The following is a 72,089-nucleotide window of genomic DNA, read 5'->3' on the forward strand; positions in this document are numbered from 1 at the left end:
AATAAATGCCTGTACACGAGGTAACTACTGCAATTTTTAGTTATGCTATTTTTTCTATTAATACAGTCTATTTTTAAAATACTTTTAATTCTTTCAATGCTACTCACAAAAGTGTTTTAAAGATACAGTATATTTTTGAAAAAATTTCATGCAAAATATATAGATTATGCTTACAATTTTTTTTAAATTTTATTCAGTTTGTTATTGGGATTCACTTAAAAAATTTATTTTTGAAAGCTTTATTTAAAATATAATTTCTAAAACACTCCACAGACTATTATCTGGTGTTTTCATAAGTGGTGTACACGACTCTACTTTTTAAGGGAATTTTAATATGTTCCCAAAAAATGTTCTTGATTGTATATTTATTTTATTCATTTAATATCCTTGTTTCCAATAACAGCAAATTTAACTTAGTTTTTTAATTTCATATTTTCCAAGTATGTCTAGTTCTTAATTAAAATGTATAAATTTTTATTGTTGTGGTTAATTCATTTGTATGTGTGCCAATTTTTAAGAGATAATACACACGTGCTTGCTTTACTAGTGTGTATTTGAGTCTTTTGAGTGAATGTATACTCAGTCACCCAATATTGTATTTAGTACAGTCATTGGAAGTTGTATATTACTGAATGTATTTTTGTTAGTTTGTTTTATACGATCCTATTCTTGATAACTTTCATTCCAAAAATATCTGTAACTCTGTATGAATACTGGCTGATCTACTTTTGCATTTATATATTCTTTTACCCTAATATGTGTAATTTTTTTTCTGCATCTTATGTAGCATGTTGTATTACATGAGTAGATATCAAATTTAACATATCAGTTGCTAAATATATAAAATATTGCCAAATAATTTGTAACTAATAATGACAAGTTTCTGAGTGTAGACTTATCTGATTATTTTTTCATTTAGATTTAATTAATTAATTTTCAATAAAATAACTAAGTATAAAAACACTGATTAAGGAGATTTAAATTTAAAGGAAAAGATTTCAGTGTGAATCAGAAGATGTTAATCAGTCATTAATCACAATCACTTGTCAAAATCTGTCAACTGATTTAAAAATACATATGTACTAAAAAGAATAACGCAATACGTGTTGATTGATAAAAATAAATACTCATGGAATTATTAAACATTAAGTGATATTAATTAATTTCATTTCATTTCCTTTCCCCACAGTATGGTTTAAATGGTTTTTAAAAATCCATTTATGAATAGTAAAGCTTCACGTACATAAAAAAGGAAATAAAAAAGTGCACATCAGTGAAATGACAAAATTGAAAAGCTTGGTTATTCATTTGACATTTGGGTTCATCCAAATATACCACCCAGTTCAGCGCCTCAAGGCGCTGATATTGCCAATCATTTAATAAATATACAACAATGTTCAGGAACACATCATGCTTTCTGCAATTGTTTTATAAAAATGGTTAATCTGTGACAACTGTACAAAAAGGTTATTTCACAATCAGTTCAATTTTTCATGTCATGGTAGGTACTGTCTGTTCACACAATTAACTTAATAATAATTGGGTTAAAACATGTTAGGAAACAGGCACTACATTAAATTTAAAACATAAAGGAGCAAAAAAAAGTGTTACGATCTCAGAAAACACTAGTTGAATTCAAACATGCTATAAAACATAGTCCAAAATATTCTTCTACACATGTATTAGCATTGAATGTCGATGAACCATGATCTGTCATATATATAAGAACTTAAGTTTTCATCCCTATAAAATTCAAATTGTTCAGGGATTAAAAGATGCTGATTTGGTTGCTTGCATGAATTTTTGTCACGAAATGTAGCAGCAATTGGATGGCAATGAACCACATATGTTTGTCAGATGAAGCTACTTTTCAACTAAATAACTATGTAAATAAGCAGAACAGTTAATATTGGAGCACTGAAAATCCATTTCAGTTAACACGAGAAACCATTACATAGTCCAAAGGTAATAGTATGGTGTCTTCTTTCATAATCTGGCATGTTAGGTAATTTTTTCAAGATAAAGAAACACTGCAACTGTTAGTGTTAAGCTTTACATACATAATCACGGTCAAATTAATTTTGAGGCAAGAATTAGTTCAATTTCCATAGCTTTGTGGTTCCAGCAAGACTACTACAAGTCATACTGCTTGTGAGTCTATTACTGTTTTATGAGAACTCTTTCCAAACCATACCAAATAAAAAAAAAATGGACATTATTTGGCTGGCTAGATCTCCTAATTTGTCCGCATGCAAATCTTTTCTTTGGGATTTGTTCAAGAGTAAGATGTATGTACAGCAACTATAAACATTAGCATAACAAAAATTAAAAATTCAAGAAGTTGCACACATTACACCAACTAAAAAACTGCTTAAAATTATGGTATTATAGTTCATTTTACTACTATATAGAAATGATGTTTGAAAAGCCCTTTGGATTTTACTGATAGGCCAAATCTATCACGGTCAACAGACTAATGTATTATCATCTCAATACATATATATTACACTATTTTATTATGCTATATTAATATTGGAACATGTTGTTCTAACCAGTGAGTTCACAGAATCAGTCCACCAATAATTGAGAAATGAATTTATTTAAATCAATTTCAAACAGCAGAACAAAGAGGAGTAGATTTTAATTATAATCAGGTCATATAAGACAATATGTACAGAAATAGTTTTTAGATTAGTTAAGGTATGGCTGCCCCAGATCAGTCTCGAATTCACTTTTGTTCATTCCATTTAAACACACAAGAAATAAAAAAGTGTAAGTCTCACAAATGAAGTTACAATTTATATTAACGGACTTACATATAAAACAATGCACAGTGAGTGGTGATTAATATCAGACATCTTTAATAATGAAAACAGGTTTTTTTTTTAAATAATAGAGTAGATAAATGTTGGCATATGAATATGTTTTATAATGCATTTTGATTTAATTAGCAATGCCTCAAAAATTAATATTGTAGCATTTAAAAACAGCAAAGGATATATTAATAACAGTCAATTTTAACTTTTTTCCCCTCTGTAAGTAAATATTTATATGTACAATACAATATTCTTTCAGCCTCTGCAAAGCACAGAATTAGAAACACTCTTACCTTTAATTTTTTTATTTCATCAAAATGCTTTTGGGCCTAAGCCCATCCTCAGTGATATCTTTTATAAATTCTTAAACTGTTTACAATGTTCACAATAACTCTATTAGCTTTTTACATTTTGTAAAAATTGTTTGTTTAAAATAAAATAAATTTAGAATAAATATTTGTTCAGTCAAGAATGAAAAATGTATTACATTAACTATTAACCCTTTATCATATCTTGTCTTTATATACCAAATTAAATAATTTTAATAAGAATGCCCCCATCAAATTCTGTTTGCAGATTTATAAGGCTGAATTCACGTTTTTATCTTTATTTATACAATTTTTCAAAAAATTCCAATTTTTTATTACTATTTTCATCTTCAATATTTACTTTTTCGACTATTTCCAAATTATCTACTTCTTAACTAGTTATATTATGATTATTATTTATCAAATGGTCAGCAACATTTGAGAAACCCATCTTTCTATTTTTAAATTATTTAAAATGTTCATTAAATATACCTTTAAATGATCTATTCATTTTACCAATATTTCTTTTAGCAGTTGTTGCATTTAATTTTATAAATATCAGAAGAATCATATTTATCTTTTACTTTTCCATTATTATAAAATTTTTAATGTTTTATTATATGATTATCAGGTTTTTATTTTTTATCATTATACACATCAATTAAGTTTTCTATAATTTTATTTCTGTAAGTGTATTTTACATAAACATTTTCACTATTTTTATTGTCATTTATGGGTAATAATGTATTTTTTTTTAAATTCTGAATTATATTTTATCAATCAATGACATATGATACCATTTTTTATAGCTATATCCTTTATACTACTTATTTTGTTATAAAATTCCCATTTATGTATTTTATTGCTCTGTTTATTATGTTCTTAAAAAAATATTAACCTTTTGGGACCAAGGATGATTAGAATTCATATTTATAATAATTCCATTTGAGGTAGGTTTTTTTATATATTCCAGTTATTTGATAGTTTTTAATTTTAATATATACATCTAAGTAATTTATTTTTGTTATGTTCCATTTCATGTGCCAATTTTAAAGTTTTATGATACAAATTTAATTTACTTAAAATTACTTCATGTTCATTATTTATAACCGTTTCATATATACCTAAAATATCATCCACGTATCTGACCCACAATAAAATTTTATGTACGTGATTTATGCCCTATACTATTCTACTTTCAAATTCCTGCAGATAAATTTCTGCCATTATAGTGGATTAGGAAAATCCCATGGGTAAAAAAACATTTTCTTGTATATGACAGGTTCCATTAAATTCAAAATAATTCTGCTTACATATATTTCTTAGTTATGATAATTTAAAATGAAATTATTATAAATAGTAATTCTGATCATCCTTGGTCCCAAAAGGTTAATATTTTTAAGAACATAATAAACATAGAAATAAAATACATAAACAATAAACAGGAATTGTATAATGAAATAAACAGTATAATCATAATATAACTAGTTTAGAAGATAATTTGAAAATAGTCAAAAAGGTAAATATTGAAGATAAAAATAGTAAAAAATTTTGAAATTTTAGAAAAATTGTATATATATATATATATATATATATATATATATATGTACACATGAACTTAGCCTTATAAATATGCAGACAGAATTTGATGGGGACATTCTTATTAAAATTATTTAAATTGGTAAACAAAGATATGATAAATTAATAGTTATTGTAATACTTTTTCATTCTTGACTGAACAAATATTTGTTATAAATTTATTTTAAATGTTTTTTTAAATTTATTTTATTTTAAACAAAAAATTTTTACAAAATGTAAAAAGCTAATAGAGTTATTGTGTAAATTGTAAACAGTTTAATAATTTATAAAAGATATCACTTAGGATTGGCTTAGGCCCATGTTTTGATGTAAAAAAATTAAAGGTGTTTCTCTAATTCTGTGCTTTGCAGAGGCTGAAAGAATATATATATACACATATAATAATATATATATATATGTGTGTGCGTGCGAGCGTGTGTTAATAACAGTATCTTACATGATAAGAAGTCCTTAAATGAGGTTAATGTTTAATTCTTGGGAATAATTTTTGGATGAGGCATTGTTACGGGATTATCATTTAGATTAAATATGTGATAAAAATAAATGTACCATTGCATATTTAAATGATTCTCAAACATCCCATTAATTAAATACATTATGGTCTTGCTCATTCTTATCTGACTATTATAATGAAGTCATGGGAAAGCAGTACTACACCATATGAATCGTACGTTCAAATTGCAAAATAAAGTTTTAAGAAATATTCTTAAGCCCCAAAAAGGGACGTGTGTAAATATGCTTTCAAGTATATGAAATAATGAGTAATTACTCTTTGTACATACAACATAAAATATCTTACTGGTGGGAAACTAGAAACAGAGATTACTATGGTGCAAATAAATGTTTTACTGAAAATAATCCATGTTTATGCTGCACAGGAAAATAGAAAATTATGGTGTTATGAATCCATTTCATTTGTGCTAGGAAGTTATTTACAAAAACCCTTCCAGCACAAAATTTCCAACCTTGCACCAAAAGTGATGGTTTCCATTACCAAGCCCATGGTTGGTAACAACCAGTAAGGGATTACCAAGCCAACACAAGGATTACTACTGTAGGATGGGTGTAAAAAAAAGGTTTTACTGAGAATAATAACATAAAAGTTATATTTTCTTTAACAATTGATTCAAGTATACCAAACAACACAAATAATTTTTTTTTAATGTTCAACAGATGCATTATATTGTATAAAGGTTTTGGCCTTCTTTTTCAAGTTGTTTCTTTTTTATTTTAATTAAATAAAAATTTCATTAATTTTAATTATGTCTATAAGTTGTAGTTATAATCTGATGATTCCTAAGCTGTTTAAAACATGAAATAAATCTATTTACATTATACGTGAAATTGTTTTGGATTAAATTGCTATAAATTCAACATTCCATATTTAAATAGTAAAATTATACATTTATATAAATTTTGTAATTAGTTACTGCTTGATAAAACTATTTTACATTTTGATGTAATTTTTGTTAATGAAATTTTGGGTTCTATTTACTTTAAATGTAAACAATAAGAATATATTTCCAAAAACTTTGCCTTTGTATATGTAAATATTTTTGTAAAGCTAAATATTTTATGTAAGAGTTATAAGGCTAAAACTTGCAACAGAAAGATAGTGTAAAAATTTCATATGGAAGAGATCCAACTCTCTAGATGACAAATACGTCTACATCCCCACTATTTTAAAATTTTACATAATTATAAGAAACATTGTTCAAAGTAAGCATCTTATGAGAGGACTAAGCTTGATTCCATTATTCAGTAATAAGCTCTAAAGTGGGTGGTAAATAATAAAAAGTCTTAACAGGAGAATATTAAACCAAAGAAGTAAGTGATTAGCAGAAGTCTGGAAATTAAGGTAGTGTATCGATCCTCAAGAATCTGCAGGGTGGAAATCCATGGGATCTCTATTTTGGCTAATAACAAAGTTGAAATAATAAATTTACTGTAAATTGAAAAACTGAAGTGATTAAAAATAGTTTTATAACTCACAAAGTAAATACAAAAAGATATGGAGTTATTAAAAAATTGTTCTAATAACAGAAAAATTAGAATTGTGCTTAATCAGCTAAGAACTCAAAATTGCAATGTATTTAAATTGACCAAATTCTTTACAAAAATCATATAATTGATAAAAAATAGTCATTTATAGTTGGAGCTATGACATTATGAAAATTAATTTTTGTGTGCATAAAATACAAATAAACCAACACAGTTGTACATGTTTGACAGAAGTGTGTGGTACTAAACTTTTAGAAACACCACAAGTAGAGAGAGGCAATTCTCTAATTGCACATAATTACTTAAGTTTCTATCCTACCATAAATATAATATTTACATAAATATAAGTGTATAGAAATGTTTAAAAATTTGTAGGCATATAATGTAATTGACTGAAGCCAAGGTAAACAGTTCACACTGATCTTCAATGAATGAAAGTTAAGTTAATGGAAGCTGATAAAAATATTTCTTATGCAGTCTCTTATTACAAATCTAACCAATAGCTCCAAAAGAAGTGGTTATTAATAAATAAATCCGTAAACAGGAAGAAAAATGTAAAACCACGTGATGTTTTCTATAGCTATTAAGTTTAAAGCGTACTTTATGGATGATTTCTCAGTTAAACGATTCTTTGGAATATAAATTACAATTTAAAGTGTGTAAGGTTAATATTTCATAAATGACAGCGCATTAATTTTAAAACGTAAATAATGTATGGCTAGAATAACGATAGGATTAAATACTTCATATCCGAAAATATTCAACCTACAATAAAAATATATAAATAATAACTAAAAGGTCTTACGCTGAATTCATTCAGCAACTGTTGAACAAGCATGTACTCGTCAAGCTGGTCTAATTTTTTTTGTAACTTAACTGCACTTTCACTGCTACACTGATCATTTTTACAATAAATCATAAGCAGTTAATAAGGTCAGAATATTTAAATTTAGTGATTACACCCATACAAATCATCCAGATCATTATATTTAATAGCATTAAAATGAAAATGCATCATTAAAGGTTATCTTACAACGTCTGCAACATGCGTCAGTGTTGTTAACGTCATTTTTAGATGAGCAAATTATTTATTTCAGATGTAGCGATGTTTTTAATTTTTTAAACTAGTAAATGAATTTTTTTTAGTAGTCAAAATTCAGCTTAACAACGGACTGATAATTCACATGAATTAACATAATCAATGCTTAAACTTCTGACGGGGTTTAAGATTACATTTTTCAAATTTATTTAATTCTGTCTTATCATTTTTAAACGATGATAGCAGCTTGTATTGGATTTTATTAATTTATTATCAAATTTATTCGTTCATACCGACATTTGTATTTTCTTTTAACTAGCATTTTTGGATTTATTTAACTTATATTATTTAAAGTATAAATACTTATAATGTATTTATGTAACTTACAAATAACTTAGTATTCCGAAATTATTTTATTCTTACTTTTTCAACGTTATAATTTTTTTATGCTTAATACCGTTTTCTTTCGGTTACAACTAATCGACTATAACATATTTCAGTTTGTATGAAATTTTACATATTCTTTTTAAAAAAATGAGCTCTTTCATAAAAGTTTACAAGCCGTACAAAAAAATTTGATGGGGCTTGTACATGAATCTTCGAAATAGCATTCAGAAAATAATAGATATTATTGAAATAGTAATTAAGTTGTTTAAGTATTATTATTACGACCAAAATCAAATGTTACATACTGAGTGAAGCTGTGAATTACGTTAAATGTTTATTACTTCAAACGTATGCCCACACTTATCAGGTCCAGAAAATGTCGTCTTCTTAATTTATTTACTTTTACCTCCATAAAATAGAAACAGGAGTTTATCCAGCCAAGCATTGTTAAATTCTGATTCAAATGGCCAGTGTAGAGCATGAACTATGAATGAACACTTCATTTCTAACCACAAACTTTGTGATTGGCATGACACTTAGCGAATGTTCTAGTCATAGAAAACAAACTCTTCTACTGTTTTTAAGTTCAAAATGGATAAAAATAAACCTCTATTGTATACAATTTTGATAAGTGAGTCATCTTTAAAACAATTAATTAATTATAAGGAAAGCCTTATTACAAAACAGGAAAAGCCTGGTTTTTATCTCGGTAAACAAGTAGATCTTCTAAAAAAACAAGGTATCGGTATCGAGCAGGTTAGTAATGAACAGTTTATCAGTTTGCTTTTAGCTACAAAGCAACCCAAAATATATGCTGGGCGTGTAATTAAATGTGATGGTACAGACTGGAATCGCATAGAATTTCAGATACTTGGCAATATAAGCATAGCTATGCCTGTCAAAGTTTTTGACAATGGTGTGTGGTCTGCCAGTGACAAAAGATTAAAAGAGCATAAGCCACCCTTGGATGCAGAATTATTATTTACTCCTGGAGCTTTATTAAGAAAGGGTAAGAAATTTTTAGGTGAAACACCAGATTATGAAGATATTGTTACAGGAAATGAAATTGATCAAAATAAGTATTATCAGTTAGTAGAAAGAAGATTATCTCCCCTCTTTACCTACATTAATGAAAATGCAAAGAAAAACAATACACCAGCAGTAGTAACTATTCCTGGAATAGGATGTGGAGTGTTTGCTGGTAAATTCAAAGGAAAAATGGGAGAAAAATTAGACACTGCATTGCAATATATTATTGAAAAGAATGCTGCAAATTATTCCAGTATAGCATGTGTGTATTATGATCCATATAATGAATGTAAAGCACTTTCTAAAGAAATAAATAATATAAAGTATAAAGTAAGACCCTGTCGGAATTTTGGAAAATCACAGCTCTGCACTCCTGAGGATTATCAAGGAAGTGGTGAAGATTTTTCTAATTGTAAATTGTATAAAGTTGTAGCATGGGACCATTTCTCATTTCCTGGTAACAATTATTTTCTAGGTAGCAGAAATACTGATGATGGAATGACAGCGGCTGCCACTAACTCGATGACATTAATAACTGGTGCAGAAGGAAAGTACATGAAAGGATATTATTTACCCCCGGAAGGAAAGAAAAACTGGAAACAGGTTATTGAAGAAAATAATATAAAAATAACTGCTGACAAAAACGTTAAAGTGGTGACACACGACAATTCCTATCTTACATTAAGAGATTACGAACAGTCAGCTGGGACATAGAACAATTATTGGTACTTTAATCATCCAGATTTTATATATATATAAATATACTACTATATTTAAACCATATTTCAGCTTTTAAAATAAATTCATGTGTACATAAGATAAATACTCTTGATTATTTATGTTTCATTGTACTAATTCTATTTCTTCCACAGTACACATTTTTAACAACTCCTTTCATGCCATTCACAATTATTTTTTTTTTATTACAAATTTTCCCAAAGTATATTTGTCTATAAATCCTACTACCAATAAAAACAATAATTATGTAATATAATATACACAGAAAAATAAATGTTGAATATAAACTGTAACTATTTTAAATCATAAATGTTCAGTTTCTTAAAAACTAAGTGAACTAATATCTGAGATTGTTTTTCTACAAGTAAATCTATTCTTAATTTCTTTTTTTTTGTCTTCAGTCATTTGACTGGTTTGATGCAGCTCTCCAAGATTCCCTATCTAGTGCTAGTTGTTTCATTTCAGTATACCCTCTACATCCTACATCCCTAACAATTTGTTTTACATATTCCAAACGTGGCCTGCCTACACAATTTTTCCCTTCTACCTGTCCTTCCAATATTAAAGCGACTATTCCAGGATGCCTTAGTATGTGGCCTATAAGTCTGTCTCTTCTTTTAACTATATTTTTCCAAATGCTTCTTTCTTCATCTATTTGCCGCAATACCTCTTCATTTGTCACTTTATCCACCCATCTGATTTTTAACATTCTCCTATAGCACCGCATTTCAAAAGCTTCTAATCTTTTCTTCTCAGATACTCCGATTGTCTATAATGTTTATAATACTCCGATTGATTATATGGAAGTGAAACTTCCATATAAAGCGACACTCCAAACATACACTTTCAAAAATCTTTTCCTGACATTTAAATTAATTTTTGATGTAAACAAATTATATTTCTTACTGAAGGCTCGTTCAGCTTGTGCTATTCGGCATTTTATATCGCTCCTGCTTCATCCATCTTTAGTAATTCTACCTCCCAAATAACAAAATTCTTCTACCTCCATAATCTTTTCTCCTCCTATTTTCACATTCAGCGGTCCATCTTTGTTATTTCTACTACATTTCATTACTTTTGTTTTCTTCTTGTTTATTTTCATGCGATAGTTCTTGCGTAGGACTTCATCTATGCCGTTCATTGTTTCTTCTAAATCCTTTTTATTCTCGGCTAGAATTACTATATCATCAGCAAATCGTAGCATCTTTATCTTTTCACCTTGTACTGTTACTCCAAATCTAAATTGTTCTTTAACATCATTAACTGCTAGTAGATTAAAAAGTAACGGAGATAGGAACATCCTTGTCAGACTCCCTTTCTTAAGTTCATCAATTGTTACTGTTACTGTTTGGTTCCTGTACATGTTAGCAATTGTTCTTCTATCTCTGTATTTGAACCCTAATTTTTTTTAAATGCTGAACATTTTATTCCAGTCTACGTTATCGAATGCCTTTTCTAGGCCTATAAACGAAAAGTATGTTGGCTTGTTTTTCTTTAATCTTCCTTCTACTTTTAATCTGAGGCCTAAAATTGCTTCCCTTGTCCCTATACTTTTCCTGAAACCAAACTGGTCTTCTCCTAACACTTCCTCCACTCTCCTCTCAATTTATCTGTATAGAATTCTAGTTAAGATTTTTGATGCGTGACTAGTTAAACTAATTGTTCTGTATTCTTCACATTTATCTGCCCCTGCTTTCTTTGGTATCATTACTATAACACTTTTTTTTAAGTCTGAAGGAAATTCCCCTTTTTCATAAATATTACACACAAGTTTGTATAATCTATCAATCGCTTACTCACTTGCACTGCGCAGTAATTCTATAGGTATTCCAGGAGCCTTTCTGCCATTTAAATCTTTTAATGCTCTCTTAAATTCAGATCTCAGTATTGTTTCTCCCATTTCATCCTCCTCAACTTCCTCTTCTTCCTCTATAACACCATTTTCTAATTCATTTCCTCCGTATAACTCTTCAATATATTCCACCCATCTATCGACTTTACATTTCGTATTATATATTGGTGTACCATCTTTGTTTAACACATTATTAGATTTTAATTTATGTACCCCAAAATTTTCCTTAACTTTCCTGTATGCTCCGTCTATTTTACCAATGTTCATTTCTCTTTCCACTTCTGAACATTTTTCTTTAATCCACTCTTCTTTCGCCAGTTTGCACTTCCTGTTTATAGCATTTCTTAATTGCCGATAGTTCCTTTTACTTTCTTCATCACTAGCATTCTTATATTTTCTACGTTCATCCATCAGCTCCAATATATCGTCTGAAGCCCAAGGTTTCTACCAGTTCTCTTTATTCCGCTTAAGTTTGCTTCTGCTGATTTAAGAATTTCCTTTTTAACATTCTCCCATTCTTCTTCTACATTTTCTACCTTATCTTTTTTACTCAGACCTCTTGCGATGTCCTCCTCAAAAATCTTCTTTACCTCCTCTTCCTCAAGCTTCTCTAAATTCCACCGATTCATCTGACACCTTTTCTTCAGGTTTTTAAACCCCAATCTACATTTCATTATCACCAAATTATGGTCGCTATGAATGTCTGCTCCAGGGTAAGTTTTGCAGTCAACAAGTTGATTTCTAAATATTTGCTTAACCATGATATAATCTGTCTGATACCTTGCAGTATCAGATAGATACTGGCTTTTTCCAAGTGTATATTCTTCTATTATGATTTTTAAACTGGGTGTTAGCAATTACTAAATTATACTTCGTGCAAAACTCTATAAGTCTCTCTTTCATTCCTTTTGCCCAGCCCGTATTCACCCACTATATTTCCTTCCTTGCCTTTTCCAATGCTTGCATTCCCCTCCAACTATTATTAAATTTTCATCTGCTTTTACATGTTTAATTGCTTTATCAATCTCTTCGTATACACACTCTACCTCATCATCATCATGGGCGCTTGTAGGCATATAGACGTTAACAATCGTCGTCCGTTTAGGTTTTGATTTTATCCTTATTACAATGATTCTCTCGCTATGCGTCTTGAAATACTCCACTCTCCTCCCTATCTTCTTGTTCATCACGAAACCTACTCTTGCCTGCCCATTATTTGACGCTGAGTTAATTACTCTAAAATTACCTGACCAAAAGTAATTTCTTAACGTATTTTTTTTTAAAGTTAAATACAAAGTGTAACTACCAAATTTGGAATCAATATCTCACCTCGATTAAAAGTTACTAATATTTTTGTAAATAAAATTACAGAAAGGAGAAAACAAAGCATTTTTATTTATACATTCAGAGTACCCTTTTCTCAATTTAATGTAAAGAATAGATTTCCCAAAATTTGGTGTGATCTTTTAGAAACATTTTTTCATCAACAATGATAATGCTGTATTTGCAAGTTTATCAAATTTGTTACATTTATCAACACAATTGTATGCAAGAAAAAATTAAACTTAAGTTAAACGTTTTAAAAAATTATATAAATTTAATAATTTACTCAAGAAGTTATTCAATATTCTAAAGAAGCATTTTCATTACAAAGGGGCTGTCATGTAACATAATGGTTACTTATGTAGTAATGCTATTAATTAACACTGTGAATGAGGCAAAGCTGAACTCAAATTACTTAGAACAGAACTGTCAGGGGAATTAACCCACCAGTTGTGGAAGTTAATGGAAATCCATCCCTTACATGAATTTTTTTTATTTGGGTTTTGTTTAGCTTACTTATGAATTTATCATAACAACAATGAATAATGGGGTATTCAATTTCAATTCAACAAATTTTCAAAAATTTATTGCATCACTTTTTTTTATTTTGATGATATTTGGTATAATATAACTAATCACCTTCTAGTGGCCAAAAAAATTATTTTTAATAATTTTCTAACTTACTAACAAGTAAAAACAGCCATTTTCGTTACTTTTACCATGAGCTATAGCATTCTTATTTTACATCATACAGAGGTCAAAAAGGGTATTTGGAAAGGGTAACAATGGTTCATCTTAGTGTACTGAAAATTTATTTTGTTACATAACAAGATCTTGTAATGTTTACTGAAGTTACATTTACAAATTGTTGTTTTGTCAAATTTTGGGCCCAAAATAAATAATGATGTTTACCACCTGTATCATAATCATAAATAATGATTACCACCTGCAACAACAACTACATGTGGGATAGGTGGTAAAAATTTGTAATGTTTACAGCAGTCAGTACTTTTTATGTACTTTAAAACCATATAAAATTTATTTGGTACTCAAAATGGTTGATGAGTAATGAACCCAACAAAACGCACTAAAAACACAGTACCTTTTAGCATCCTTCACAGCATATATTTTTTCAGATAATAATGTAGGTCTACTATATAAAATATTTTTGTCTATAATGAGATAGCTTAATTCTAGTTTGTTACTTAAAGTATGACTCGTACACACAATCTCATGTTTAAACATGAAAGTGAATAGATTTGCATGGACATGAAGAAGGCTCAGTTACTGTTTTGATTTCAATGTGATGTGTTGTATTGTTAGGTACAATACCACATATCACACCTAATGATATGCGGTTAGGTAAATGTACATTAGGTAATGTACACTTTTTTGTAAAGTAATTTTATTAGCCGTAAACTTCTCTTTTATGCGATATCTTTTATTTTTAATTTTATTAATTAGAGAGATTTTTATTTTAGCTGTATTATTATTCTAAGAACCCTTGCATTTTATAAAAACGGATTATGGAGTGTTCAATTGGCATTCACACTGTGTGCATTCAAACAGTATGTCACAAATTGACTTACAATAGATCTTCAGTATTGCAAGATATTTTAGAGTTTACTGAACAGCAAGTAATATTGATATCTTTAAGAAGTGGATGTAATGAAGCAAAACATATCTGTACTTTTCATAAAACCGAACATTTAGACAAATATTTTCATATTAATGGGAAAAGTTGCTCTGACCCATTTATCTTTCACAAAACTAGTTAAGAAATGTATTTGAGAAATATCTTTAACACTTTCAACAAGCAATCCAAATTTAAAATTAATTCCGGGCAGAGCACTGTACAAATTGCTTAACAAAATACAAAAACCACAAGATGATACAGAAAGTAAACTGAAATGTCAATCTATATTTGAGCCTCAATAAGTTAAACTCGAATCTGTGAATAAAGCTTGTTCAGCACTTAGCATTTCCCATGTTAACGTTAAAAAATTATTGAGCAGTCCAAAGGAACCAATTTAAAAAAAATAAAGTTACAAAAATAGCTGAGTCAGTTACCAATAAATTAAACGATTCCTTTGATTTAAATATTTCTACAGAAGAAATCAGTTTAGTACCACAAAACTATGCTGATTTAGGTAGGGAATGTGAATCATTAAAATAAGGATAAAATGAAAACAATTACATCAACTCAGGAAAAAATTAATATTTTAAGTTTATTACAAAGCAGCTGGAGCATCAAAAAATTCAAAATGAGTTTAGTGTTAGTATTTAGCACATTAATCCAAACAATTAGTTAAAACAAAGAGAATTTGCCACAGATTGGCAGAAAGAAACCTAGTCAATTGATGAAAATGTTATTAAATGTGTTCAAGATTTTTACCAGAATGATGAGCACAGCCAAATGATGCCAGACAAGGACTGTATATCTGAAGAAAAGCTGAGAAGAAAATTAATCTTCGAAAAAGGCTTATCTTATGTAACTTAAAAGAATTGTATGCAACCTTCATAGAAAAACATAATTTAAAAATTTGCTGATTTAAGACCTAAATTTTGTGTTCTGGCTGGTGGGACAGGTACTCACTGTGTGTATCTGTCGCTGACCAAAATGTAAAACTTTTATCTGCTGTAAAAATGAAATTTGATTATAAAATTCTCTTTCAAACCATGGTATGTGATGTAGAAAATTATAATTACTTTATATGTCACAGTGTGAAAAATGTACAGGTTCAGATTACTGCAAGAGAGCTGGGATGATTTTGATTCTGAAATTATCTTCACACATTGGGTTTCTGTTGACTGTTGTGAACTACCTACTCAAATTCTTCCATTTCAAGAGTACTTCAATAAATTTACTGAAAATTGTAATGGGAGACTTCTCTCAAAATTTTACTTTTGTGGTACAGGATGAAGTCCAGTCATATCACTGGTCAAAAAATTATGCCACAGTACATCAATTTCTCATATATTTTAAAAAGAAGGAAAATTACAAAGCCAAAGCTATTGTGTGATTAGCGAGTACTTGAAGCACAATACTACATCGTGTTCTTCTGCTTCTAAAAGTTATAAATAAAGTAAAAACACTGTTACCAGAAGTTAAACAATTTTTTTATTTTTCCGATGGCTCCTCAGCCCACTATAAAAACAAACAAAAATTTCAAAAATCTTTGCTACCATCAAGATTTTGAAATCGCAGCTGAATGGCATTTGTTTTTGCCTCAGACCATGGAAAAGGACCATGTGATGATATTGGTGGAACTGTAAAAAGGATTGTGACTAAAGCAAGCCTTCAAAGTACTGTCAACAATCAAATTCTTACACCTTCTGAAATGTATAATTATTGCGAAGACAATGTTAAAAATATAACATTTATTTTCTGCTCTAATAAAGATGTTCAAGAAACTGAAAAATTTATTGTAGAAGTCCGGGTGACCTCTGAATCAGAAAAATTTACATTGGTATCTGTACACAAGGACATTAGTGTTTCTGATAGCTTTATAGGTTTACCAAAGACAAACTGTAGAAATTATTTTTGCTGAGTATGCAATGGCAAGTGGTGGTTAGGTGAAGTCATTGAAGTCAAAATACAGAAAATGAAAAGGAATATCGAATAGACTTTTTCCATCTTCAGCGTCCTGCTTCTTCATTCAAGAAATTATTGAGGGATAATCAAACACGAGTTGAACTGGAAAATATTTTAAAGATTCTTACGCCTTCAGAGCTTTTTCTATCAACTACTGGAAGAGGACACAACATTATACCAAAGATGAATATGGACTACTCAATAAAAAAATGGCAGGAGAACTGAGTTATGTTAGTTAAGTTTGTTACCAAAAAGTCAAAGATTTATTCATAACTTCCATTAACAGGAGTAACATAAGATAAAAGTGAATTGTACAACTTGTTAATGTATTTGAATTGTTTAACATTCTGTAATTAACTTAATAATTATGAATTTCATTTTAATGAGTTTAGTTGTAATTTTTATAATCTGAAAAAAATACTAACATCTGTATTTTTGATGTTATTTATGTTAAGAAGTAACTGTGTTTTTAGCGGTTTTGTTGGCTTCATTACTTGTCAACCCCTTTGAGTAACAAAATAAATTTCACATGGTTTTAAAGTAAATAAAAAGTACTTACTGCTGTAAACATTTCAGATTTTTGCCACCTTCCCACATCTGGTTTTTGGGTCCCAAAAATGAGCTATACAAATCTTCTAAAGCTCATAGAGCACTGCACGAGTCACTGCAAGTAAGGACTGGTGGTATTGTAAGTTAACAATATTCAAAGCCTTATTGATGATATTGTATAGTTCAGCAGTACACACACTTGAAATATTAGGTAGACCAAGCATATAGGTTCTGCCATTAACAAAAAATACCCATCCAATGTATCGTTATGTATTGATCCATCTGTGTATACTATTGCATCGGGGTTTGTGTTGGAGATAATATGATAAAACATTTGCTGAAAGACCACCACCAATAGATTTTGTATTGTATATCATAAGATCTAACATAAAATTTATAAGGTTGATTCTCCACAGAGGATATGAACAGAGATACATTGGAAAAATAGAAGGTGAGTTAACATTTATAAGGTGTACAAACACCCATAGGTGCAGTATAATGTGGATGGTCTTCATAACTTTATAAATTAGGATTTACAAGGACTTGCCAGGATATTCGGCTGCCCTTTAAGACAGGCAAAGTAAGATGTCAGTCTATCCCAAAGTGATGGTTCACTGCACTTGCCGCATATCTAGAAGTTTGGAATATTTTGTTTTTAATTGTTACAACTATAAAAAATAAACCGTAAATAAAATAACGGGTGTTTGTACCCGGCGTTCATTACACCTTATATTAACTCACCTTCTATTTTTCCAACGTATCCCTGTTGATATCCTTTGTGGCAAATCAAAAAATAACTGGCTATCAAAAAATAAACCTAAAACGTCTATCAAAAAATAAACCTGGAAATAAAAATTAGCACTTAGGAATATTAACAGAATGTCCTGCAGGTGGCGAGAAAAGACTACACATTTTGTTGTGGAAAGGAGAAGCCAGTAATCTTGGACCAAGCTTCAAAGTGAGATATAGTGTTCTGTTGTATTCTCTGCTGTGGCTGTGTTGAACAGGACGTAGTACATATAGCAAAAAACATCAACAAATAAAGAACATGAAACATGTAGGTGCACACATTTAGTAATACTGTTGATTGCTATAACAAACAAGCTGGAACTTAATACATTTCCTTGAGATATTCCATCCAGGGTGACGCTACCCAATAGAGAATCTCCAATGTAAACACGGAAAGTTCGATCACTTAAACTCCTAATAAAAGCAAGCATATTGCCATTTTTTAAGGGTGTTTAGAATACCATGTTGACAGGCCCATGTCAAGAAGGCTCTTGATATCAAACAAGACAGCAACAAGGCGCTGGTGAAGTAGGAAAGCATTCCGAATAGCTGCTTCCAGTGACACTAAATGATCAATGGAAGATCTTCCTTTGCTAGAAACTACACTGTTCTGGAGATAAAAGGTCATGTTTCTCTAAGTACCATGTAAGCTTGTGGTTCACCATTCTCTCCATTTTGCATAAAATGCTTGTCAAGGAGATAGGGCGGTAGCTTGAGGGGCATGCTTTGTCTTAACCAGGTTTAAGTAATGGTATGACAATGGCTTCTGAATTTGTGCCTCTGAAATAAATTTGTTAGTGTATGTTGAGGTGAGTGACACTGAACGGAAACAATCTGCTAAATTTGTTGCCATTGCAGAAGTTGAAAGGAGTTCTTCTTCATGATCAAGCCCAAGAATAGATTGTTTTGGTGATCTGCAAATTGCACAGAGCTTCTTCCACACAGTAGACATAGTAGTAGTGATTGAGATGGTGTCCACAATTTCCTCTTAGCGTCTAAGAATACCTGACAACACACCGCCTAGCCTTACAGTATAAATTCAGACGTTCATTTGTAGATCTACGATTAGGAAGCAATGGTAGTACCTGCTGTTACTTTCTCTTGCTTTATTCTGTTTATCATATTTCCTCGACAGGAGCAAGAACCCCAGGAAATACAATGGGCATTGAAGTCTCCTATTGTTATGACAGTGATGGGATTTGTGTAAGATTTGATTGTCTAGAGCATTGAACTGAATGCTCTAGAGAGCATTTGTATCTGTGAGAGATACAAATTGCAGATTGAAGGGAGATTTTAACAGCAACAGCAGGAATGTGGGTGACTAGTGGTATCCTTGAAACTGACTCCTAATTCCGCATGAAAATAGCAACTCCACCATTCTCTCTACTGCCCAGAGACAATCATATCTCTCACATAAAAAGCCTCCGAGTGTTACTGACAATCACGCTAATTGTCGACAGTACAGATCTGAGTCTATGGTTCTGTCTAGCAGCAGCAGCTCATGATGCACAATGTCCTTCCAATCACCAAACACAAAGCATAACCTTGCTGGGTGCCAGTGTGGGCTTTGCCACAGTCTGTAAAACTTCTCGCTTCAACCAGGATCTTTTTCGCACTGTTGTTATAGGTTATCCACTTTTCACCACTTACGATCAACCGCTTTAGAAACGACCACTTATGTTTCGGTAAATATTCACAGATAGAAATTCGATAGAGTAAATTTTTCCGAGTCAGATCATGTGGCACCCAAACATTGAGCTTCTTTTTGTAACCAGCTTTGGGAATTAACTTATTGCCAAATGGGATTAACACTGTTTACACAACAGTCTTTCTGGACTTTTGCTATCTTGTGTGCAAAAAGCTCAATACTTTTTGAACTACCTATTAAATGGATCAAAGAAAGGCTGAGGTTTTAAACTTTTGAGCTTCAAAATCTCAAAGCTTCCATTTTTATAAAAACCATTCAAATATTAATATTTATCACAAACAAAAAAATTATTATTGTAAAATAGTAAAAACAGGTTAGGTTCAGTAAAAATAGTTAATTTGTTTTCTTCCATAATAGAAAAACAGGAACTAAATTGGTTAAAATAAGTTAAAAGAGACTTAAATTAAAAATATAATAGAAAAAGATTAAAAATAGAAACACCTTTATACCGAAAATTATGATTAGAGGGTTTGGAAGAACAAAAGACCAGTAGAAAAATCGAAAAAAAAAAAATGAAAGAATTGTGGAGAGAGGAAAGGCAAAGAAAAAAGTGAAGGAAGTTGGAACATGGACCTAAAGATGTCAAAATCAAAAAGAAAATATATTTCATTCTGACAGGTAATTTATTTTCACATAATTTTTAATGATGTTTTTATCATACAACCATTAAGTAATATTAACCACATCCAAGCTACTACTATATTATCAGTTATAAACCATTATTTGGCAAATAAATAATTTTTAAGGCATAGTTAATTTTTTTAGTCAGAATTTTTATTAATAAACAAGAATGATTATGGGCAATATTAATCATATAAATATTTATATTATAATAATTTGTTTATATATTTGTGTATACAATAAAAATTGTAGAAATACAAATATTAACATTTATGCAAAGGGTACTAAAATTTTATGTATAAATTACTTGTATAATGGAAGCCCATAAAATAAATACCTTATTTATTAGATAAACAAATATAAAAAATTTATTATCTGAATTATTTCTTTTATATAAGAAGAAATATAAAATATTTTTATAATTTATAAAAATAGATTACAAGGAAAAAATTGAATAAGTTTAACACCATAATTATATCTGTTCAATTCCAGTAAAAGGGAATTTATGTTAAAGATAAACAGTAAATAAATCTAGGCCTACACACTTATTAGGTAATTAATTTTTCATACGAAGATAAAAATACAGGAAAAATATGAGCATTGACTTCAAACCAAATTACATATATATCTAAAAATAAATTATTGTTGTTTTATGAAGATACTTTAAAAACTTAAATTTTTTATACAAACTGTTTTGGGTGCAGTTTTAAGGGGTTGAAAGCTGAAATGATGTACAACAGATGGTAGTCGAACTCAAACTCAAACTAGGCCAGAGACAGCTTTTGTTAAAATAAGTGGCAGCCTGTTTACACTGTATATAATTCCATTCAGTATCGGTCCCAACGTAAGAGTTATGTCACCCCTAGAAGTATTTTTAAAATGACTCACCAGGTGCACTGTCTGCCATCAGTGGGTTAAGATATTAAACATTACTTTTTATGACAAGTTCTTATTCTGTAGCAAACCATTTATTGTATATTTTACACTCAATATGTACAAGGATATTTTACACTCAATATGTACAAGGATATTTTACACTCAGCATGTGAAAGTTATTAACACACTGTAACCATATGATGTTTATTAACTCACTCAGTTTGACAAAATCAGTATATTAAATACAAAACACAGATCATCTTCATTGCATTATTTATTTTTTTTGTGAGGAGGGGTTATGTATGCTCCATAAGGGGCAGTGTCGGCTTTGCTACAGGTTCCGCAAGGTGTTAATTAAAATATGTATGTGTTTCTGCACCCTACCGACTAAACCTAAACCCAACTCTCCCTGTCTGAGGCCAGACCGGCATTGAAGCATTACCACAGCCCCAGCAGGAGAATTTAGACTCAGGGGACTCAGAGTCCCCGTGCATCATCACTGTCGCCGATCCATGCAAGCGCAGACCAGTGAACAGCTCAGCAGGGAGCTGTCCTTCACCCCATCGTCCTCTGGTCATGCTCTTCTGCCTCTCTCACAGGCCTTTTCCCAGAAACTATCATTCCGCTGGTGGCATTGTAGAAATCCTACAGATACCCAGCTCAGTCAGCCAGTATTCCAGTTCTCTCTCCTATTTCCTTTGTACTGAGAATATTTGCTACTGTATTTGATACCAGTTTCCATTGTCTAGTTTCTTTCAACATAGATTCTATCACATTTTATGGTGTCAAGCTGGCTAGTTCAGGTGAGATCCTAAAAGCATTCCATCTGTCACAAACAAAAAACACATGTTCCAAGGTATCTTCCACTCCACAACATATACAGTCAGGTGAGGGATCTTCTTTTGAACCTGTTTAGGTATGCCCCAAATCCCCTGTGGCCTGAGAGGAACTGCATGAGTAAGTATGACACCCCCACACCCCTTCCAGACCCAGGATTCAGGTCAGGGAATCAGATGCCTGGTCCACACTCCTTTAGTTGAGGCTTCCCAGAATGCCTGCCATTCTTCCAGCATTATTTGGTTTGACTGTTTCTTGGGAACCCCATCATGAATTCTGCAAATCAAATTAATTCTGAGGCTGATCGGTGGCACACCGGCTATTACTCCGACCGCTGCCCTAGATACTGTTCAGTATGCTATAGCTTACGCAATTGCCAGTCTACACTGGAATGACTGTAAAAGCCCACCACTTCTCTTAATTTCTTGAACTGACCTTCAGGCTGGGACCGCATACAACAGTACAGATGTTGCTACTGATAAAATAAGCTTCCTTACACCAGCTCTGGGTCCAAACTTTGTCGGCATCAGTTTTCTTAGAGCAATCATGGTCCTCTCAACTTCTGCAACAACCTCCCTGGCATGGGTAGAAAATTTCCTGGATCTCTCAAAGTATACCCCAGGGTCAAATCGTTGGCGTATGTGACTATCTCAGAGCCCCCCCCACCCCAGTAACTCCATGTGCAGAAGGCCGTTGTAAGCCACATTCCAAAGTATTGGCCCAAGGACCGAACCCTGTGCGACACCACCAAACATAAGTATGGACGAGAAGGTCTTTCGGTCCTTCCTCTGTATCCATCAGTGGAGTTTGTTTGTGCAGATACCTGTTGATGACTGTCAACAAGTATCTGTTCACACCTTTTGCTCGCAGCACAGCCAACACCACAGAACGCTATTAAATGCATTCCGTATGTCCAGGAAAATTAATAGTGGAATTTGTCTCTTCCTCCTTGTTCATAGCCCATCACATCATGTAGTTAATAACATCAACAGTAGAGCGCCTCTGGATGAAGCTGTACTGATTGTCTGAGAAACCATCGGAGAGCTCTATCTCCTCCTCCCGTATTCATCTAGCAAACATCCGTTTTTACAGTTTTCCTATTGAATTAATAAAACATATAGGTTTATAATTCTTATTCTCCTGCATCCAGTTTCCAAGTTTAGGGACCAGGACAAACCTTGAAATTTTCCAGTTGTAGGGGAAGTCTGCCCTTCCAACAGCCATGTTCAGCACCTCCAACAGGGCCTGGGGATAGCAATCTGCCATCGGCCATTCTTCTTATTACCAACCCCAGCATCCCAAAAGAACCTGAGGTTTTCTTTTTATTGATATTTTTCATTGCCAACTGCCAACTTGATTTTTTTCATTGCCAACTGTAACTTCCATAGGGAGAACCTGTCAATCTCATCACTGAGAATCTCAGTCCACTTCTGAACACAGAAAAGGGATAATATCGCCCTCTTTGTTTGCCTTCTACCCAACTTCTTAGTTGCTATCTGGGAGCCTCTTCCCCAGGGGTCGAAGTCCAAGTCAGAAATTAATTTATTCCAAGCATCTGATTTTGCTTTTTTAATCGCAGCACTTAGGTTTCTTCCTAGCGGTTTTGTACTCTGCCTCAGCCAAGTAATCCTCTTTATTTAATTCATTATTTTCACTATACTTTGTGAAACCATGGATGATTTGAATATCAATGTATGGTGGTTTTGTTGGTTGTGGGTTTCCTATATAGTAATTTATTCTCCTATTTTTATCAATTTCAAAAGTAAATTTCAATTCATTGTGGTAAGAATTTAACTTGTTCAAAGCTATTAGATTAACGTTTAATAATATTTATCAAGTTAAATTTCTAATTTTAATTTCAACTTTGAAATTTTTTGAATATTTAAATTTTAAGTATAATATAAAATGATTTTTTAATTTCAATTTTAATTGTGATTTTAATATGTAATTTGATACGAGTAATTTGTAAAAGTTATGTGGAACAATTGATGATGGTGGTAATTCGTGAAAGCGTTCTTGTATGCATAATGAAATAAGGTGTCATCATACTTTATTTATTATTAATTCTGTATTAGGTAGTAATGTTAAGAATAAGTAAATTTCATTTTCGAACACATTTTCTAATGGTGGTAAAAAAGAATTTAGCAATTATTTTTAATTAACAGTAACATGCCCCATCTTGTTGTCCATGTTTCTTCATTTGAATGAAATTACACCCAGTAAATTAACTAAATATAACTGTACTTAAGCTACCCACCCAGGGTTGGTCTAGTGGTGAATGTATCTTCACAAATCAGTTGATTTCTAAGTCAAGAGTTCCAATGTTCAAATCCTAGTAAACACTTTTATACATCGAATACTAGATCGTGGATACCAGTGTTCTTTGGTGGTTGGGTTTCAATTAGCCACACATCTCAGAAACGGTTGACCTGAGACTGTAAAAGACTACACTTCACTTACACTCATACATATCATCCTCTGAAGTAATACCTGACAATGATTCCCGGAGGCTAAACAGGGAAAAAACTAGCTGTAATAAATAAAAACAAAATACTACAAAGAGAAAGATTATGTTTGTTTATTTATTGTTTACGTTACTAACACTGTTTAGTTTTACAAATATACAATTTTAATATTATTTTTGATTCAATGTCATTTGGTTCCATTCATTCTCACATAATGGTTAGACCAACACAATCCTTATAATAATTGTTATTCAATTATATTGTCTCTGAAAGGTAAATGATATGTAATATTGATTCCAGTAATATCTTAAACTTATCAGGTTACTGATAAAGTAAAAGTATTATGATATTTATTAATACTAAAAATAGTTTATAAATATTTTTTTTCCATGTTTTTTCTCACTCTCAACCAATTAGTCAGTATTGCTCACAATGTCAAAGCAACAGGTGCACCACTCCACTGCGCAATGCATATTTATAAAATTTCTTGCTTGTGAAGGAATTCAAGCGACGGAAATTTTCTGGAGATTGACTACACGGTTTGGGAACCAAACATTGTTAGAACTCATGTGTTTGCCTAGCATAAAGAGTTCAAGGAAGGATGAGAACGAATGGAAAATCAAGAACACGATCGCCATCCTCAGACCAGCATTACAGACGAAAATATTCGCACGGTTTGGGTTTGAGACATTCTTGAAGAAGATCAACAGGTGAGTGTATCCAAAATTGCAGAACAGGTCAGAAAATAAGTTATGGGAGCTGTCAAGTGATCATCACAAATGACCTACAGTTCTGTAAAGTGTGTACCAGATGGGTCCCTTGCCTTTTGACTGCAGATCAGAAACTGCAAAGGTCTGTCAGATGCTTACAGCAAGGTTTCTGAAAGAAGGTGATGCATTTTTGAGTCGGATTGTCATCTACGATGAAACATGGGTCCACCACTACACTCCCCAGTAAAAACAAGCCAGTATGGAGTGGTGGAGGAAAGAGGAGACAGCCCCAGAGAAAGTCTCTACTGTCAGCTGGCAAGATTCTTTCAACCGTTTTTTTTTACCGTTAAGGCATTTTGCTCATTGATTTTTTTTGCATGAGCGATGCACAATCAATGCTGCTTACTACTGCAAGCTGTTGAACGAGGTGGGGCTACATATCACCGCAAAAAACAAGACCAACCAATTCAAAAAGGCCATCCTCCTCCACGACAACACCAGGCCCCATACTGCAGCTCTAACGATCACAAAACTGGAAGAAATGGACCGGATTCAACTTGATTATCCTCCCTACAGCCCGGACCTATCGCCCTGCGATTTTCATTTGTTTCAGCCACTTATAAAAACTCTAGGAGGACTATGATTTGACATGGAGGGATTCATGCGCAACTGGCTCTAGACACAACCAGCTTCTTTTTTTATGATGCTGCGATAAAAAACCTTCCTTCACACTGAGAAGAAAAAATCTTCATAAAAACCTCAATAATATTTAAAGCTAAAGCTAAATCACCAGAATCAATCTAAAAGGCTAGAATCAAATTCTAAGTAAAAAAATAATTATAATGAATAAAATACACAAAACAAAAAATAAGAGAACAAAAAATAATAACAAAAATCCACAAATAATTAAATGTGAATGAAAAAAAAATTGACTAGGTTAATAATAAGTAATTTATAAATAAGCTAAAGTTAATTAAAAATATTTCAACAAAACTGATCACTTTGTAAGGGGATTATACTAAAAATATAGGAGAGCTAACTGAAGATTATACAGTAAAAAGAGAGTGCAACAGAAGATTTTTTTTTATGTTTAGTACTGCCTACCCTTCTTAGCTAAAATTTCATCAATTTTTGATGCGTTTTGCTACAACTCCATTCTCAAAATTTATTGTACTTGTATTTTTAATTTCTGTTAATCTTTATAGAGCATTTAGTCAATGCCCCTTTCTATATTTGACTTCATGCCTTATCTGGACTTCTTGTTTATTATTAATAGTATGTCCTTTTATTAAATGCATTGCATAACAGTATAATTAATTTTTGTTTTTAAAAGATCTCATGTATTTGTTATATCTTAATTTTCTTCTTGTTTGACTGTTTCTAAAATGTAAATGCAATACAACATACATTTGGGAAGAAAATTAAGATATAACAAACATACGAGATCTTTTAAAAATAAAAAAAAAAGATTGTAATTACATATTAATAACAAATACACAAGGACAGATAAGGCATGACATCAAATATAGGGAGGAGCATTGATTAAACACTAAATAAAGATTAACAGAAATTTAAAAATACCAGTACAGTAAGTTTTGACAATGGTGGTAAAAAAATGAAGCTAAGAAAGGCAAGTGCTCAACATAGAAACTATAGAGATCTTAGCAGCAGAAGAGATCCCTATAATAACAAAAATGCTATCTTGCTTTTACTTGCCTAACCAATCTTATATAAAAAAATGTGATACATACTATATTTACTATACATGCATTACAATGCAAAATTACATAATTATTAGTTGTGATAAGTAGCATTAATAAGAGAGATAAGTTAGTTCTAATGCTGTTCTGATATTAACAATAATTATAATAAATTTAAAAAAAATAATCATTGAATTTCATTCCATAGCAAAATATTAATTTACAATACTTTCTTAAGCATTAATTTTAAAAGTTTGCTACTAAGCCCGCATCAATACAGACTAGAATATTTCTTTTTAAACTGCCCTTTAGGAGAGCCAATAAGTTTTCAATAAACTAATAAGTTATAAGTTTTCAATAAACCTCTACGCACTAAAACTCAGGATACCAACAATATTTCTGTAGTTTAGAGAAAGATTAATTTAACAATTTATTTTTAAATAAGTGGCAGTTTCAATACCTTATATGATGCACAAATATGCATTGTTAATGCTCATAATCTTAAATATAGACTTCAAATTCTGTTGGAAGTAACTATTAATTCAACAAATGAATAAAAACTCATAAATTACAATAATGCAATATATAAAATCTACAGACATACAAAAATATATCTATACTTACAACTCCATGTGAGTTTCACAAGTTGCCATTGCAACAGGAACAAACAGATCCATAAACCATTATGAATCAAACATATTATAAATAAATATACATTACACATTTGCATCATGTACAAACATTAACATTATAAATGCCAAGTTACACATATAACAGTAAAAGTTTGTGATTGTACAGATTAAAATAAATAAGTACTCTTTAATTATTATTTAATAAATCAAGTTGAATATAATTATCGTTTAGCTACAAAAGTAACAACCTTACTTAATTATAATTCCTAGTAATTGGTTAACACTTTTTCCAGATAAAAGTAATTATAACATAACTGATTAAATTAAAATACAAATAAAGAGGTAAATTGGATGTTTACTGAGATAATTTAGAAAACAAGATTAAGCTAAAAAAATTATATATATATAAAAATTTCAGAAAGTTAATTGGGAAACTTCTAATAAATTAAAAACCTATCCAGAGCTTTACATTTTGATTAAATCTTTAAACGGCTTTTGAATGTTTATTTAGTTTTCTAATTTAAGTAAAGAATTAAGAATAAACTCTTAAAATCACAATACAACAAATGACAAGACAAATAGAATAAATATATTATAAATAAATATAAAAAGTTCAAAGTATTCATGCAAATTCAACTACACCTTATACATATTCATGTTCAAAAGATCTAGTCAATATCATTTTTTTAGAGTGCTCTACAAAATGTTTTTTTATTTCTTTTATTGACATCTCAGTTGAACGTCATAATATGCAATAGTTAACTCCTACCAACAAAATTCAATTGTGCGGTCATTCAAATACATCAGCATCTCTACAACTTCACTTCTGTAAAACCAGAAAATTTGCTTCTTTTTTTTTTCTTTTTTTAGTAAGGAGTAAACAGATATTACTCCCTGATCACTGCACATACAAGAATAGTCATTACAGTTAATTAAGACAATAATTTAATTTTGCAGAAATGTTAAGAAAAAAGTAGCTGCATACTACTTGTCAGAAGTGTACACATACGATGGGGTACTATAAAAAAAAAAAACAATTGAAAATTATTATTAAAATTTTTTTCTTTAAAATATCATCTTGAAAACATCAATCCCCTTCAAAATACTGTCTATTAGATGAAATGCACTTCTCTTCTACGTCCTGAAATTACTTTCCCTTAGGTTTTTCTTCATTGGAAATAAAAAAAAGTTGCAGGGGACTAGGTCAGGTGAGTAAGGAGGATGAGAAACCGCTGTCATATAGTTTTTCATAAAAAATGTTGATTTTCAACACTGTATGGGCAGGTGCATTGTCATGATGAGCAGCCAGTTCTGAGATGCCACAATTTAGGTAATTTTTTTCTCACTGCCTCACTCAATCACTTAAGCACTTGCAGATAGTAATGTTGATTCACTTTAGTGCCCTAAGGAACAAATACAAGTGAATGAATTCTTAGATGCAGAAAAAACAAACAATCACTTCACATTCTATTTCATGCTCTTTTTTGTCTGGATTATGAAGCTGTCTCTTAGCCGTAACACCAAAATTCATCCTCTTATGACTGTTGACAAAAAATCTGGGCGAGTTTATGCCTGTTCTTTCAATTCCTGGTACACTCACATGGTTCTCCCTCTGTCATCGGAAAGCAGTCGTGGAACAAACTTTGCCGCAACTGTCTCAGTTCAAATCTTCAGTTGGATTCTTTGACATAACTCCAGGAAATTTCAATTACTTCCTCCAATTTGTCAACTGTTCTATGTTGACCAAACATGATGACATTTGCACTGCACTTTTTTAACATTTTCATCTGTTATGGAATTGGCCAATACTGAACCAAGCAAACCAACCACTTGTAAATTTTTGCCTTCGTTAGAGCATCCTTACCATATGCTTCTTGAAGCACTGAAACTGTTTCTCCCAATACTTTCATTAACAGGAAATAGTATTATGATGGCAGAAATATTTTTATATATTAATGATGGTGTGTTGCTCCTTAAAGTTTACCATTGCAAAATCACTGAAAGCATTGGTAGGGGCTTAAGAAAACAATCATTCTGTTTGCTGTAATGGTTTCTCATGAATGCTACCTGGCCAACTAAGCAGGGAAAGTATTGCCAACCCCCCACTTACTTACAGAAAATAATTATATATTTTTTGGTAACCCCTTGTACACATAAAAAAAAATTATAAATCATGGTGATACAAAACCTAAAAAAAAAATAACACCAAGGGGTTGTAAAGAGACCCCACCAAAATGAGAATACAAAGATGGGTGACATATAAAGAAAAACAAAGGAAATTTATGACTAATTTTAAATTAAAAAATATAATTTTTTTCAACTGTTGTTTAAATTATATGATATAATTTAAATAATGGCTAAATCTATTTTTACAATTATTTCCAATTTCCAGTTCGTTAGAGCCAAAAATATACCTGAAAGAGATATGTACTTCCTTTCAATTTATACATCATTGGGCTAAAAATCTGAAAAAGTCATTCTTCCCTTTCAACACAGTTCCAGATATATATTTCTTATGTACAAGGAAAAGCCTTCATTGTGCAATTTCCACTCTTAACAAATTGTTCTATTCAATGGAAGATAAGTCTCATCAAAGCAAATAATTCAATTGTAAATTAGTTAGAAATCATAATTTAATTAAATTTTACTCAAGTTTCTATTTAATCTGAATAATTTGAGTTTCTTTTGCTAAGGATTAATAATAATAATGTGATTTAACAGCTAAAAACAAATGACCAAATTAGTTTTCATCTTTAACATTCTCCAATATTACCAGAAGAATGTTTGTTGTACTTGAGAAGTTCAACTGTTACAATTAGGACAAAAACCCACTAAATAATTTTAATAAAGCTGTCAAAACATTTAATGAAAATATCATATTTTATGAATTTTAATAAAATTAACAGTTTTTATATCAATATTCATTGTAACATACATCACTTAAAACAAATTGCACTGACAATGGTTTACAAATCTATAAGGCTTATTAACTTATGACTAATACAAAATATGATTGAAAATGGTAAAAATTAAAATTTAATTTACGGATTTATGTTTACTAAAACAAAAAAATTTAAGGTGTTGAATGTTAGAAAATAATCCATTCACTTCAATGTGTTACATCTAAGATAGGGCATCAAAATTTTGATGCCAATATTTATATTCTGCAACTATATTAAAACAGAATGTTGTATTAAGAGAATTACTTCATAGGAGGTCAAACTATTCATGAGATAACTGAATGTGGAGAGACTAATAGATCAAATATCACATCATCTTTTCTTTTAGGATTACAAGAGAAATTTTAAATAATCAATGCTGTTATTAAAGATGTGGGAAATGGAATAAGTTTTAACCTTAAAACTCAATTTTTTTCATTTTTATGTAAAATACAATTCTGTTCATTAGTCTTAATAACATTCAATTAAGTGACAACTCAAATACCAACTTAGATAATTTAACATACCCCACAATTAATTTATTTGTTTTATCAATCAGCACAAAATTATTTGTTTTATCAATTGGTATTTTATTAACAATAATAACTGTCCTTTGCCCCATGCTAAACTGTTGTCCAAAATAAAAACTTTTTTACTCAAATATAAAATAGAAAAGAAGCAGACTTTAGAAAAAGAAAGAACGGTTTCATCTGTCATCACCCTTTATGTAAGCTAGGTAGAAGACTTAGGTTATTCTTGAAAATAGCTTAGTCATTTTCAGGAAAGATCCAGATTTTCAAGAGATTAAATACAATAAAAAACATAAAGAAATGTAATGTTAAAAATTGTTTCATAAACAGGCTAACACAATAAAATACCACTGATATTCAAGTATTTATTTTATAATATTCATAAATAGTCTAATATTATCATCCTATGATTACTTCTTAAAAATGTCATCTTTTTTTAATAATACTTTTTAATCATGATAATAATAAATGTATTGCAATTAATATTTTGATGCAGAAAAAGTGATCAAAATATTGATAAAAATAAATGCAACACATTCAGTTACACAATACAGAACCTTGTATTATAATGATAATAAATGCATCGATATTAAACACATTTGCAGTTTTTCTTATTGTAATTATTTGTATAAAATTATCATATTATCTATTTATCTTTAAATGCATTATTACAAGAACAAGTTTAGTAAAGATTCAGAAAAAAACATAAATAACCGAATGTGATAGTATAACATAAATGTGATGATACAATTAACTTCATTTCAAAGGATTTTAAACAAGTAATTAAAATTTAATATTACCATTAACTACACTACTAAAGTCAATTATCTGAGTAGTCATACGATATACCAATAATTTAACTATTAACAATAATTTTTAATACAAAAAATAATAAAAAAATATTTTTTGTAAAAATATGTTATAAAAATAAAAAAAAATGTTATAACATGTTGGTAATCATGATTAGACGAAACATGATTTCTACAATAATAATTTTACTGTTAGTAATAATAATAATACTAATTATTAAACATCACTAGAATATCATCAACCAACAATCATTTTACAACTTTATTTTGCACTAATTGATTATCAAGATATTACAGCATTAAAAAATCCATCCATACAATAGTAACATTTATTTCAATATAACATAAATTGTGCACAATGTTAGTGAAATTATATTAACAAAATAAAATATACCTTTTTTAAATAGAAATAATGTAACCTAATAAAAACAGAAAAAGTACACACAATAAAAAAGAATAAAATTAATATCAAAAAATGTAATAACAAACATTTGAGGTAAAAACAATACCACAGAGCTTTTATACTAGTTAATGGATGCTTGTATGCATCACACATTTCAGTAAAACTAAGTAATTGTAATCAAATATATAAATAATAATATAATATAAGATAACAAATAAAAAAGTAAAGATACAAATTTTATGAACATTAAATGAAGACAAAAACCGATTATATAGAAACACATAATAACATATGTATAAACTTAAAGAAAGCTGTACATATGATACAGATAGTCTTTTTAAAATTTAGCCATCAGAAATTTTGGGATTTATGATCTGTAACAATTTAATAAACAAGTATAATAACAACAAAGACTATGTTGAAACTTGTATGAAACATGTAGAATCTTATATGAATAAATCTTTCCCCAAATTTTTTTTTGTTTTTTTTAGCCTCAGACCTGAAACCTTTTGTAAAGTCTGTGTATGTAAGAGTTTTGCCTGATCAATGTTGAAAATGATTTAGTAAACAATTTTATACACAAAATAGATTATAAAAATTACTTGGAAACCAAATGATGAAAATAGGTGAGATGTTCATAAATAATCAGTAAGCATAATAATCCAACTAAATGTATTTATGTTTTATTTGTTAAATTAAATAGTGAAGTCTAAGTTACAGTTACTTTTTCTTTTTTTTTTTAACATGATACATGAAATTAACTTGACAGCATATAAAAAGTGCTGAGTACAATAGGAATTTAAATCCAGTGACCTTCTGGATGAAAGTTATTGTTCTGCTACAAAAAATGAATGGCATTTAAGAATGTAATTTACGTAACAATGTTAAAATCCAAATACTCTTATTGTAATAGAATTTTATGAAAGTTGTTTAAAGCGTAAAACAAATATTGATAATTTGTGGGCTGTATAGATAAAATAAAAACAACAGAGTTCAATCCTTGGGTCGGTATTATGACATAAATAAAACGAGTAAGAACAAAACACACTAATTTATTAAAGATTAACATATATAACTATAATGTCAAAATACGCAAAACAATCATAATTAACTTATAATATAATATACACTCATGTGAGTAGAGTCAGCTTAATAATTCGATCACACATCCATCCATTCAATTTGAACATAACTTTGCGACTGACTAGTACATTAAAAAACTATTACACAGCAAAGAGACCAGTGGTGGGGAGAATGCAAACCAGTAACTGGCCGAACCTTCCCAAAAGTGTGACAATTCATCTTTCCAAACAAAAGTATACTACTATACAATGTAAAATAAATTGATAATAATTACTTTGTAAAAGGTTGAGAACGTATTAATTTTGTTATCGAAATTAAGCAACTGATTTTATCAAGTATGAACCATTTGATACAAAAAGAGCAAGTTGTTAATCAATAACTCAAGGCTTAGTACACTTACTAGGCATCAATGCTAACTAGAGTTTGCTTAATAACTAATGATGATCAAATCAACTTTTGACAAGATAACTTATGTATGTGTGCACCACAAGAAAAAAATCATAAAATATAATTTCCTAATTTTTTACTCAAATTATTAACTAATGTACATGTGATAAATGAACCTCCTACGGCATCATCCTCATAGTGTAATTATATATTTTATTTATAGAAAATCTGACTGATCCATAAAATATTTTTCATAACTGAATAATTTTACAAAGTACAATTAATTTATGTAAATTAATTTATTTTTTTTATTTAAAGTACAATTAATTTATTTATAAATTAGTAATAAAATAGTTATGCTTAAAATATTTTTAAAATATAGTGATTTATTATTCATTGATACAGCTACATCCATGGTATATATTTTTCCAGAAATAATAAAAAATAAAAATTATGTTAAAATCTCTATACAACTATTATACACCTGTACAATGTATAATATTATCCTGGTTAACATTCTATCTCAGTTGCATCTAATTTTTTTATTAAAAAAAATAACGAAGTTAAAGTTATTAAAAATATTAACAGCAATCTAGTTAAAAAAAATCCCTTTCAGCATGCCAGAAGGCAGAGGTAGATTTCACCGGTGTTAAGTAGGGGACAAAAAAGAATTCAACCCTAAAGTTAAGAAAAACTTCAAATTTAATCAAGACGACAAGCCCCATCTTCTTACAATTCCAGCATCATTTTGGTCATCCCTTACCATAAGGGTTGGTCATATCAAAAATTGTTTCAGAGAAAAGTTTTAAGTAATGTTTAGAGGACTAACGACCACTTAAAACCAATTCGATACTGTACCTATTAAGGAAGGTATGATCCTTTTTGTCTTCAAAACCCCACTTTTTCAGTGATTGGTGAAAAAATCATTGGAGAAAATTTAGTCATTGGGCCAATGATTGGTAATATAGAAATAATTCATTTAGATAAGTTTTAGGCCCTTTTCCAAAGAATAGTAGGAACTTTAAACGAATTCGATGTTTTACTTAATAAGAAAGTTACAACAATATTTTGTATTTTCCAAAAAGCCCCGCCATTTCCACCTCATGGTCTCATTTTGGCAGTTAACGAACTCGACTGAGATTTTAGGACAAGTTATTTTTAAGGAACAATTTTAAACTTTTAAGCTGACAGTGTTTTTGGGGTCTGGGGGATGTGAAACACAAAGATTTGTTGAAATTTTCCAGAAGTTCAATCATAGTACCCATTACAAAAGCTGACAATAGTCGGAGGACTTTCGCATCACGTGGCTTTTTTCTGATGCAAGAGGCTTATGCACACACATAACTTAATATTTTCTACTTATTTACTTCAATGATTCTAACTAAAGCACGCATGCATACTGTATTTCATTCACACAGTGAGGCAGTACTAGCGGTCACTTTAAATACTTTTTTACAATTCAAATATTATTATTTAATTCTATAGCTCACCTGTGATGTCACAACATAGCAGACAGGGCAGTTTATTTAGATCATTTTTGGGTTTTTTTTTGGGGGTGTGAATATGTAAACAATTTTTTTGCAAATATTACTATTTTTTAATTGTTAACAAATGTGCCTAAGAAAAATAAGACCTTAAGTAGGCGAAATCTTGAGATACTAAGGGTGACCTTGCTGTACCGCCTTAACACTTTGACCTTTTAAATAGGAAATTTAATGATATCAATGCCCCTATATAGAAGTAATCTGACAAAGTTTGGTCAAAATTATTCCAGTAGTTTTGGAGATATAAGGAATGCCAGACCAAACACACACATGTATGTACAAACATCTGGTTTTTTGAGTTCCTTAGGTGTCAGAATGTCAAGATCTGGTGAAAAACGCATATGCCCAAATTGGACCGATTACAACACTTTCCCTTCTAAAGCTTTAGCGCTAGACAGGGAAGTAAAATTATGCATAAAAAGCTTTTTAAATAACTCTAAAATTATTTAAAAGCTATAAAGTGGAATCCCTAACATTTATCTATCAGAATAAAAGTGATTAAATCACTTAAGCAAATAGTCTACCTTCTCTATACATAAAGCACCTCACTAATATTGACCCATTAAAATCTAATGTCCCATTTTAGATAAGTTATACTATATATAAATATAAGGGCAATTTCATACTATCTTCTGATTGGCTGATGAAAATAACTGGTTACCATAGCCTGTGTTACAATGCATGCATAACCTCAAAGAATATACAGTTTCATTATAATTGCATCTTCCATCTACTCTGTTGATAGAAAGCTACAGGAAAAAATTAATGAAACATGGAAATTGTCATTATTATTACTGCCAATTATAAGGCAAATGGAACAAGTGCTTTTTGTTAAATGCAAGGTACTATCAAGACCCACTGACAGTCATGTTATGTTTATGGTATATGATAAACAATACTAGTAAGTGACATCACTGTAAGATATTGATACCAAAAATTTAGAACGGCACATCTTTGAATTTGTTAAAAAAATTCATGCAAACTAAAAAATTAAGGCTAAAAATGTGTTTTGATTGAAAATGAACTCGACTGACAGAATAGATAGAACTTGATAACACAATAATATGACAGAAGTTTATTGTCAAACACTGAAGAAACCTCAGGGGTAATCAGAGACGAACAGTAACATAATGGAATGTTCATGAAAAAATGTCATTATTTTGGATGAAAATGATCCATTCTGCAGGACACACAATGGCTTTTCTTCAGTTTTAGAGGAGGGTTTTTACTACTATTTTACATCCCAGTGTTATTGCTGACTGGTACCTCTTCACAAAGGTGAAGCCTCATTGAACACCAATCAGAATTTCATGGATGGGTTGATAAATGGATGGGGATGCTGGTGACAGTTTTTTTTTTTTGCTGGCTAACAACACAGTTTTTACCAACTGAAAAACACAGCAACTATGTGAAGCAATATAGGTAACTAATGTACATAACACAATTTTTTTTTTTTTTTTTACTTTTTTGACCAGCCGATCAGAATGAATATTGCAATAGCCCTAACAATAGTTTTTAAACCTTTGCAAACCTAAGTACAAGTCTGTAACTAAGCCTGTATAAAATTAACTGCTTAACAGATTCAACAACTTTAGCATTAGTTTTTAAAAAATTAACTCCCCCCCCCCCCCTAAAAAGAGTAACTAAGTTTTTCCCTACTGAAAAGAGAAAATACAAAACTATGGATATATAGCTGTAATATTTGTTAATAATTCCTGTTCAATATTTCATCCAGAAAACTGAAAATCTAACCCAAACTCTCTTTTTCTTTCACAGTATAATGTAAAAATGAAACTTGTCATGTATTTATTTACACTCATCTGTTGCAAAAATTTAACCCCTGTCAAATATGAATAACTTACAAAGGTTTTATTCAATTATTTATATAAGTAACTACTTCTCTTTAATCAGAATAATTAGCTTACCTAGCCAAGAGCCTAACGAACTATATTACAAGGCTAGAGCCAAGCCAAATTAACTTCTTCAGTTAATTTGACCAATTTCTTCACTAGATCCTTTAATAATTTTTTTGCATCTTCTTTTCATTGTTTTCTTGAATTTTCTGTTCCCATTAAAAATTAAAAATTGTTTGCATATTTCCAACTCATTGAGCAGAAGGAATTAAAATAGAAACTGTCATCTCTTTCCAAAAAAAAAATTGTGTTTAAGTGAAAAAAATGACAATACCAATGCAATATAACAGTAATGGAGTTAATATTCTACAACTTAATTATGTATCAGAATAATGCATTATTCTACGATTCTTATAATTAAGTAATTGCGTTAAAGATATTTCATACTAAACACTAGTGCAGTATAATAAAGGTGTATTGGCAGTACTGAGGCGGATGAGTTCACTTTGTGCCGCCGATTCTTGCTGCTAAGAAGCATTTCCTGCCGTTACCATTGTTGGTGTTGTAGATTCTTTTTCATCCATCCAATCATATAATGGAAACTCAAAACATAATAGGCATTTAAGCGCTCTTGGAACTTCAACGTATATACCTGGAGGTATCGGTATAAGAGGTGACGTAGATGATTTGTAAAGCCTATACTTTGGATTGCTAAACAAAAATCAGGAAAGAGTATCATTAGACAAATTCATCATCAGTGAAATTATACAATAAATATACAATAAAAAACAAATAAGATTACAACACAGTTTTGTTCTGAAAATCAGCCAAATACAATGTGGTATGACCTACACTCCAAATAGGCTCAATGTAATCTATTATAAACAAAATGGATTAAAATAACTAATCTGCTATTAACAGTTTTTTACACTTTTATTTATAGGAATTACTTGAATTACTACTTGGCAGAGTATCTAAGCAATTCAAGAGTGGAAAATGGTTTTTATCTACCACAAAAATAATTCTAGACAAGTGATATTGTCTATTTTCATTTATACATATTCTTACTCGCTCTATTAATTAATAAATGAACAATCTTACAGAGAATTAAAACAGACCTCGCTAGTTGGCACATCTTACTCTTCAGACCAAGTTTTCAATTATAATTGTTATTTTAAAGTTGTAACAGTTTTTACATTATTGGCTAAGATTTCATTTTTAATAAAATAGCACAGTTTAGTTTTAACCAGTATTCAAGATCGATAGGTCTTAGGCAAAAATGTGTTTCTCAATTAATAAGTTCTGTTTTATTATTCAATTAAGCAGTTCACTTGATACCGTTGTATAAATAAATACATAAGCAAAATATGTATAATATATTAAATAATAATATAGCGCATTGAAATTACAGCACAAATAAAAAAAAATCAGTCATTTAATAATTAAAGAGACAAATAACCGAGGAAAAAATTATTATTTATTAATGTAAATGATACAAATGCTATTCTTCAACAGAATCCCCAGCTAAATTTCAGACTTATCCTATCTCTTTTATCCCAGTAGTAAATATCCATTCACCTTGGTATTCGAGCCATCTTTGACCAGCTCATTTTTTCTGAACTTGGTGTCACATAAAATTTCTTTGAGAAGACGAAAAAAAAAATTCTGATGGTGCAAGATCAGGACTGTTGATGTGACACCTCTTAACCCAACTTTTGACTTTCTGTCTTTTGAGCGGTATGAGGGGTGTTGTACAGAAAACTTACACCTTCACACAAACACAGTTAGCATCACTTAATCAACTGATGCATAGGTTTTGAATTCTTGACTGGCAGGTAAACTCAGATGTTTTCATTCTGTACTGTGACATTCAAATTCCATCTCAAAACCTTCTGCTAAAAGCTCGATTAAGTTACGTACAAATACAAATTCAGGCGAATTGAGGTATCTATTTTGAACATGCAGTAATTTTTTTTCCAGCAATTCAACTTATCACACATAATGGAATGACAGAGCCAATATTCGATACAAATTTCAACAATTTTCTGAATTTTTATGGAACTGTCCTTGTGGCTGTTTAAAGTTATCTATTTATAATAATTTACAACTTTTTTACCTCACTGTTGTAACATCCACAAGAGAATATTAGCTAATTTTACAACTAAAGGGAATAAATTCTTACCACAGCAAACTGCAAGGAGAATGACATTTTGAAATAAACAAAAAAAGTTATAATGGAAATTGTTTTTGAACAAATGATTTTTTCTATGCCAGTTTAAACACCAAGCAGTTTCAATTTAATCTCTGTTAAATAGTTTTTCCACAATTGCTACTTGTTTCTTTAATTATTGAACAACTCTTGTACATTGGTTAAACGGCATGCAATTGGAAAGAAAGACTGGAAAAAGTTGGTCATAAATGGATTAATGCTCAAAATATATTCTTTCTTTATCATTTCATAAATTAAGAATAAAGCAATAAAATATAAATAACATAACATTTTTCTTAAAAAAAAATTGCGTATTAACTAGTAAGGAAATAAAATTAAAGCGGTATTACCTTTACAGGTTATATAATCTTAAAACTAACTTATAATCTATGTTACAGTCAAGATTTTTTTAACTGCATCCGGTAAGTTCTGATAACTAACATTGTTGCATGAAGTCATTTTCATCTATGAAAGAACTGATACTGTTGACCTAAATTAAGGCATATCAACTCCTTTAATAAGGTTTTGGCAATCAGTGCTATAAGGGTTAAGAATACCTAACAATTACACAAAAGAAGTAGCAAGTCCAACTCTACCTGATGGACATTTCAGCCATCAGGAATCTATATGCAACCCCTGGACATCTAAATCGTACCACAGGTATAACTGCCATTCCCCGTCCACTCAACCCCAATAAAAAAGCAGCTGCCTGGCTGAAACTAGAAAATGACAGCAGCAGCTGACAAAATTCCCATAGTACTTTTGAAGGAAGAAGGGATGAAGGAGAAAAGGGAAAGGTACAGGAAGAGAATGACCGTCCATTCCACAGAAAAAAGCCTCTGTTTAATTTATCTGGGCCAGGATAAGTTATAAATACTTTTAAAAAAAAATTATTGATGTAATATGACATTATACTTACTTGCGATATTTTTGATCTGAAGAACGTTCAAGAGGTGGCATTCCAGAAATAAATAATATAATAAAAGTAGTAAATATTGGGCTAGCAATTGCTGCCCATTCCTCACCTTCTATAACATTTAGTGATATGACAAATATACCCCACCAAAGTAAAATTTCACCAAAATAATTTGGATGTCTAGACATCTGCCATAAACCTTTAAGAAAAAAAAAATTCTACAAAATAAATACAAATATTACTGAAATTAAAACTATCAGCTTTAAAGCTTTATCTAGTCATTCTCCCCTCTCCACTATACTCAGGACAATAATAAAATGTCAAACTGACAAAAATAGCAGCGAGCAGATACAGTTACATCTTGTTTTGCATTTACATTCCTATAATAAAGTTTTCCTACTAAGTTACAAACAACAAAATATTAGTAAGGCTACAAATATCTCAACAACAAAATAACTATTCTCGATCATTTGCACATGAACATCTGTGAAGTACCAAAATTCATGAAATTATGCAAAATTTCAAACTTAAAAAAATACCTTTTCAGATTTAGGGAATAAAATTTATTACATAAAAGTTTATATAAACTACTTTGCAATTACGAACTTAATAATTTTTATGTAAAAAAAAAAGAAATTAACTTTTTAAAAAAAAAAAAAAAGAAATTTTATATGAATGATTCTTTTTAATGTTTTTGAAAAAGGTGATTACACCAGGAAAAAGTGTATTCATTTTTTATGTATATGTGTTAAGTAATGCAACTAAACAGTTATATGCAACCTTGCTGACAAGTCACCCCTTAAAACGTAGTCTATCAAATTATAAATATCTCATGTCAGGCTTACTATGGAAAAAGAGCTATCAAAATTCTTCCTGCTGCCTAATCCAGCAAGGTTAACATACTGTAGTATATCAGCATAATATTCAGGCCTAAATAACATTTTACTCTGTTCACCACAGGGGCTTTGGCTGCATTATTAACATCAAGTTAGTAAGTTATTAAGTACGTAAATACATTAAATGATAAATGGTATATAAACTTTTAACAAGTTCTGCTATTATTATTATTGCAATAATGATCTATAACAAAATTAATTTTTTCTTAGACAACAGAATTGTTACCTAAAGACTGAATTCATAACATTCAGTGACAACATATAAATAAAGAATAAATAATACTGTTATTATTATTATATTATATATTACATAATATAAAATATTAAAGTTTGTTTTTTTTAATAAAAAACACCAAACTTATAATTTTTTACTTTTCAATAAACATTGTACCATTTACATATCAACATATAACTTACAATAGAGCTGACATCATCATTTTAGTACAAAATATACTAACTGTGGCTATAATCTTCAATTCTTGATCTTCTGGTAAGTCGCTGATGCACTACAGAGCATAATTTTCAATAATTATAGGCTGATAATGGATACAGGAACTACAATGGGAAATAAGAAAATAATAATGAAAACATAAGTTGCACAGAAATTTATTATTAAAAAATTAAATACTAATACATACTACACTTCAGTTAGAATTCTTGTTAGTGATATTATAAGAAGTATACAAATCAAATATGCCAGAAAAAGTAACTAATATTACAAAGTGGAAATAGATAAATAATAAAATATGTGATAATGTTAGGAAATTATATCTCTATTTTACTTTTTTCAGATTTAGACTAAGTAATTTTCTAAAAAATTAAAGAAAGAAATTTGACAAATAATCAAAATGAGATAGTGGAGAAAGTGTTATAATTAACTTTAGAGCTGAAATTAGAAAAGGAGAGGCAATGCATAATGAAGATTGAAGAACCTGAAGTGAAGAATGTTATTGGATCAATGATGAATGAAATAGAAAATACAGTTTTTACAAAGATCTCGCCAAAGAAAATGGTAAGAGGAAAAGATTGTAAAGACTGTAAGAGGAAGATTGTAAAGTATCAATATAGTTTAGAGCAGACAGAAAAAACAGATCAGATATTTATTTAATTTATAACATTGAAAAGGTACTATGAATTTGGAATTGACAACTGTTAATTCTACATGCATCTTGAATATGCAATTCAGTAGCAAAATATAGAGTACAAGTATCGCAAAAGATGGTTCAGCTCATTCAAAGCTGATTCACTCAGCATCAGTACAGAATAATAGAGGATATGTAGATAGATTATTTCAAGATAAGGAAAAGACATGCAACAGGAGGGCACACAAATGATAGTTTTTAAAAAAACAATAAAAAAGGTTTTGAAGTTTATTAAAAAAAAAAAAAAAATACAAGAAGGGATAATTTTAAATGTGATTTATCATGTTTGATAGATGCAAATACAATACAAATAAAATATATTTGATTGTAGCAAAGCGTAACAGATAACTAGAAGACAGGAAGGTAGCTTTGAAAAAAAATTACTGCAAACGAAGGAGGGAATGGTTACATCTAGAGGGCAGAGGAATGATGTCTGGTGTCAGGTAAAAAGAATGTTTAAACAGTGAGTGAGATTAAGAATTTAGGAGAACTGTTTATGTAGCATTAAAATATGGCTGAATAAATCATTGCAGATTACTACTATAGTAACTAAAGCTTTGCAGACTGAAATTTATTCTTAATCTCCAAATATTCCATATAAAAGTACACAGAGCATTAAGGAAAATAATGACAAAAAGATCATAACCACAACAATGACCAACATTAAGGAAAGACTACTACAGTAACACAACCACAAAAGGAAGGTCTTAAAATAATTTCTGATGAAGTAAGGATTCATAATGGAGAATGAGAAGAAATGAGGAGTTGAAATGTTATAAAGAACCAGGGATGTTGAGAAATTGAGATGGGCTGTTCATAAACATCAGTGATATTAGGGACAAATGACAAGTATGATATAGCAGAATAAACCACTGGTTAGAAGTTACAGGGGGAGATTGAGCAATAGATAGGTGAATATGACCTAAATGACGATTTGATGAGGAGATTTAGACGTTTGGCGAGAGTAAGATTATGCTAGAAAGCAGTTATCGTCCAGGTCCTGACCTCCAAAACAACTGTTCTGATCCATATGCAGCTTTGCATAGGCTACAGTACCAAAGCTAATAATGATATAATAAAAATTATTTAATTGTAGAAATCAAATTCGATGTTATATTAAAAATATAAGTACTAACCATCATTGCACCATTTTCCTTTATTCGCAGGATCCTGTCTAAATGAAAATTTTTGTAAATCAGCATACGTTTCAATAATGAGACCGGTGAAAAACATTCCGGTACCGGTTGAATCAAGTGTTGTCATAGTTTTTGGTGCACCTCGAGCAATGGAATTATGTGGAGCATTTATAAAGATTACTGGTAAACTAACAACATAAACCCATACAGCCTGTTAAACAAATGCAACCGTTATACAAATTATAAAAGAAGGCTAAACTAAAAAGTAATATCAGTTTTAAAATTGTTAGAAGAAATTAAAAATGAGTAATTAATAAAATTTACATGATAATTTTAATCCTAAAAACATAAAAAAGAAAACTTATTCAGCATTCTTTCAGGAGCAATTAATTTTACATATAATTTATTTTCATACTTGATGATTCTTCCTCCGTACAGATTAACTATTAAATCTAGTTTTCTGTTTAAATATCAAGGTAAGAAAACCTGCAGACAAATAAATTCAAAAAAATATACTTTTAACGATTAATTTAAGTAAACATCTGACTTATTACTTGTTGAAACGCTTTAGTAATGACCACTACTTAATTGGCGATGATAACAAGGTGATTCAAAAAGGACTTTAAATTCTGAAAAAGTTTTTTCAGAATACTTGTAACAAAAACAAAATCCTGCCGTCAAGCGTATATTTTTATAGCGGTTGCATGTGGAAACATCAATGCACTGGATGTAAAAATTACTTGTAATTACTTGATTTCAGCTCAAGAAACTAAAAATTACAGCATATTCTACATCAGTGAGTTGCCATTTTGCTAGCCGAAATGATTGGATGCTGCATGTGCTTACGGTGAAGTAATTCACCGCCGTTTCTTGAATTGTCAATTTTTATATGTTTTCACCACAAACGTAAATCATTTTTGTTTTGTACACAATAATATTTCTTATGTTTATTTATCAAGCAGAAAGTAATACAACCATATAAATTACTACTTACTGGTATAACTAATGTGAAAGTGTTATAAAATGACACCTTAACCAAGGTTGTTGTTCTGAATAAACCTGTACTTGCCTATGAAATCATAAAGTTCTTTCTCAATTACGCTTTATTAATTTTTTTACTTGCTTTATTATGAAAAGACTGACTAGTCTTTTCATAAAAATATTCAAATATACTTTATTAAAAATATTTAAAAATTAGCAACAATGCTTTTTCAGTAACTTTAATTAGGAAAATTATGTAAATATGAATGAATACATACATGCTTAGTTGTCAGTAATAATAAACATTTAAAGATCCAGGGTAAATTAAAGTTTATAAAAAAAAATGTAATTACAAAGACAACTTACTAAATAGTAGAATGTTTTACACTTTGTAAGGGATTATACATATCTCCTCAAAAAGAAAAACTACCAAGTGAAAAATATTTATTAGACCATAAAAAGTTGTAAGATTATAATAAATATCTGTAGCACATCTAAGCAAAATTAAAGATTTACACGCACACACACACAAAAGGTGTGATCAAAATTAACCATGACGAATAGAGACACTATCAAAGTAGTTCTCTAAAGATGGGATACACGCATTCCAGTACTTCTAATCCTCAAAAAAATTGTAGAACACATTTTTGGCATAGCTTTAAAACATTTTGTGATGTTTTCTTTATTTCATCTAATGTACATTTTTTTAATGTTCTCCTAATCAGTGGGTGAAAAAATGTCGCGGGGTGCCATGTCTAGAAATTACAGAGGTTGGGGCATCAATACGAGGTTATTTTTGGCTAAATAATGACCAATTAAGAACAAAGTGTAAGCTGAAGCATTATCATGATGCAAAATCCAAAAGTTGTTTCCCTGCATCTGTGGTCATTTTCTTCAGATTACTTCAAATAAACAGCATAAAATTGCTAATTAATCATTGTTTGCTGATCGTACATCTTGTGGCAAGAATTCATAATGAATAATACCACTGTAATCAAATAAACACTATGGAGAACCTTAACACTTGATCAAACCCAGTGTACTTTTTCGGTTTTGGTTCTTCAGGAAGCAACCATTGGGATGACTGGAACTTAGTTTCGATAATCATAATTGTACATTCATGTTTCGTCATCTATTAAGATACGTTTGAGAAATTCTGAGTCGTCAGCGATGTCAGCTAAAAGTTGTTCTGCTATGTCGCTTTTATTGAAAATTCAACAGTTTCAGAACAAAGTTTAATTCTACTTTGAAAGTACCCAAAATTTTAATCAAAACTTTTCTACAAAAACTGTAAAAGATTCCTACTGTTCAATAACTTCTCTAATAATGATTTGAAGATTATTTATCACAATAACCTTTATTCTACTAATATTTTCATTGGTTGTTGTGTTAGGATGTCCGATTTGTTTTTGTTTTGAACATCTTCATGTCCTTCCTGAAACTGTTTTTACCACTTGTAAATGTTAAGTGTGAACATATCATCCTCCTCACCAAAGGTCTCTCCTATCATCTTCACTGCATTTTATTTAATTTTCAATATAAAATTTAATGCAATTTTTTGTTCTGCATTTTCAGAAAAAATAAAATAAATTACTGCTCATAATAAAGCAATCCTAATTACTAAAATTCAAAATTTTAACCGAGCTGAAAATATGGCTGAAAATAATTTACACATGTAAATTACAGTATACATTACAGAAAATATTACCAATATGAGAGAGAAATACAAATTTAGTTGAAAAAGTATAAATAGAACTAAAAAATTAATCTATTTATAGTTAATTTTTTACTATACCTTATACACATTCTTTTTAGCTTGCATATCTTCTTTTTTAAGTTAATGAGATACATTGAATATCTTTGTGATATGTTGAATTTGTGATTAGTTCATAATAGTCAGAAAAATATGATTAAAAAGGATATTTTTACTTTCAAATCATCGTTAACATTTGAATGAAAATTGCTTCTAATACAGGCTAGAGAATTTGGCCTCACCGGTCTAAAATTTGGTGTTTTTATTTGCAATGCTTGTATATGTTCTTGGTATTAATAGCTGAATCTCTATAAACTTCTACACTAGGAAGAGAGAAGGTTGAAAGTTTTCCATCAGACAAAACACACAGCAAATATTTTAAGCTATTTAACAATATATGACAGTTAAATAAATTGTAATTATCTTTATTTACTCAGCAGAAAAGTATACATTTATACGTACATTATAGCAGTAATTGGTATACTATATATGAATATGCAATCGTGCATAACCGTATATTTTCTCTGTAGATTCTTAAAAATTCATTTTTCATACATATATATTTCTAAAATACATGTTAACTTACATACTTTTAATAGATCACACAGGCATAATCACCACCAATTTATGACACGTGCATACAGCGCACACATAAAAAAAATCTAGAAAAAATAAAATAATTACCTGAAAGGTCCAAAATACAGCAAATCTAATAGTATTACTTCTGCGATCATCAAATCTAGCATCACGTCCGATCTGTACTATGCGATATAATAAATAACATGACAGTCTAAAACCCCACAGACAAACAAATGCTGTTACCATTAACTGACGACTATCATAACTCTGTGAAATGATCATATGAACTGTCACCAAATAAATAAAATCAAACTAAATTACTGTTAATATATTTTTATAAGATTATAAACATTACAGACTATCAAAGGAAGAATAAAATTGTCCAGTATTTCACAAACTGGGATCATCATTATCAGAACAGTGGATCATACTTTAATTAGGTAAACTACTAGACTTTCTGTACAGAAAGTCAAGTATGTTTCTAGACAGAAAGTCTAGTATCTGTGGATATAAGGCAAAAATAGGAAGAGTAACTTAAGGCTTAAGTTACTGGGCAGATTGTAGATGGCAGATAACGAATAGCCCACAGATATGAGCATTAGTAGGAAATAAGGATTTTAAAAAGTAAGCGGTCAGGAAGGAAGACAACGTTAACAAATATAATAGTGACAACTCTGATGGTTTTGGCCATCTAAGAAACAAACAGATCTTTTAATGAAGCTGTGACACGGCCAGTCACTGTTACCAATTTAACTGTTTAATAAATATTGCCGGTGAAAAATTACAATAGTGACAAAGATGGAATACGATAATCATACTGGCTGAAAAGAGAACAAAGACAGATAATGAGGAGGTAACCCGCTGATAGACAGGGAATGGTTTGTACTGCAATATGAAACAGAGATACTATATTAACTGTACTCTACACAAGGCTCACTTTCAGCACTTTCTATATAAGGTTCGCTTTTGGATTAATACTTTATATATCACTTGTTGGCCTTATTTATCGCAATAAGATTATTCTGTTGTTAATCCTTTTACAAAATACTTAATTTTAAGATTTCAAGATATTTGAACAGTTCATATTGTGACTGATGTATATTATTCTCTACTAGGATCTCAAATATTTTTGGAATTAAATATCAGATTTATCTTAGATCTTATATATAACATTCTCTATACTTATTTTTCACGTAGTTTATGAAAAGAAAGTTATAGAAGAGTAAATTTTTATGTTTAGAGATAAGCTTTAATAATATCAAAAAAAAGTTAAACGTATGTTTTAACACAAAAAGACAGACTTTATTCAATTTAGTGAAATACCAATTTTCATATTTTTTCATTTATAAAAAAAAAGAAAAAAGAATTATAGAATTAGTATTAGGAATTATGATAAGCACAAAGTTACAAGTAAAAACATTTTTTTTAAAATTTTATTAGGATTTTAAATCTTAACAAACATTACAAATTTTACTACTCTGTACTGTTTCATAAAAAATTTGTATATTTTTTCAAAATTTTGACATAAAACACAGGAAGGAAGACTACAGATCAACAATATATTACAATTACAACTTTGATATTTCTATAAGGCCGATGAGGATAGTTAATAACTGCACAGTCATTAATTGCAAAATTAAAAAATCCCTTAAAACGAGTGGCCATTGAAATATGGTCTGTGGAAATCAGATTTGGGTAAACTGGAGTGTAAACAGATACATAAAATTATAAGTAGAAAAGTTAGGGAACATGTACATAAAGTAATAAACTATCATGGAGAAAGCGCTGAAGAATAAGAAAAACAATAAAAACTATTCGAATAGGTTGTTTGTTGGAAACATGTTAAAATTTCATCATAACCTTCATGTACAAAAAACTTCAGAGAGTTGGAAACTGTTATGAAAGAAATAGGAAACAAATGGGAGAAGATACAACAATTAATTTATAAAGAAGGAGATTATACCAGATTAATTAAACAATTTGAGTTTTTGATGGGTTCATAATAAAAAGAAAATTAATATGATCTTGTTAGTATGAATAAACTGTGATCAAATTCCTATAGAAAAACAAATAGAAAAAAATTTTAAATAAACTTCATGAAGAAATTTGTTATAATCATTTAATTGACAAGTTTATTCAATTTAGTGAAATACCAATTTTCATATTTTTTTCATTTATAAAAAAAAAGAAAAAGAATTATAGAATTAGTATTAGGAATAATGGTAAGCACAAAGTAATGGAACTCATAACTGATAGTAATAAAATATTGTAATGCAGACCTTGGGCTAGAATCTAAGTGCTATGTCTACTTCAAAAAGCTAAATAGACAAAAATACACAAATAAAAGATAAAAAAAGTGATAACCAAGAATAGCTACACAGTTTCTTTGATAAATTATAACATTAAAGTTAGAATGAAATCAACATAAACTCTGATCGGATGCGTATTTGGCAAGCTTGCTAAAATTCCACTACTGATGGAGCAGAATAAAAACATTTTACATTAACTGAAGAGATTATTTTATACATACAAATATTATTTATACACTTATGTTATTACTTTATACTTACTATAATAATAAATTTTTTGCCTTGCAATAAATTAGCAAAAGATTGGCTTCAAATTTAGAGAAGATGAGATGCTGCTGTGAAATAATTTTGTATTTCTGTACAATCGTTTTTTCGTTAGAATACTTAATTTTTAACACAACTTATGGGAGCAATTGGGCATTGTTTGTGCCTATTTAAGTAATGACAAATGGCGATAGCCAGGCAGACAGTCGTGTAACATACTGATCATTTAGTATATTAGCTTACAAAAATATCTTCATCAAAATGCAGAAATGTACTGCCACAAAAATCAGTGGCAGTACATTTAATAAAATATTTTATTATCTATTCATAATATAAATTCTCAGGAGGCACGATCCCCTTAGTACTTTTAAAACAGAAATCTCTGCAATTGTTTATGCAAACGCTAGTTTCTTTCATAATTTGATAATCATAATCTAAATAATTATAACTTAGATTATAATTTATAATCTAAACATAATAAATATAAAAAATAAATGATAAATAAACAATTAAAATTAACAAACTTTATTACTTACAGGTTTAAAAGTATTCTGCCCTAAGAAAAATGTTAAAAGTGCTATAATTATAAAATTTGTACCGCCGGCAAAATCAGTAACTTTATCATACTCATAACCAGCAGCAATACTAAAGAATATTAACTGCATAACAATAGTAACGATCGCACTGATTCCTAAATGCGTATCGTCAAGTATTTTTACAACCATTTTGAAACCAAAGGAAATACCAATATTCCTTTTTAACTTCTTAAATAATCAACAAGCAATAAAATTATGATAATATAACAATTAGAACACGGCTTCTGAAACAAGAAAAGCACATTAATTATAAGCAAAAGAGAATAAAAAACTTACATGAAAACAAAATAAATTAAAATTAAATAAGAATGATTCAGTAAACAATGTCGGATACTAAAGTCCTGAGATCAATTACCAGAGCGGATGGAAATTTTCTAGCTTTGATACACAGGCAAAAATATAATACTTAAAACTGTTTAAAAGATGTCTTTAAAATTAGAAAAGAAGAAAGACAAATTGTTTTGCAGTTGCATAGTGGATAATTTCTTATATTAAGGTAAGATGTACTCTGGTTAATGTACCCTTAGCCAGAGCCACTGAATAACATAATGTAGAGTAATAGCAATAAAAAAATTTTTAATTCCTTTCTATGATCTGTCTTGTATAAAAAAAGCACAACAAATTAAAACAAAATTAAATTTATCATTATCAACAGATAAATTTTCAAATGTAATAGTGTATAAAAATTCATTTTCAAAAAAATATTTTTTATGTTTATGAAATACTTTTCATACTCATAGCTTAGTGAAAATTAGCAATACATCAAAAGTTAAAAATTTAAATATTTTATTTATAAAAAATATTTTATTTTATAAAAAAATCCCTTTCGGCACGCTGGAAGGTGGAGGCAGATTTCACCAGTAAAAAAGATTTCCACCATAAAATTAGGAAACTTTAAATTTACTCAATACGACAATGGTTGCATGTGAATAAAAATTTCATATCTTCTTACAAGCCCCATATTTTCTTACAACTCCAGCAACATTTTGGTCATCCCTTGCCGTAAGGCTTGGTCATATCAAAAATTGTTTCAGACAAAAGTTTTAGGTAATGTTTAGAGGACTAACGACCACTTTAAACTGATTCGACACTATGCCTATTAAGGAATTTTTTTGTCTTCAAACAATTTTTTCTACCCCCTGGACCAATGGTTGGTGGTGATATAAAAAAACAGCCATTTTCATCACTTTTTCAATGAATTGTAGCATTCTTATTTTATATCATACAGAAGTCAAAAAGAACTTTTTGTAAAAAGTAAAGATGGAATTTCATCTTTCATAACTAAATCTTGTAATGTTTACTGAAGTTACGCTTAAAAATTGTTTTTTCAAATTTTGGGCTCAAAATAAATAATGAAAAGCTTAGAGTAACAGGCCTGTTTTTTACCATTGTAACTCTTAGGTACAATTATTACTTATAAAAAAAATTATACTGTTACACAGCGTTCTTCATTAAAAAAGACATTTTCATTTTGAAAATGTCTTGTTCTTGAGGCACAAAAACCACATGTGGAACAGATGGCAAAAATCTGAAATGTTTACAGCAGAAAGTATTTTTTATGTACTTTAAAACCATATAAAATTTATTATGTTACTCAAGGTGTTAACGAGTATGTTAACAAGTAATCAAGCCAACAAAACTGCTAAAAACACAGTTCCTTCTAACCTTAAACAACGTATCCAAAAATATTGATGTTTTAACTAAACTCATTAGAATGAATAAACTGATAATTAATAAATAGTCAATTAAAGAATGATAAATAATAATTACAAAATTATAAACAATTCAAATACATTAACAAGTTGTTCAATTCACTTTTACCTTATTTTGCTCCTGTTAATGGGTTATGAGTAAATTTTGTACTTTTTGATAACAAACTTATCTAATGTAACTTATTGCTCTTGCCATTTTTTTATTGAGTAGAAATTATAAGTCTTGATTCATCTTTGGTGTAATGTTGTATCCTCTTCCAGTAGTTGATAGAAAATGCTCTGAAAATATGAGAATCTTTAAAATATTTCCCAGTTGAACCGTGTTTGATTATCCGTTAATGATTTCTTGAATGAACTACCAGGACCCTGCGGAAAAAGTGTATTCGACATTCCTCTTCATTTTCATGTATTTTGATTTCAATGACTTTGTCTAACCACCATTTCCCATCACATATGCAGCAGATGTAATCTTTCCATTTTGGCTAAGTAAACCTATAAAGCAATCAGAAACACTTATGTCCTTGTACACCGTAATGTAAATGTTTCTGATTCAGAGGTCGCCTGGACTTTCAGAATAAATGTCTGATTGTTGGAACAACTGTGAAAAGTTCTTGTTTCTGGGACTGTTCCGATAACCTGATAACAAGAACTGCGGTACTCTACAGTCTCTTGAACATCTTTATTAGAGCAGAAAAGAGAGAGAGAAACACTTGTTGAAATTGTCAAAGATATTTCTTGAAGAGATTTCTTAACCGGTTAAATGTGACAGGTAAATGGGTCACAGCAACTTTTCCCATTAATATGAAAATATTTGTTTAAACATTAGGTTTTATGAAAAGTACATATATTTTTTGTTTCAGTACATCCAATTCTTAAAGATATCAAAGTTAATTTCTGTTCAGTAAAGTCTAAAATATCGTGCAATACTGAATATCTATTGTTATGTCAATTTGTGATACTGTTCAGTGTGAATACTAACTGAACACTCAATAATACGTTTTTATAAAATCCAAGGGCTCTCACAATAAAAATACAGTTTGTGTAAATTATAAAACTACCAATTGCACCTCACTTCACTTTGTCAGTTTCTCTACAGCTAAAATAAAAATCTCTCTAATTAATAAAATTAAAAATAAAAATATCTCATAAAAGAGAAGTCACAGCTAATAAAATTACTTTATAAACAAGTGTACCTAACTACAGTATTAACACTAGCAATAATACAACATATCACATTGAAATTAAAACAGTGACTGAGCCTTCTACAATGTTTACATTCAGGATTACACAAACATTCATGTCCATGCATGTCAATTCATTTTCGCATCTAAACATGAGTTTCTGTGTATGAATCATACTTTAAGTAACAAACCACCTACAATATAATCTATCTCATTATAGACATATCAAAATATTTTGTATAGTAGGCCTACATTGTTGTCTGAAAAGATACATGCTGTAAATTTTTTGATAAAAATGTTCATGGTTAGAAGGAACTGTGTTTTTAGTAGTTTTGTTGGCTTCATTACTCATCAACCCCTTTGAATAACAAAATAAATTTTATATGGTTTTAAAGTACATAAAAAGTACTTACTGCTGTAAACATTTCAGACTTATACCACCTGCCCCACATGTCATTTTTGGACCCTGATGAGACATTTTCAAAATCGTATGATTTGGTTGCCATTTTTTTTAATGACAAACACTCTGTAACAGTCCAATTTTTTTATCACTACTACTAGTACTAAAAGGTAAAAAACCAGGACTGTTACCCTAAGCCCATCATTATTTATTTTAGGTACAAAACTTGAAAAACAATGATTTGTAAATGTAACTTCAGTAAACATTACAAGATTTGGTTATCAAACAAAATTAATGTTGAGTAAAGATGAAGTTCCATCTTTACACTTTCCAGAAAGCTCTTTTTAATCTCAGTATGATGTAAAATAAGAATGCTACAGCTCATGACAAAAATGGCTGTTTATACTTATTGACAAGTTGTAGTTTAAACATTTTTTTTAAAAATTATATTTTGGCCACTAATGTGGGTAGTTATCATATACAATATCATCAAAATCAAAAATAGTAATGAAATAAAGTTTTAAAAAATTGTTGTATTAAAATAGAATACCCCCTCTATGAATCATGAGACCCTGCCAATGGGGAGGGGCTTGAGTGCTCGTGATACAGAGTAGCTGTACTGAAGGTGCAACCATACTGGAGTGGTAGCTGTTGAGAGCTAGACTAAGGCATGATTCCCAAAAGAGAGCAGCAGGTATACAGTAGCTGTATAGGGTGTAGGTCAGTAAGATTTAAACGTCCATATCAACATTACTCAATCTTCTGAGTATTGTGCAGCTGACAGCAATGAAAACTACAGCTGTTTTTTCCAAAAAAAATGTAGCTCTGCATTTTCATGTAACAAAGATGGAGTCACCTTCCTTGGTAAAATATTCTGGAGGTAAACTAGTCCCCCATTCGGATTTCCAGGTGGGGACTGCTAAGGAAGGAGTCACCAGAAAATTAAAAAATAACATTCTACGAGCCAGAGCATGGAATGTTAGAAGTGTTAGAAAGGCTGGTAGGTTAGAATTTTTAAAGAGGGAAATGGGTTGGTTACAAGGTAGATGAAGAAGGAATTAGCGAGATTTGGTGGGAAGAGGAAAACAACTTTTGGACAGGTGATTTTAGAATAATTAACTCAATGTCAAATAAAGGGCGGGCAGACAGGAGTAGGTTTTGTAATGAACAAGAAGATACGGAAGAGAGTAGAGTATTACAATGATTCTATCACTAAGCTTTATGAATCAGATAAAATCAAAACATAAGCCAACAATGATTGTTAACATCTATTTGTCTATAAGTGCCCATGATGATGATGAGGTAGAATGTGTATACAAAGAAATTGACGAAGCAAACACATAGAAGGGGATGAAAATTTAATAATAGTTGGAGATTGGAATGCATGCATCAGAAGGAAATATTGTGGGTGAATATGAGCTGGGCAACAGAATTGGAAGAGGGCACCAATTTATTGAGTATTGCACCAAGTATAAATTACTAATTGCCAACACAGTTTAAAAATCACAATTGAAGAATATACACATGGAAAACATTGGACGATACTGCAAGGTATCTGATATATGCAGTATCTTGATACTGCAAGATTTAGAAATCAACTCATAGACTGCAAAGCATATCCAGGAGGAAACATTGATAGCGACCATAATTTAGTGATAATGAAATGTACATTGGGGTTTAAAAACCTGAAGAAAAAGTGTCAGATGAATCAGTGGAATTTAGAAAAGCTTGAGGAAGAGGAGGTGAAGAAGATTTTTGAGGAGGACATCACAAGGGGTCTGAATAAAAAATTTAAGGTAGAAAATAAAGAAGAAAAATGGGAAAATGTTAAAAAGGAGATTCTTAAACCAGCAGAAGCAAATTTAGGCAGAACAAAGAGTACTGGTAGAAAACCCTGGATATCACAGGATATATTGCAACTAATGGATGAGTGTAGAAAATATAAGGATGTTAGTGAAGAAGAAGGTAGAATAAGGTAAAAGGACCTATTGACAATTAACAAATACTATAAATAGGTAGTGCAAATTAATGAAAGAAGAGTGGATTAAAGAAAAGTGTTAAAATAGATGGAGCATACAGGAAAGTTTACGAGAATTTTGTTGTACATAAGTTAAAATCTTTATAATAGAAAAGAAAAGGTTGATAGGTGGGTGGAATATATTGAAGAGTTATATGGAGAAAATGAATTAGAAACTGGTGTTAAAGAAAATTGTCGAAGTGGATGAAAGGGGAGACACAATAGTGAAATCTGAATTTAATACAGCATAAAGAATCTGAATGGGAGAAAAGCTCCTGAGATAGATAGGATACCTGCAGAATTACTGTGCAGTGTAGGTGAGGAAGCGATAGATGGATTATAGACACTGGTGTGTAATATTTACAAAAAAGGGGAAGTTCCGTCAGACTTCAAAAAGTGTTATTGTCATGGTAACAAAGAAAGCAGGAGCAGATAAATATGAAGAATGCAGAACAATTAGCTTAACTACTCACGCATCAAAAATTTTAACTAGAATTCTGTACAGAAGAATTGAGAGGAGAGTGGAAGAAGCAACAGTAATTATTGAAGAGCATAAGAAAGAAGCAGTAATAAAAATGGTAGTCAGACCCAAGGATGTTCCCTTTCCCAGTTTTACTTTTTAATCTTTACACAGAACTAGCAGTTAATGATGTTAAAGAACAGTTTAAATCCAGAGTAACAGTCCAAGGCGAAAAGATAAAGATGCTATGATTTGCTGATGATGTAGCAATTCTAGCCGAGAATAAAAAAGATTTGGAAGAAACAATCAATGGCATGGAAGAAGTCCTACACAAGAACTACCACATGAAAATAAACAAGAATAAAACAAAAGTAATGAAATGTATTAGAAAAAAAGTAGATGGACTGCTGAATATAAAAATTCGATGAGAAAAGACTATGGAGGTAGAAGAATTTTGTTATTTGGAAAGTACAATTACTAAAAATGGACGAAGCAGAAGCGATATAAAATGCCAAGTAGCACAGGTGAAACAAAGTTTCATTCAGAAATATAACTTGCTTACATCAAAATTTAATTTAAACACCAGGAAAACATTTTTCAAAGTATATGTCTGGAGCGTAGCTTTATATGGAAGTGAAACTTGGACATTCAGAGTACCTGAGAAGAAAATATTAGAAGCTTTTGAAATATGGTGCTGTAGGAGAGTTTTAAAAATCAGGTAGGTGAATTAAGATGAAAAGGTGTTGCAACAAATTGATGAAGAAAGAATCATTTGGAAAAATATAGCTAAAAGGAGAGACTGACTTATGGGCCACATCTTAAGGCATATGGAATAGTTGCTTTGATATGGAACGTCACATATTGCAACGTTTGCAATATATAAAAACAAATTGTTAGGAATACAGAATGCAGGGGGTATACTGAAATGAAATGACTGGCACCAGATAGGGAACCTTGGAGAAAGCTACATCAAACCTGTCAAATGACTGAAGGCAAAAAGAAAATAGTAAAAATAGACTTTTTTTAAATGTGAATTAATTGTTTTTAGAAAACACTAAAGCTATAGAGATACAATAGAAAGATACAGTTTACTTGAATAAGTATACAATTTACTCAAACCACAATTTACTTGATAGAAACATATGATATTATACGTAAAACGTTTGCAATAAAAATAAATATAAATGTGTATCAAAAGATATTGAAACATATGTAAAATAAAATAAAAAAAATTAAACTTATTTATAAAAAATATCAGAATATTTTATCTAAATCTACAAATTCTTTAAAAAAATTTCCAAATAAACATGCTTTCATTGTTTGAGAAATAATAATCTTGAAAATTTAATAAGTTAAAATATTAAAATTCAAATGGACAAAAAAAACACAAAACTGATACCAAACAGTATTAAAATATTTCTTATAACAAAGACCTTCGATAGTAATAATTATTTTGGCTTTAATAAAATTACTATAAAAGTGATTAATTTTTTATAAAAAGAACAAAAACATATCTACAAAAACTAAAATTATTTTTTTAAATATTGCAATGAAAATATTAATTCATTGATACAGAAATTTCAATCTTTTCTTTAGCATAAATAAGATATTTTGATTCAATTGTTCAAAACTACTTTTTTGAACTTTATATTAACTACTGTTAATACAATCAAGTAGAAGTATAATTTTTATAAAACAAGTTCAAAGAAATTTTTGAAAATGGTGATTTAATAAGCTGATAAGCATTTATATAATACTACTATTGTAAATAAATACATTTTTAAAAAGGTTTTTATTTTATTTTAAATAAGTTTATTGTATATTTTCTATATTGTTATTTTGGTTGAATCACTTTAGCAAAACTTTCAGAATTCTAAATATAACAATAAAATGATTTAATTTGAAATTTTCCTTTTTTTAAGGTGAATTCTTTATTACATCGAAATAAGGCTAGAATTTCCCAAGTAATTCTCAATCATGCATTTCTTTCATTTTAACTTTAAATTATAAAAAGCATCTAACAATGAGACTTTTTGCTAGTGCCAGAAAACTATGTTGAAAAGCGTTAAATGCATGAGGAACAAGTCTGTATATCTGTGGGAGAAAATTATTCCCCATGTGACAACCAAATAAATTTTGTAAAATTTCAATGATATTGAATCAGTTGAATTATGCTCCAAGAGAATGAAGATGTTAATAATTAAGAAACTAAGATTACATCCAATCTATTTGTGAAGTCACTACATCAATTATGTATAATCATATAGTGTATCATTCAACAATCAATTGTTTGACTCTTAAGCAAATGAAAATTGTACCCCTTAGAATATTTAGCTTAAGATAATATTGATCATTAAATTGAATTTTCCAACAGTTTCTTTGAATAGTATAATGTGAACAATTTGGATAAACAATTCTTAAAATGATGAAGCCAATTTTATATTAACTGTTTCAATGATTAGTAAGAGTAATGTTTTTGCACAACTTTTTATGAATTAAGAATATAACATGTTTTTTCAAAAGGATGTAACATTATTATGACTTGATGTTCAATTTCCCATTAGATGGGTAGGCCAATGGGTGCCTGTCAATGGCTTCACATATCTAGATCTAACATCACTTGATTTTTATCCTTAGTATCGTTTAAAGTTAATGATGCATATAATGAAGAGCTGAAACACCTGATATTAGTGGCACTAATATCATGTTATGAAAAATTTGGAGTCAATTTTGACTGACATGAGCTGAACGCCAGATGAATTCTATTCAATAAAAGTACTTTGTATGTATTGTTTATAATACACTAATGCAGAAAAAAGAAAACAGCAGGTAGGTTACAATGAGACAGGAAAAATATCAAAGAAAAGTTTACCAAAACGTAAGTATTAAAATACAATTATGAAAATTACTTTCGTAGTTTTGAAGAAAATCTGAAAAGCAAACAAAATTAAGTAATCCCATACATCAATCCCGATAGTTGAAAATAAGCTACTTCGTTAAAACAAAATATTATTAATGACCAGTACAGGTAAAAAATGATCCTTTATTAAGTCCACATGCAATGATATTAAAAATCACTAAGAACGAGAATTTGGTTAAACGTTAACACTAACCTGCTCCTTCAGAGAAAAAACTACTGAACGAAAACGTAATTTTAATGCGATAACAATATTTGGAAGACTATCATTTTTGGCATCATATTAACATGTAGCAACTGGTTACGAAAAATCAATACAAAAAGTGTTACTATGGGGTTCCTTACTTTTCTACTTAAATTAATACAAAACTCAATGAGAAAATTTAAAAAAAAATCAACTAAAAAGATAATCTTTCGATAAATCCCGGTACGCATACGAAAGATCAATCCCAACCGTCCAAACCCAAATGCAATATACTGAGCAGCTGTAAAGCTTGAATTTTCCCTTCCTGATATAATTTCTGATATACAAAACCTTTCGAGTAATCGTTCTATTCACTGTAGATAAATATATTAAAAAAAGTGGTAATTAAAAAAAAAACTTATTTGGTGTAATATTGCAAAGCGAAGATATGAGTTCAAGAAATCATATAATGTTTATTTATTCATTCACATTATTTAGACAACCGAAACTTAAAACACGATTGAGTCAAATGTTTTTTTAACAATTAAGTAACAAAGTTCAGGGTTTAGAAATTATAATTATATACTCGATATATATATGATTTTCTTTGAATAATTTCATGTATTATGCTTTTAATAGGGGACACAATTTTGCTGTTTACTTCTCATGTACAATTCAGATACCTAAAACTAATATCTTCGCGATTAAATCAGGCTGAAGTAGCTGTAATAGTTGCTACACAAGTGTAGTGCCAAGCTATAGATCAACTTTAACGCTTATCTAATAAAATTTATAAACACTAATAATACATTTTCCAAATTAACATCTGTAATTTTGATAAATTTCACAAAATGTTATGATACTACAGATTTTTATTTCAGTTACTTAAAGAACAGAAAGAAAAAGATTGTCTTGTGTATATTCATTTATGTATATAATTTGGAACTTTTTCAGATAAATAATTCTTAGAGGGTGACATCAATTGTATTATGTTTTAATACATCTTATTGGGATTTTACTCTGCTGTAGTACAATTCACATTTTCTGGCAGATCGGATTTTATGTTTAAAAAAATCTTATATTCAATCATTTTTCTTTCGTTTTCAATTTTTTTAGACAAATCACATCAAAAAAGTCTGTATTTAAAATTATCTATTATAAAAATTATATAAAAACTTTATTTATTACGATCAAATCCAAGTAGTAAACGAAATCCATATAACCTTACTTATCCATAACTAGTCTATTGCTTTTCATGCGGAAAGATTTGTTAAAGGTTATGTGCAGATTTATATATTCGTTTTGAGGTGTATCTTCTCGTACCCCGATCGGGATTCAGTCTTGTTAGAATAGAAATCAGTATATAATGTGTAAAAATAATAATTTTATTTTTATAAATACTTTTCTTTAGTAATTTGGCTCGGTTGCAATGTCTTTCGTTACTTTATTAAGAAACGAAGTTAAAATATTATGGAGCTGTATTAATTTTAATCGTACAGGAAGAATAGTAGAAGTTAGTACGCGTTGGAAGCCGAATATTGTGTCTAGAACTCTTTTTAATGAACGTCAGAATTCTCCACCTGATAAAATTGTAGCGTTTTTCCAACGTAAAGACAAAATTCCTAGCAGTTTTCATCTTATTTATAGAGTTCCGAATGTATTTAGTTTTACTGTAGCTCACACGTTTACTATGGTTATTATATTCTGTTTGCCTGTTGCATTTTTCATCATTGCCGAAAGAAACAATTATAAATATCCAATAAAGCTATTTGAAAATATATCTATTCGAAGTATTTCAGAGTTAATTGCTGTTACTGGATGTGTACTTTCCCTTGCAACGTTAACAGTCGTCTTAGTGAAACGTTTTCCTTTAAGAATCTATCATAATAAAAGTACTGACGAATATGTTGCAGTTTTCTCAGATTTATTTCGTCCGTGGACAATTACTCCTATGAAGTTCAAAAGAGGGGAAGTTAATGTAATACCAGAATCTGATATCTATGTTTACCAGATTTCGAACTATAAAATAAATGGGAGTAAAGTAATTTTCATTGAAGACCATTTTTTTCGACCAATTGATCTTGAATATATGTTGAGCTCACCTAATACTGATAAAAAAAGAAGAGTTTTATGAAAAACTAATTTATGAAAGAATTTAGAACATTTTAATATATGCTGACTGGGTGGTTATTGTTTAGATTGTGATGAATTATAGTTCAAAAGTTAATGCTGTAAAACATCGATGTGTACTACATTGTGGAATTTTTTATTTTATGTTGCATTTTTTTCACAATTGTAGCACATCAGTTCTCTGCACCAGTAAAAAGAGTAGCTTGTACAAATGTTTTGTTAGTCAAGGGGTTTTTACATTAGTACATAAATATTTGATTTGTAATTTATAGTGAATGATGAAATATTATATAAAATTAAATTAATAATAACACATCATTAAATAAATAAATTGCCTATACTTAACTTTTAGCATTAAATACTCAATTCTTATGTATTGAGACTGGATTTTGATTTTTAATAAATTTGTTTCTTTTCTTAATATTTAGTATCTTCTTTTATACTTCACTCTATTAAGATCATAATATTAATATTAATATTTTTAAGTTACCTGCTTTACCTGTACATTGGCAGTTATTTTTAAATCTTCAGTTTATTTTGAGTTGACCATTATTTGCACACTGCTTTATTTGCTGTAGCTCATCCCCCCACATATCCACTTAGAAAGAATAGTTTATATTCACAATGGATATGAGAATATGTAATCGCTACTTTTAATGGCAATTTGAGCAGCAGCGGCCTACATGAAGTAACAACCATAATTGTTTTGTGAAGGATGTAGGTACTGTATTTTTACTAACTGTTGGTTAGCCCAATTATGTTGACTTTCACAGTGACTGGCAGATGAAGGGAAAGTTCCAAAAATTATTTTTTATTGAGGTTCAGTGAATAGAAATTGTAAAACATTAATAAAGTTAGCTGTTATTGGCAATATCAGTTTTTCAAAATCTCTGGCAGTTTTGTTTGATAACATTTCTGTTTGATATTTTGAAATATTATGCTATAAATTAAAATTTGGTAAGATATAGACCATGTCTTAAAACTATTTTATTTTTAAGATATCACTCCATAGGAAAATGATATCTCTGCCTTTCACCTGTAATATTGTGGGTCTAAATCTTGCTCAGGCATGGCATTTTTCATAAATTACAAAATATGGTAACACATTTCAATGCACAAGTTTTATGTTTATGAGGTGAATTGTAGTCATCTAAAAAAACCAGTGTCTGGATTTTGCATAAAAAACTACATATAAATAATGTTTTACACATAATCAGTGTTTAAAATTACATATCTTTCATACTTACCATTAGTTTATTTGAATTTTAATACTTAAAATGATCTTTCAGTACTCTGCATAAAATTATAAAAATCTTTTTTTATACACACACACACACACACACACACACACACCCTTCCCTTTTCAGTTCATCTTAAGATAGTCAGTTACAACGGCCAGCCAGGCCCCTCTACAGCAAACACATCAGGCTCTTTCCGGTGGTTTGCCATAGGGAGGGAACCACCCTTCCCTCCTTAGCACTCCATGCTGGATGCAGTCTGAAGTAACCTTATCTGGGATAATCAATGCACAAACTGGGAGTTCTTACCATGGCCATCTATTTACAGTGGATAGCCTGGCCACTTGATTATCGCATGGCTTAAGATCTGGAGTTCAAATGCCACAACCATGATTAGGAGGGACCCTGGTATCAGGCCATCAGATTCTTTAAAAACCTTTGGCATGAGATGGCGGCCAGCACAGTTTTGCAAGGGAAATGCAATATGCAACCCTGGCGAAAATATTGTTTCAACCCTTAGCGACAAAACTGCCACAAGAATTCAATACCAAAAGATGAGTGCAAGTAGCACAACCCTGCAGGGCTCCCACCTCCCCTAGCACCAATGTTAGTAACGCTACCTCTGCAGCATTTGATCAGTCTCTGCAGTAACCTCTTACAAGAACTACTCCCACATATCAGGCCTCGGAGCGTGCGCCCATTAGCCTTAACAAACTGTTATAGGGTGGCTGTACCTTAGTTAAAAGGTATTACACCGTGCGGTGAAGAAATGCCCTTATTTGTATCGGTAAGATTTCCTCTGCCATTAGACAAATTCCAGCTGAGTATGCTTGCACGTACAACTCCTGCATTCATACTGCCCCCTTGTGCCCGTTACTCTATTGAATTGAGGCGAACCAAAATCAGAAAGGGATTGGGTGGCCCAAGGGCAGTTTTAAGGGTAAACATCATGCAGTGGAATGTTTGCCTGTGAAAGCATTCAAGTTTGGTTCACCAACCCCACAAGCATCCGACCTTGCATGTGCAAGGGGTACTGGATGAGACATTTAAGCAGCTTAGTACTAAGAGTGCTGCCACGGGAAGGCACCTGATCCCCACAAGTGATTGCTCCAGAGCAAGCAAGTTTACTCCCTCCTGTAGTGTATAGAGTTAGCTGTATGATGGCCACCTCTTCAGAGGGAAATGATTCAAGATAATAATATTAGATGTTTTGCACACTTTCAAAAAGTGAAGATCTTTAAAAAATTTGTATGATGAAATATTTTTGTTTTTTTTTTGTTTTCAGTCATTTGACTGGTTTGATGCAGCTCTCCAAGATTTTCTATCTAGTGCTAGTCATTTCATTTCAGTATACCCTCTACATCCTACATCCCTAACAATTTGTTTTACATATTCCAAACGTGGCCTGCCTACACAATTTTTTCCTTCAACCTGTACTTCCAATATTAAAGCGACTATTCCAGGATGCCTTAATATGTGGCCTATAAGTCTGTCTCTTCTTTTAACTATATTTTTCCAAACGCTTCTTTCTTCATCTATTTGTCGCAATACCTCTTTATTTGTCACTTTATCCACCCGTCTGATTTTTAACATTCCCCTATAGCACCACATTTCAAAAGCTTCTAATCTTTTCTCCTCAGATACTCCGATTGTCCAAGTTTCACTTCCATATAAAGCGACACTCCAAACATATACTTTCAAAAATCTTTTCCTGACATTTAAATTAATTTTTGATGTAAACAAATTATATTTCTTTCTGAAGGCCCGTTTCGCTTGTGCTATTCGGCATTTTATATCGCTCCTGCTTCGTCCATCTTTAGTAATTCTACTTCCCAAATAACAAAATTCTTCTACCTCCATAATCTTTTCTCCTCTATTTTCACATTCAGTGGTCCATCTTTGCTATTTCTACTACATTTCATTACTTTTATTTTGTTCTTGTTTATTTTCATGCGATAGTTCTTGTGTAGGACTTCATCTATGCCGTTCATTGTTTCTTCTAAATCCTTTTTATTCTCGGCTAGAGAATACTATATCATAAAGTACTATATCATCAGCAAATCGTAGCATCTTTATCTTTTCACCTTGTACTGTTACTCCGAATCTAAATTGTTCTTTAACATCATTAACTGCTAGATCCATGTAAAGATTAAAAAGTAACGGGGATAGGGAACATCCTTGTCGGACTACCTTTCTTATTACGGCTTCAATTACTTCCTCACAAATATAAAATATTAGAAAGCTGTTTTATGTTAATAACTCTCATTGGGGTGTTTTTTATTTCAAATTTGATACTATGCATAAAATTAATGAATAAAATTGAAAAATTCTGAAAATTAACATGATTACTGTTTACTGAATCACAATTTTTTTTATATTTTTGTTCAATGCGTGAACTAAGTTTTTTCAGTCATTAGATGAAACACAGTGCTTACTCATCACAGTACTCGCTAAAAGCTTCTTGAATTTGTGCTTGTTGCAATTACAACTATATTGAAATTGCCAGTTCCTGGCAACTGGCCACTACCTAAGAGTCCGTCCATTGGCCAAGGCTGCTAGGACCCTATCGCAGCCAGTCTTGATGGCCCGGCCGGATTGTTCAGCCATTAATTCCACCTTCTCCCTGTGCTCCATGCGCCATTCCAACCCCTGTAAGGCAGCCGCACACTCGCGCCACAGCCTGCCCTGATCCAGTTCCCTTAGGTTATAGCGACCCGAATCTGGAGCGCTTAGACCGCCTCAGTAAAAATAGGTTATAAGCCTATGATCGCTCACACTGGCCTAGGGCCAGATAGTCCAATTACTTGTACTTCGTAGTAAGTCGCCCGTCACCAAAGTGACGTCGATGTAACATTCCCAAGTTCGGAAGAGAAAGCCGGCGGTTGTTCTGCGTCGTTAATCAAGTATAGGTTTCTGGTTTCAACAAACTGTTCGAGATCATCCCTTTAGGGTCAGTGAGTGGAAACCCCAGGCGAGAGACTTGGCGATAGCATCGAGAGCAACCAGCACTGATACCAGGGAGACCATCCAGAATCCACCCCAACTTCGCCACACATCGATACTCCATCCAAGCTGGAGGTTCGTCAGAAAACTGAGGCACCCAACGAGACCGAGCCGACCACGATCGCAGAGAGCAGCCGTCCCCCACAAGAATGAATAACATCAACCCCGTGGAAGCCGACCACTCTATCCCCGATCGAATACGGCTCCTGGACCAAAAGGCCCTTGAGGTAGTACTACTCAAGGATCCTCATGGCTTCATTAGTGTCCGCCCGGGAATGGTGCAAGATTAACTGCCCCAGGCGCAAGCGTTCAATATGGTGACGACCGTCCTCGAAAGCTTCCCTCAGATCAGGCGTCGTCATAGCACGATCTTCGCCCGGGCTATGTCGTGCGATCTGCATTATTTGCCCCCGTTTCGGTGTCCGGCATCAGAGCCTTTCAAGGCACAAGGAGCGCACTTTGCAGCTCTGCAAGAGGTCCACCCAAGGAACAGTCGGTCACCAAGACCTGCCGGATCTTTGGCAAGGTCTCAATCACCAGTGGCTCTTTGAGGCTTCCTTCCGCCCCAATTGCCGGACCGACGTAGTCCCCTTGAAAAAGTCCTCGACATAGCCATATCCAAGGCAGGAGTTTGGCTGTGTATCTCCTTGAGGATTTCGGGCTCCTCTGCCCTCGTTAACATACACCAATATTTGAGGCCTCCGCTCGGCCCGCAAATGAGCCTTCAGCCAGCAGCCGTTTCGCCTGCTGCCCACTTACTCCCATGGTCCCTTGTTTTCGTGACCTGGAAGATCTAGAACTTTTCTCTCCGCGGGTCTAGGACCTTCTTCAGGGACAGCTCAGTCATTGCAGACGAAGCCACTTAATTTCCACCTTGACGGTGACCCACTTAATTTTGTTAGCCGACCGCTGAACTGGCAACGGGAGACTAACCCGCTTAGGCCCAGGTGCGGCTGTTACTGCAGCGAAGGAGACAGGCTTCTTCACCTTCTCCACCAACCGTTTTAAAGAGGCGTGGATCTTGACAAGGTCCCTCCCCGTTACCCGACTTCTTCCACCACCTTGCCCGATAGTCGATCAACGACCGAATCTAGGGCTCGGTTAGCGCCCTGGAGGCCCTCGCATTTCAATCCCACCTCAGAAACCATCAAGGCACACTCTGAAAGGTACGAGTCGACTAACTGTCGAAACTCATCGAAATGCGTGACTCCTTGGAGGATATTTTGGCCCAAGCGGACCGCATACCCTGCATCCGCCCGATCCCTTCAGATCCCGAGCTAGACTTCTGTAAAGGAGGCTGCGCCCCGGAATCCTCCGGGACAGAGCCGACCACCTCACCGCTGTGTTCCGCTACCCTCGACTTCGTAGGGAGCTGCCTGTCAGCCTTGGCTCGCCCTCCACTACCTTGTAACCAAGCCCTTGAGGCAATCTCCTCCGGATTGCTCCATAGCAGCTTACCAATAAGAAAATACACCAACTGCGCTGCCAGGCATTACAGCTGCAGTTTGAAAGAATCCTATCAGGTGACACACAAAGAAAACGTCCTTATTTAGCCTATGGTGGCCCTCTTTCAATACACTACGCCGCTGTTCTGTTTAACACTTCGCAGCAGAACAGGTTGACTGACTGCCACCGATCGTTGTACAGCCCCGACGACGTGTACGTAGAACACTTCTTGCAGAAAATCGCACCGGTATTGCAAAGCAAGTTTACAGTACGGGGCCAGAGGCCGAGCAGCGTAGGTTTGGTTTGGTTGATTCGGGCTTGTATCCGGACTATACGGTCGATGATGCTGCGACCATGTCCTTTATGTTTGTCCCCGGTATGAGGCTGAGCATACCAGAGTTGTTAGGGAACTAGAGTGGATTCCTTCTTTGATCTACGAGTCTTCCAGTTGAATTGCAGAGAATGGACTATTGCGCTGGCATCCTCAGATTCCTCACTCTGAGCAGGATGGGTGAAGAGGTATAGTAGAGTAGCACACCGGATGGCTAGGAACCACCTGAGCATGTTGATATCAAGGCCATGGTTTGATAGAAATTGTGATTATTTATTGAATATTGACTGCACTGCCAAAGGCAGTTTTGAATGAGCAAACATCACTGTCGGTGGGATGCGACTGCACTGCCGAGGGCATGTATCTCATGCAGCTGTGAGGTGTAGCAGCATCTTGATGATGGTAGAAAGCAAGTAAATGTCACACAGGACTCTTTGATGGAGTTAAGTGGGAGTAGGATGTCTGTTCGCCTCTCCCTTGTAGACCAGACCAGAGTCTGTAAATTAACCTAAGTGTAGGGTATGAACTGAATGTTTGAGTTCACTAAGCGAACTAGTACTAAATTCCTTTGTTGCAAACAACATTTTTGGTGGTATATTGTTAAATTTGCCTTAAATTATCAGACATTTACTAAAAAGTGGCTCAGTAAAAGTAGAACTAGGCATGGGGTTCGTGCTTTTGCAAACTCGGTTAGCTAGTTCAGAGAGCAATGATGTAGGACATTCAAGATGTCCGGGTGAGGCCTGCTGCACAACAAAAGCAGAGTTTAAAAATCACTGATGTAAATGTCTACCGAGGCACTGACATCGGTGTAATTCCAACAAGGCCAGGCTTATTATTATAAGATGTAAAAAGTCAGAGGGCAAAAGGCGACTCCCATTAAAGCCCATCAGGGCTAGGAATGGGGGAGGTGGCGACCAGAAGCATCACAAGGCGGGTGTCTTCCCCTACAGGGTTGGGATGTACATCTAAAATAAAAAAACAGGGTTTTTTTTATTTTAGATGTAGCCCCCAATGAACCCCAATTTCTCAAAAACCTTAAAAACCTCAAAATTCCTCAAAAACCCCCAAGATGAACCCCAATTTCTCAAAATCCTTAATGTCCTAAAAATTTCAGATGACTTATTTCACCGGGGTAGCTGAAATCCGAGCAAAATCTTTCATCAACCGTAATTCGCAAACAAATCATTTTAGAACATTTGTATATGTGAACTTTTTCCTTATTTTCATGAGTAGAATAAATAGGTTATGAAAGTCCTTGAAGAACTTCGTAATACATTGTATAGCATGTTTATTTAAGTAATCATTAACATGTTCTAAGTATTTTATTGTGAATTTTTTCCTTAGAGATAATAGAGTAACGTTTAACAAGAGGTACTATATGGATATTTGTGGATCTGCTTGCTTGAGTGAAGATGTTGTATGGATGAGTGAAAATTATAGAAGATTTATAGTTTTAATTATTGATCCCACTACATTTTGAATGTGGTGGGGGTTAAGAAAGTTGGGTGAAATTTATTGATAATTGAGAGGAATGAATGACATTGTCATTAATTTATGATGATAAAAAGTTAGTACAGTGAAATTAAAAAATAGTTCTACTGCAATATTGGTGAAGGTTTAAAATGCATGAGTGGCAGAGAAAAGTATTGTGATTTGCCTAAAGTTGATGTCGCAGTACAAATTGAATTTATTTTCTTTTACACCAACTTACTTAACGAAAGAATGGCTGCTATTTTTAAAGAAAACTACTTTATCAGATTTTTTACTAACTTACCAGATTTCTGTAATTCTTCACATATTCCTCAAAATGAAGGTCATTTTTATGTTACTTAGCATTAAATCACTTTAAATAAAAATTGAAATGTATTTTGCAATTTTTAAAATGCATGAACTTTATTTTGAAATCTACCACAGTAAAATGTAAATCATGGTGACTCCATCTCTATCTCATAAATAATTTGTCTTTACTTATAAATATAACAGTACAATTGTAAGAATGTGTAGTAAATAGATTTTATGAAAGATAGGAAAATTGTGATCTCTCTGAAAAAATCTACCTTAAAAAATGTATTGCAATTATAGCCTGGCTTATTACTATAAGATGTAAAAAGTTAGAGGGTGAAAGACAACTCTCGTTAAAGCCCTCCAGGGCTAGGAACGGGGGAAGTGGTGACCAGAAGCATCACAAGGCGGGTCTTCCCCTACGGGATTGGGATGTATTTGGACTAAAACCATATAATGTAGAAAAATTTAGGACAAAAAATTTGTTTACAGTTTGTGCCTTACCCAAAAGTATACTGGAAAAGTATAAACAAATTATATTTGGTTTATTTTCCTTCAATAATAGATTTGTGATTATATAATCAAATATTTATGAATTCTTTAAAAAACTAGTTTTTCCTTTTATAAACAAAGCATTTTAACTATTATATTTTCTCTAATAGTAAATAAGAAATATATTAAGTAATAATTAATAAGTGAATAAAAAGCCAAACTATGATGGTATTCCACGTTGTAAGTACTTATTAAGTTACAGCACTGTAATGAATAAGAAAATAAACTATTTCTATTATAAGAAAAAACAATTTGACTTCTAATGGAGTGACTTCTAGCGCATATATAGTTATAAAAGGTTAATTGTACTTTTTGTTTCTTAAGTTATAGATATTTCCTAAACTTAACCTTGATAAAATCATCAATCAAATTTTATACACAAGTTTCATACCATTTTCATGATTCATACACAAATCAATTTTTCTTTATAGAAAATAGAAAATCTATTTTCTTTCCTCAAATTTGAACAACTACTAGTTTTCAGAATATTTACCTTGACAACATAACATTCTTTAACATACGAGAGCCTCTATTGTTTTAAGTTTCTATTTTATACTGTTCCTGGGAATATGGTGTTTGAAAGAAAAAAAATTACTTTCATTTTCTACTGATATGAGGTCAATGAAGTTTCTTTTTGATAATAGTTTAGAACAAAATAGTCATAAAAAAAAACAAAGTTTTATTCTCAGTCGGTAAGGACTTTAAAGATAACAAGGTTATGTAACACTATTAGATTAACATTTTTATAACATTATTATTTATTAAAATATAAATTCTACATAATAAAATTTTTGACAAAAATATAAACTATTCAAAAATGATAATATTATTTAGGTTTATATAAATGCAGTTTAACCATTAAAAATACTATTTAAAAAAACCTTTACCAGTCAACAACAAAAACATGGTCAATAATTAAAATAAATATAAAAGATTGTAAATTAATAATGCCATACTTTTTAACTCATTATAGTTGAGGACTCTACGGTAAACAGTATAAGTACCACAAAAATTAAAATAAATATTTTCTTTGAAAACACTCCATGTAATCATGCCAATGCAGTAGTAAAAAGTATATGTTCTAATTCAGTTTTACGTAATTTCTGCTTTACTCAATAGATAGAGTAGTTGTTTGTCCAGAGAATGTTTCACAGTAAATATTATAAATGCCACCTGTAAGCAGTGTAACATTTCAGGAGAACCTGTTTTGAATTATAGAAGTATAAAAGAAAGTGTTCAAGGAAATAGAAATATGTCTTAAAGAAAGGACTAATTTAAATAAAAAGTTTAGAGAGGAGGATCAGTCCTGCCTTACCAAAAAAATAAAATAAAACAAAACCTGCAAAACTTCCAGTAAATGGAAGTTATGTGTTTTGTACATAACCTCTGTGTTATTTTCAGTTTTCTTATAATTGTAGTTTTTTTTGTTTATTTTCTATATACTGTATATAAGTTATACGTATAAAATAATTTAATATGCATTATTATTTTTAAGATATATTATTGACACAGTAATCCTTTTCTTTTTAGAGATGAAATCTAAGTGTAAATTTTAATGCCATAAATTGTCTAAAGAACATGTTATTTTTTGAGCAAGATACTTTTAATACTTTGAGCAAGATTTTTTTTTTACAGCAAGATACTTTATATCTCAAATTAATGTAATTCCAGTTCAGCGCAGACCCCGTGGATCTTATGACAATCCTGAAGGAAGTAGAATGCAATCTACTATGATATACATAGTGCCATCTGTACAGATTTAGTTCAGGTGTGTGCTCATACTTTTAAGGGTATTTTTGCTGTATCAAATAGTAGAATCCAAGTTATAAATAAAAAAAGAAGTCAGAATATGTTATGCTTTTGGGGACTGCAGAGGAAAGAATCGTAGCTATAAACAAAAAGAAAAAGATTTATACTGGTAATGATGTTATGATTGTAAAACAACATGTAAAATTCCTTTCCTAGGGAGGAAAGTCATTATGGTAAGGTTTAGACTAAAAAGGAGTATTTAACCGCAGATTTGAACACTCGTTACATGTATCATGCTTTTAAATTTAAACATCTGGAAAGTAAATTATCATAGAGTTTACAAGAAACATTTTAAAAATATGTCTTAAGAAACCTAGTGTGGATATATGCAGCATTTGTGCTCGATGCTAAAATTAAATCGGGTCCTGCTGGACAGCAGTTTAATGTTATGTGGGATCTAACCCTTAATCAGCGTAAATCTTGAAAAGCTCTCTGTTTACTTAGCAAATCGGTAAATGAATTGCAGCTACCACAAAGCATTACATGTTCAATTTCAATGGACCTGCAACAAGTGTTGTTTTGTCCAACACACAAATGTTTTATTCTCAACAGTTATCAAACTACAATTTCTGCATACATGTAGGTGAGATATTAGCTACATGTGCATGTGGCACCAAACCATAGCCAGATGAGGGGAAATGTCTCTTTAAAATTTTACTGGGTGTAACAAATAAATAACACAGAGATATGGTGTGATGATTGTGCTAGCCAAAACAAGAACCGGTTGATACTTTCATGTATTTTATAGCAAAAAATCAGTTTTCAGTCATTATTGACCTTAAATTTCTGACTTCAGGACATAGCTACATAACAATACGACTGATTTTGGTATTATAGAAAATCAAAAGAGATGCTCCAAACCAATAGTACCTGATGAGGTTCAGGATGTAGTAAGAAATGCTAGTGAAAGTTGAGTAACACTGATTTCATTGATTTCGTACAGTTAACCAATAAGTTTATAAGTATAAATAAACTGCAAATTACTAAACTTTCGTAGATTATGATATTAATTTTTTAATAT

General features: G+C 30.8%; 1 protein-coding gene and 1 long non-coding RNA gene across 2 annotated transcripts; both read right to left on the minus strand.

Moving 5' to 3' along the window:
- Nucleotides 1–24,620: 24,620 nt before the first annotated feature.
- LOC142328657 (uncharacterized) lies at nt 24,621–31,931 on the minus strand. The gene is made up of 2 exons (XR_012757322.1): nt 28,217–31,931; nt 24,621–24,798 (listed from the first exon to the last, which is right to left on the minus strand). It is a non-coding gene; the product is annotated as an uncharacterized LOC142328657 (long non-coding RNA).
- A 196-nt stretch (nt 31,932–32,127) lies between these two features.
- On the minus strand, nt 32,128–59,095 carry LOC142328893 (uncharacterized). The gene is made up of 6 exons (XM_075373033.1): nt 58,787–59,095; nt 49,844–50,127; nt 46,840–47,001; nt 43,422–43,632; nt 40,251–40,446; nt 32,128–37,833 (listed from the first exon to the last, which is right to left on the minus strand). The coding sequence occupies exons 2-6, from the start codon at nt 50,030–50,032 to the stop codon at nt 37,650–37,652; spliced, it is 942 nt and encodes a 313-aa protein (XP_075229148.1). The 5' UTR covers nt 50,033–50,127; nt 58,787–59,095; the 3' UTR covers nt 32,128–37,649.
- Nucleotides 59,096–72,089: the final 12,994 nt, after the last annotated feature.

This window comes from Lycorma delicatula, chromosome 8 (assembly GCF_047948215.1).
Source record: "Lycorma delicatula isolate Av1 chromosome 8, ASM4794821v1, whole genome shotgun sequence".
In the NCBI taxonomy this organism is placed as follows: domain Eukaryota; kingdom Metazoa; phylum Arthropoda; class Insecta; order Hemiptera; family Fulgoridae; genus Lycorma; species Lycorma delicatula.

What these genes read in the sequence shown, in the direction of transcription:
- LOC142328893 (XM_075373033.1), bottom strand. Translation starts at nt 50,032, where the DNA reads ATGGTTGTAAAAATACTTGACGATACGCATTTAGGAATCAGTGCGATC. An exon ending in CTGTATTTTGGACCTTTCAG is followed by an intron (nt 43,633 to 46,839) that starts GTAATTATTTTA and finishes TTTGTTTAACAG; the next exon opens with GCTGTATGGGTTTATGTTGT. An exon ending in TCAGATCAAAAATATCGCAA is followed by an intron (nt 37,834 to 40,250) that starts GTAAGTATAATG and finishes ATTTTTGTTTAG; the next exon opens with CAATCCAAAGTATAGGCTTT.